The following is a 72,089-nucleotide window of genomic DNA, read 5'->3' as shown; positions in this document are numbered from 1 at the left end:
CGTCCTTTCGGACAGGACACTGGATGAGGGGCAAGCCAACAGTTCGATTGCAAATTGGGCAAGCTCTAGCCAGAGGTCAAGCCTGCCCACCCAGTAGTCCAGGGGTTCATCACTCCTCAGAGCGTCCACATCGGCCGTTAACCCAATGTAGTCGGACACCTGACGGTCTAGGCGTTCCCTGATGCTGGATCCGGATGACACCTGTCGATGGGTCAGCTGAAAGAATGACCTCATATCCAAAGTCACCAACACATCTTCAAACCGGCCTCTTCTTGCAGGAGCTGTTGGATTGGTACCCGCAAATCCTTCTCTGGGAGTGGGAATTGCTCCTCTGCCAGCGCACGCAAAAGCAGAATGCAGCATTTCTCGAAGCAAGGCCTGGAAGTGCTGCATTCTGACAGCCCTCTGCGACGGCGGTAACATTTCCGCCATTTTGTGTTTGTACCGGGGGTCTAAGTACGTTGCCACCCAGTACTGGTCCTTGACCCTTATGCTTTTTATACGGGGGTCCCTATTAAAACACTGGAGCATGAAGGCCCCCATTTGCACTAAAGTGGAAGCGGTGTGGTGGCCTGGCTCCTGCTCATCATCCAGGATAATGTCGTCCTCTTCATTCTCCTCTCCCCATCCACGCACAACAGGGATCCCAGAAAGGTTTAAAGCACGCTCTTCTTGCTCCTCCTCATCCGCCCCGGCACCATCCTCCTCTGACTCCTCTTCAGACTCCTGTTGTTGACTTGTCTCAGATAGAGTAGCCCCCCCTGGGAATTCATCCAGCATTGCGACTTCCTCATCTTCCCGCTCCTGCTCCTCCACAGCCTGATCAATGACACGACGCAATGCACGCTCCATAAAGGAGGCATAAGGTGCCATGTCACTGATGGCGCCATGGCTGCGACTGACCAGTTTGGTGATCTCCTCAAATGGCCGCAGAAGTCTGCATGCGTCGCGCATGAGCAGCCACTGGCGCGGTGAAAAAAAACCCAGCTCCCCAGAACCGTTTCTTTCGCAGAGTTCATACAGGTAGACGTTAACTGCACGTTTCTGCTGGAGCAGCCTATCAAGCATATAGAAGGTTGAGTTCCATCGCGTCGGGCAATCGCAAATAAGACGTCTGACCGGCAGATGGTGTCGCCGCTGAATGTCAGCAAGGCGAGCCATGGCCGTGTAAGATCTTCTGAAATGGGCCGAGATTTTCCTTGCCTGCCGCAAGATGTCCTGGACCCCAGGGTATTTGACAAGGAATCGCTGCACGACCAAGTTTAAGACGTGTGCCATGCATGGCACGTGCGTGATTTTGCCCTGTTTCAATGCACTAAGCAGATTGGCACCGTTGTCACACACCACTTTACCAACTGTCAAATTGAGCGGTGTTAGCCACTGATCTGCCTGTGAACGCAAAGCTGAAAGGAGTGCCGGGCCAGTGTGGCTCTTGGCTTCCAGGCACAACAGACGCAGTACGGCATGGCAACGTCTCACCTGGCATGTGGAATAGGTTCTGGGGAGCTTGGGCGGTGCAGCGGAAGAGACGCTAGCAGCGGAAAAGGAGGAGGCAGCTGAGGAAGAGAGGGAGGAGGATGGAGTAGGAGGAGGAGGAGAAGAAAAATCAGGCCTGCATGCAATCCGTGGTGGTAAAACCAAATCTACACGGGTGCCACGGGTTACATGCTTGACGGCCGTCAGAAGGTTCACCCAGTGGGCAGTAAAAGTGATATACCTTCCCTGCCCGTGTTTGCTAGACCACGTGTCTGTGGTCAGATGTATCTTGGCACTGACACTGTGTGCCAGAGATACATTCACTTGCCGCTGAACATGGCCATATAGCTCTGGGATGCCCTTCTCTGAGAAATACTTCCTTCCTGGGACCTTCCATTGTGGTGTTCCAATGGCCACAAATTTGCGAAAGGCCTCCGAGTCCACCAGTTTATATGGCAGTAGTTGGCGGGCTATCAGTTCTGACAAGCCAGCCGTCAACCGTTGGGCAACAGGGTTATCCGGCGTCATCATTTTTTTACGCTCGAACATTAGGCCCACGGAAGCCTGCCTTTTTGCAGAAAAACGTGAGCTTGGCGTGATGGAAGGTGGAGTGGAGGACAATTGTGAGGAGAGAGGAGAAGGAGAAGTAGAAGACGAGGCTGGACGGTGATAGCCTGCAGTGTGGCTTTGTGTGTTCCGTTGCTCCCACTGGGCTCGGTGATGGCTGCTCATGTGCCTTCTTAAGGCGGTCGTCCCTAGGTGAGTGTTGGGCTTACCGCGACTAATGCGTTGACTGCAAAGATTGCAGATGGCAACGCTATTGTCAGCAGCGGACACGTTAAAAAAAGCCCACACTGCGGAGCCATGTGCCGGTGTCCTGGGAGTGCCAGATGTGACCGTACATGGTCAATGACTCGCTCCTGATACATTTGCAGTCTGCTTTGTCCCTCCTGTGCAATGTAAGTTATTCCTGCTTCTCCTCCCTATCTGATGGTCCATATCTCCCTCTGAACTCCCCTCCTCTTCCTCTCTTGTGGGCACGCACGTGACATCACTAGACATGTCATCATCAACGTCACCTTCATCACCCCTATAAGTAGAGATCTCGGAGTAGGCAGCAACACCGGGGACCAACCTCCTCCTTGGGCTGATCTGGGTACTGTCATCAGACTGCTGAGTAGCGGTTGTTGCTACCTCCTCTTCCTGATCCAATACCAAGAGTGGCTGCTCATCAGAAATGTCCTCTTGATATGGATCGGAAAATAATTCCTGTGACTCAAGCGGAAGGTATGTGGTGGTGGTGGTGTTGTTGGTGGTAGTGGCTTTGGGGGTGCACATAGCAGAGAGTGAAGAAGAGGGTGCAGATCGAGAGGATGAGGAGGGTGCAGAAGAGTAAGGCTGAGTGAGCCACTCAACCAAGTCTGGTGCGTCCTTTAAAGTAATTGAATGCACCTTCTGCAACTTCCCACTTTGGCTCAAGGCTGTTGCTCCTGCCCTACCCCTACCACCCCTGCGGAAGGGCATGCCTCTTCCTCTGCCTGTCATTTTTTAAATCACCCTGTGACAAAACTCCTAGTCCCTATACCAATGAAGGACTGCTGCAGTATAGGGCAGCAGTCAGCAGTAGTGCACCTCAACCCTATCTATTGTGGACCGATAGCGGTCCTTACAGAACAGCAGACTGTACCGCACTCAACCCTATGTACTGTAGCACCCTAGACCAAGTTACCAGTCCTTATAAGAACTTTTGTGGACCAAGCAGGTTGTGTGTTAGTGATTAGCAGACTGTACGTCAGTCCCTATACTGCTGAAGGACTGCTGCAGTATAGGGCAGCGGTCAGCAGTGGTGCACCTCAACCCTATCTATTGTGGATCGATAGCGGTCCTTACAGAACAGCAGACTGTACCGCACTCAACCCTATGTACTGTAGCACCCTAGACCAAGTTACCAGTCCTTATAGGAACTTTTGTGGACCAAGCAGGTTGTGTGTTAGTGATTAGCAGACTGTACGTCAGTCCCTATACTGCTGAAGGACTGCTGCAGTATAGGGCAGCGGTCAGCAGTGGTGCACCTCAACCCTATCTATTGTGGACCGATAGCGGTCCTTACAGAACAGCAGACTGTACCGCACTCAACCCTATATACTGTAGCACCCTAGACCAAGTTACCAGTCCTTATAGGAACTTTTGTGGACCAAGCAGGTTGTGTGTTAGTGATTAGCAGACTGTACGTCAGTCCCTATACCAATGAAGGACTGCTGCAGTATAGGGCAGCAGTCAGCAGTAGTGCACCTCAACCCTATCTATTGTGGACCGATAGCGGTCCTTACAGAACAGCAGACTGTACCGCACTCAACCCTATGTACTGTAGCACCCTAGACCAAGTTACCAGTCCTTATAAGAACTTTTGTGGACCAAGCAGGTTGTGTGTTAGTGATTAGCAGACTGTACGTCAGTCCCTATACTGCTGAAGGACTGCTGCAGTTTAGGGCAGCAGTCAGCAGTGGTGCACCTCAACCCTATCTATTGTGGATCGATAGCGGTCCTTACAGAACAGCAGACTGTACCGCACTCAACCCTATGTACTGTAGCACCCTAGACCAAGTTACCAGTCCTTATAGGAACTTTTGTGGACCAAGCAGGTTGTGTGTTAGTGATTAGCAGACTGTACGTCAGTCCCTATACCAATGAAGGACTGCTGCAGTATAGGGCAGCAGTCAGCAGTAGTGCACCTCAACCCTATCTATTGTGGACCGATAGCGGTCCTTACAGAACAGCAGACTGTACCGCACTCAACCCTATGTACTGTAGCACCCTAGACCAAGTTACCAGTCCTTATAGGAACTTTTGTGGACCAAGCAGGTTGTGTGTTAGTGATTAGCAGACTGTACGTCAGTCCCTATACCAATGAAGGACTGCTGCAGTATAGGGCAGCAGTCAGCAGTAGTGCACCTCAACCCTATCTATTGTGGACCGATAGCGGTCCTTACAGAACAGCAGACTGTACCGCACTGAACCCTATGTACTGTAGCACCCTAGACCAAGTTACCAGTCCTTATAGGAACTTTTGTGGACCAAGCAGGTTGTGTGTTAGTGATTAGCAGACTGTACGTCAGTCCCTATACCAATGAAGGACTGCTGCAGTATAGGGCAGCAGTCAGCAGTAGTGCACCTCAACCCTATCTATTGTGGACCGATAGCGGTCCTTACAGAACAGCAGACTGTACCGCACTCAACCCTATGTACTGTAGCACCCTAGACCAAGTTACCAGTCCTTATAAGAACTTTTGTGGACCAAGCAGGTTGTGTGTTAGTGATTAGCAGACTGTACGTCAGTCCCTATACTGCTGAAGGACTGCTGCAGTATAGGGCAGCGGTCAGCAGTGGTGCACCTCAACCCTATCTATTGTGGATCGATAGCGGTCCTTACAGAACATCAGACTGTACCGCACTCAACCCTATGTACTGTAGCACCCTAGACCAAGTTACCAGTCCTTATAGGAACTTTTGTGGACCAAGCAGGTTGTGTGTTAGTGATTAGCAGACTGTACGTCAGTCCCTATACCAATGAAGGACTGCTGCAGTATAGGGCAGCAGTCAGCAGTAGTGCACCTCAACCCTATCTATTGTGGACCGATAGCGGTCCTTACAGAACAGCAGACTGTACCGCACTCAACCCTATGTACTGTAGCACCCTAGACCAAGTTACCAGTCCTTATAAGAACTTTTGTGGACCAAGCAGGTTGTGTGTTAGTGATTAGCAGACTGTACGTCAGTCCCTATACTGCTGAAGGACTGCTGCAGTATAGGGCAGCGGTCAGCAGTGGTGCACCTCAACCCTATCTATTGTGGATCGATAGCGGTCCTTACAGAACAGCAGACTGTACCGCACTCAACCCTATGTACTGTAGCACCCTAGACCAAGTTACCAGTCCTTATAGGAACTTTTGTGGACCAAGCAGGTTGTGTGTTAGTGATTAGCAGACTGTACGTCAGTCCCTATACTGCTGAAGGGTTGCTGCAGTATAGGGCAGCGGTCAGCAGTGGTGCACCTCAACCCTATCTATTGTAGACCGATAGCGGTCCTTACAGAACAGCAGACTGTACCGCACTCAACCCTATGTACTGTAGCACCCTAGACCAAGTTACCAGTCCTTATAGGAACTTTTGTGGACCAAGCAGGTTGTGTGTTAGTGATTAGCAGACTGTACGTCAGTCCCTATACCAATGAAGGACTGCTGCAGTATAGGGCAGCAGTCAGCAGTAGTGCACCTCAACCCTATCTATTGTGGACCGATAGCGGTCCTTACAGAACAGCAGACTGTACCGCACTCAACCCTATGTACTGTAGCACCCTAGACCAAGTTACCAGTCCTTATAGGAACTTTTGTGGACCAAGCAGGTTGTGTGTTAGTGATTAGCAGACTGTACGTCAGTCCCTATACCAATGAAGGACTGCTGCAGTATAGGGCAGCAGTCAGCAGTAGTGCACCTCAACCCTATCTATTGTGGACCGATAGCGGTCCTTACAGAACAGCAGACTGTACCGCACTCAACCCTATGTACTGTAGCACCCTAGACCAAGTTACCAGTCCTTATAGGAACTTTTGTGGACCAAGCAGGTTGTGTGTTAGTAAATAGCAGACTGTACGTCAGTCCCTATACCAATGAAGGACTGCTGCAGTATAGGGCAGCAGTCAGCAGTAGTGCACCTCAACCCTATCTATTGTGGACCGATAGCGGTCCTTACAGAACAGCAGACTGTACCGCACTCAACCCTATGTACTGTAGCACCCTAGACCAAGTTACCAGTCCTTATAGGAACTTTTGTGGACCAAGCAGGTTGTGTGTTAGTGATTAGCAGACTGTACGTCAGTCCCTATACCAATGAAGGACTGCTGCAGTATAGGGCAGCAGTCAGCAGTAGTGCACCTCAACCCTATCTATTGTGGACCGATAGCGGTCCTTACAGAACAGCAGACTGTACCGCACTCAACCCTATGTACTGTAGCACCCTAGACCAAGTTACCAGTCCTTATAGGAACTTTTGTGGACCAAGCAGGTTGTGTGTTAGTGATTAGCAGACTGTACGTTAGTCCCTATACCAATGAAGGACTGCTGCAGTATAGGGCAGCGGTCAGCAGTAGTGCACCTCAACCCTATCTATTGTGGACCGATAGCGGTCCTTACAGAACAGCAGACTGTACCGCACTCAACCCTATGTACTGTAGCACCCTAGACCAAGTTACCAGTCCTTATAAGAACTTTTGTGGACCAAGCAGGTTGTGTGTTAGTGATTAGCAGACTGTACGTCAGTCCCTATACTGCTGAAGGACTGCTGCAGTATAGGGCAGCGGTCAGCAGGGGTGCACCTCAACCCTATCTATTGTGGACCGATAGCGGTCCTTACAGAACAGCAGACTGTACTGCACTCAACCCTATGTACTGTAGCACCCTACACAGACCAAGTTACCAGTCCTGATAAAGAGCTTTGTGGAACAAGTGAGTTGTGAATGATTGGCAGACTGCAGCAGAAGGGCAGCAGTCAAGCATAATATTCTTTCTATATTTGGAAGAAAGAATATTATACGTGTACAAGCCTATTACCGTACCACTGATACCAGTCCTGAAAAGAACCTTTGTGGAACTAATAGTAACAGCAAGTCTTTAAACTGACCCTCACTGCCTGACAACACTGCTTCCTTCCTGTCCCTATACAAAGTGGCAAAAAAGAGTACACTGGAACGATTAGTGGTTACTGGAACAGCTCTTTTGTGGACCTGATAGTAACAGCTAATGATGATGATGATGATGATGATGAAAGACTAATCTGGCTGTCCCTGTAGCACACACCGTCCTTTCCCTTTCTCTAAACTGACAAAAGACACTCAGGCTGCTGCAAGAATCAGTAGCACAACAAACCTATATACACCTAACACCTATACCAGTCCTGAAAAGAACTTTTGTGGAACTAATAGTAACAGCAAGTCTTTAAACTGACCCTCACTGCCTGACAACACTGCTTCCTTCCTGTCCCTATACAAAGTGGCAAAAAAGAGTACACTGGAACGATTAGTGGTTACTGGAACAGCTATTTTGTGCACCTGATAGTAACAGCTAATGATGATGATGATGATGATGAAAGACTAATCTGGCTGTCCCTGTAGCACACACCGTCCTTTCCCTTTCTCTAAACTGACAAAAGACACTCAGGCTGCTGCAAGAATCAGTAGCACAGCAAACCTATATACACCTAACACCTATACCAGTCCTGAAAAGAACTTTTGTGTACCAAATAGCTAGCGTTTTATCTGTCCTTACTCCACACAGCAACCTTTCCCTATAGTGACAGAAGAAAGAATGTAAAATGGCCACCGGATCGGGTGTATTTATAGGTTAGGGGGAATGTCCAAGTGTCCATGTGCTGTCATGTCTCAATTGGCTGTCCTGTACCCCATGATAGACGTGTCATCATAGGTCAAAGTTCTTTTACACATTAAACACGTAAGTCCGCCGGGGCGAACGACGGGAAAAGGCGAGCGAACGAGCGGACCGCGAACGACCGAAATTCGCCGCGAAACGACCGCCGGGCGAACCGTTCGGCCATCACTAATCCTCTGGCATGGCTCCACCCTAGCTCCTATCAGACACTCTATATTAACCTGTGTACTGCTAGTCTATCCTGCTGATCAACCTTTGTGTGTTAGCTTCCTGTTTCCTGCCGTGTGCTCCTGTTTTCCGTTATCAACTTTGGCGTGTCTTGACTATCCCTGTTTGCCTGTGATCCTGACCTTTTGGCGTGTACCCGACTATTCTTGTCTGCTTTTAGCCCCGACCTTGGCTTTGTCCCTCACCATCCCTATCCTCCTGTTGCCTACTGTGGGTGTGAGCTGGGGGACCCTGGGGGTCGCGACCTGGAGCCAGTTGCAGCCAAGTCCATCCTCACCACCAGAGGCACTGGTGAACACCTGCTGGCTCTTAGACTCCCCGCCCCAGGGAATCTTACGCTCTAACCCCAGTGGGATCTGTCCCCCGTCTGCAGCACTCAGCCGTAGGGTCCACAACCTTGTGGTGCACTCCTAAACCCTACGGTGTGCATCTGTCACCTGGGCTCTAGGTGACCTGACAAAGATAAGGTTGTCTTACGGCCAAGACCATCCTTCCTTGACAAGGTTGTATCAGTCTTCTCCATCAATGGGATAATAGTCCTGTCCTCAGGACCTTGCATGTGGCACCCTGCTTTCGAACTCATCATCCCGAAAAGGATAAGAAATCTGTTCACTAGAGCTTGCGCTCCAAGGAGAAATCTCCCCCTGGACTTTTACATGCCCATTCCACCACATCATTGACAGTTTCCTGGACATTTCAGCACCGGGCGTCCATAGCTCACGTGGTCCTCTGTTAAGACTTTCTCAAAGTTCTACCTGGTAGATGTCCAATCTTCTGCTGATGCAGCGGCATTTGAATCATGGGTCTGCTGTGCCCGTATCTCATGCCGATTACAATACGGTTAACGGCGCGCTGCTCCCCGCCAGCCATTCCTTGATTACTCTGCAGTGCTTGCTACAAAACAGCAGACTCACAGAGTGGGGTAGGGTTATAGGGGAGGTGCCCAGTGGGTGTTCCCTCAAAAGCTTGCTGGTGTGCAGTTACCTGAAGGTGGGAGCCTATAACCCAGGGTCTATGAACACTCTGTCTGTGTCCTTTACTGTATTCCAAAATATGTAATTTACAGGTATGTCAAAATTCCTCTTTTTTTGGCTTCTCCTTCTCAGTTTTGGACATTACCTTTTATGTTTTTCAATTGGCTAGTTTTCATGCAAAGGGTGTGGTTCCTCTCCCTCTTCCCCTATCCCTCTTCATTTAACATCTGAGCTTTTAATTCTTCCATCGGCTCATCCCTCACAGGTATTACATTTTGTACCTTCTTGTATAGTAGCTGTACTGTCTAAAGAATACCATCATAATTCTCTGCATGTCAGGGTATTGGCACAATAATTAAGGAATATATTGTGGGTGTATAGTGTAAGTAGGCTCAGACTGTATAACCACATCCATTTTAAGCGTTATGCAGCCACGCCCACCTTTCACATCAGTTCACCGCACTCCTTTTCTACACTCGGTCTTTGCGCTTTTACTCTTTCCTAAAGTTAGTTGCTATGATCTTATCTTCGTGTCAAATATTATCCATCAGGCCCAGACTCGTTAATTGCAACCCCTCCCAACTGCATTCTTCCTCAGTGTCTGAGAATTTCACTATCATTTCATCCTCTACTGGGTACGATGGCATCTGTCGAACTTAAATGTTCCATCTGTCTGAACAATGATACATTTCCTGTACAGCTGAGATGTGGACACTGTCTGAACTTCTGCCAGGTCTGTATTGATCGTGTGCTGGATACACAGGAGGGATCTGGAGGATATTGCTGTCCCGAATGCAGAGAGAAGTTTCTGGATCGTCCTGCACTGCACAGGAACATGAAATGTAACATGGAGAATTTCCTGTCTTCTCAGCCAGATCTGGAGTCCGGGGTCTTCTGCACTTACTGTGTGGACTCTCCTGTACCTGCTGTTAGATCCTGTCTGCATTGTGAGGTTTCTCTGTGTGATAAACACCTGAGAGTCCACAAAAAGTCCCCAGAACACGTCTTATGTGACCCCACCTTGTCCATGGAGAGCAGGAAATGTTATGTCCATAAGAAGATCCTGGAGTATTACTGCACTGAGGATGAGACCTGTATCTGTGTGTCTTGTTTTATGATTGGAGAACATAAAGGACATGAGATGGAGTCACTGGATGAGGCTTCTGAGAAGAAGAAGGAGACACTGAGGAATGTTCTGCAGAAACTTCTGACAAAGAGAGAGGAGACGGAGGAAAGAGTCCAGAGTCTGCAGGAACACCGGAGGAAAGTAGAAGAAGAAGCAGCTGGTGACACCGAGAAAGTCACTGCCCTGTTTAGAGATCTCAGGAGACGTCTGGAAGACCTGGAGAAGAGAGTCCTGAGGGAAATCTCCGGGAGGGCAGAGCGGATCTCCATCTCCATCCGGGATCTGGAAATAAAGAAGGAGGAGCTGTCCAGGAAGTTGCGTCACATTGAGGAGCTGTGTAACGTGACGGATCCACTGACTGTCTTACAGGAATCAGACACAGGTGACTTGTGTGATACTGAGGATGGAGATAATGAGGACAGAGAGAGACATGAGGAGCTCCTCCATGATGGAGGGGGTCTGGATGTGGATGGAATATCACACACATTACACACAGGTTTATCTGATATAATCAGAGGGGTAAATGTAGACTTCTATATACAGGGAGCTGCAGACATATTAATGGATGTAAACACAGCTCATAATTCTTTACAAATCTTAGATGACAGAAAAACTGTATCCAGATCAGATAGAAATCAGAATCTTTCAGAAACACCAGAGAGATTTCAGTTTTATCCTCAGGTGATAAGCAGTCAGAGTTTCTCCTCAGGGCGACATTACTGGGAAGTGGATGTCGGGGGATCAGATAAATGGATAGTCGGGATGTGTTACCCCAGTATAGACAGGAGAGGAAGACAGTCAGCGATTGGATGTAATAACAAGTCCTGGTGTTTATACTGGGATGGTGGTCAGCGTAGGAAGACGCACAACATTAATAAGATCCCCTTGTCCACTAATATCTCCAGTAATAGAGTCAGGATAGATCTGGATTATAAGGCTGGGCGGATCTCCTTTTATGATCTGTGTGACCCGATCCGACATCTCCACACCTTCACCGCCACCTTCACTGAGCCCCTCCATGCTGGGTTAGGTGTATGGAGAGGTTGGATAAAGATATGTAGGGGGAATCAGGAGATGGGAGAAATCTGCCCAGAGACTGGTGACATCACAGGGAGGATATCTAGTGCCAAGAACCACGAGCAAGGGCAAGCTGTTGCAGCGGACCCTACTAAGAAGGCAGAAGGTACTCCGCAAAATGTTACTAAGGAACTGAATAGAAGGGCTGCTGCATCACTAGCAATGTTCCTAACTAGGATGGTCTTGAGCGATGGCCAGAGGTCATGCTCAGGACTTGTGCAGGACCCTACCATGCCATCTAGGGGGGGCACAGCTAAGACAGCCTCGGGACAAAAGGTGGCAAATAGGAAGAGCAATACTGCTGGGGATACTGAGTTGGAGAAGGGGTTTTCTGACCCTTTGGGGGAAGAACCTGTAGTGAAGAATCATAGCTCAGGCTGCCAGGCATCAGGAGGGAAACTAGAGCCGGTGCCTGCTGTAATGCCAGCAGTGGCTTCTATCAAGATGGTCTCTGAACCCCAGCCTGAGCAATTCCAGGAGGAGAAGGCTTCAAGGACCCCACTTTTCCATCCTGCTGCCCAGACTAAGGACCTGGAGGAGCCCATGGAGGAGTCTGGCATGGAGGGACTCATTGGCCAGAAAACCAAGGGCAGCATAGAGGGAAAGGAGACAAGCAGCACTCCAGAGGAGAGTGATGAAGAGACTGCAAGTCCTGCAGGGAAGCACCTAAAGAGGGAGTCTGTTGCATTAGAGAGAAGAATTTCAGAATACAGTTCCAGCGATGGAGGAGTTCGGGGCCAGGCAGAGTTGGCATATACTTCTGCTTCTGACCTGGTCAACATTGTTGGGTTTGGGTTCTCCGCTGGGAATTCAGACTTGCAGGATATCTTCACTGGAGAAACTTTAGACTCTGAAATCAACCCTGAGTAAGTCGTTGTGATGAGTCATTTTCAGGTTGCTTCTTAAATGCAAAGCTTGTAAAAAGCTCAGTCAGAAGGGCTGCTCTGTTTTCATATCTTCGGACTCTGAACTTTGATCTGAGTTTGCTCCCAATAGAGAGATTCACTCTCTATTTGTCCAGTTTATCATTATCACTGAATTTGAAAGTAAAGGAAAATCACAAAATACAAGTTGTCCCCAGAACAGTAATAGAGGAGCAATCTTCCAATGGGGACACTAGTGGTGATAACCAGAGATTCCCTTACTTTGGATGGATTTCCTCTCACTTCCTGTTTTGGCCATGACAGGAAGTGAAGGGAAATCTCCCCAATTGGATACATATGGCAGAAATAAACCTCTTACCAAAATGAAAATATAAAAAGTTTTGCCTTTAGTTTTACTTTAATCTTAAGCCATCTTACCTGCTTAAAGTTAGAGTGGTATTTAACCGCACTCCCTTGGGTGGTATATTGCAGCTCCCCAATTATTAGATGCAGTAGTTTATTTGTTTTTTTTAATGCTTTTTTTTTCCTTTTAGTAAGGCCCCTTTCACACGGGATGGATCAGTAATGATCCGCCCCATGATGATCCACTCGCTCAGCGGGGATCGCTCCGTTGTCCCCACTGAGCCGACGGCGGACAGGGCGGTCTCCGCACACTGTGCAGGGACCGCCCTGTCAGCTCTCCGTTCTCCTCTATGGGGATCGGATGAGCACGGACCGCCTGTCCGTGTTCATCTGATCCACTCTGCAGACAGATAGAAAAATAGGATTTTCCTCCGTCTGCAGAATCAGACAATAGCGGCTAGTAATGGCGGCGATCAGCGATTTTTATTGTGACTGCGACATTATGGCGGACATTTTTTACACATTTTTGGGACCATTGTCATTTATACAGATATCACTGCTATACAAATGCAGTGATTCCTGTGTAAATGACACTGGCAGTGAAGGGGTTAACCAGGGGGTGGCAGTGTAAGGGGTTAAGTGTTCCTAGGGGTGTGTTACTAACTGTTGGGGGCTGTTAGTGAAAAATGATCTCTGCTCCAATCACATGGAGCAGAGATCAGCGTCACTTGTTGCTAGGCAGAACGGGGCGACGCTGTTTACAACGGCATCTCCCAGTTCAGCCACCCTGTGAGACGATCGCGGGTATGCCCGTGGCGATCGAGTCCACGGGATCCGCGACCGGACTCACGGGGGTCCCGACCGGCAGGGCGGCAAATTTAAAGGGACGTACAGGTACGCCCATTTGCCTGCCCGTGCTATTCTGCCGACGTACATCGGCGTGCGCTGGTCGGGAAGTGGTTAATGCACGCAAGCACAATATAATACCCATATATTTAGTAGAATATAAAAGATGAGGTTGCATTGAGTAAATAGATACCAAACATGTCGAGCTTTAAAAATTGTGCATGCTAGTGAAATGGTGAAAAAAGACGGTGCCCAAAATAGTTTATAGGTGATGTTTTAGAAGCTCTTATAGATCATTAAAATCTGATTTTTTTTAATTTTTCAATAAAATGACTTAGAACCCCCAAACACTGACATATTTTCTGAAAGCACAGGCCCTGGAGAATAAAATGGTGGCAGTTACAAATTTTGTTTAAGTCGCGATATTTGTACAGCTATTTATTTCACCCATATTTTCAGTAAAAAAAAAAAAAAAGTATATATATATATATATATATATATATATAAAATTTTAGTGCTCACAAACACAATACACAATATAATACCCATTTATTTAGTAAAATATAAAAGATGAGGTTGTGTTAAGTAAATAGATACCAAACATGTCAAGCTTTAAAAATTGTGCATGCCTATGAAATGGCAAATAACGATGGTACCCAAAAATCCTATCCATAGACGATGTTGTAAAAGCCCTTACAGGTCATTAAAATAGAGTTGGCCGTGAATTATGGTCCTCGCTGCGTTGGTTTAACACTTGTTTATATTAAGCTTTATTGCTATCACACAGGGGTAACAAGCTCCTATGCCTATGGGATAGCATTAGGCAGATGAAATGTCCTCTTTGTGGAGACCACATCAGGGGTCTATTGGACCTGGGATATTTCCCATGCAGCAAATCAAGCACAGATCAGGCTGGCAAAAGTCTGCGTCTGAGATATTTTACATATGAATTTCTGTTTTATGGTCTTCTCACTTGTTCCCCCCCCCCCCTGCTTTTTGCTGGCTAATTAATTGTGTCAGGCATTCCATCCAGAAAGTGTATTTTTTAAGCGTGATTCATTTCATATTAAAACTTTTTTATAGCACAAAGTTTTGTAGAATGCTAAAACTTCAATGAATAATAATTTCCTGGGGTCAGTATCCCAACCATTGTCATACCAGAAGAAGACAAAGAGAAGAGCCGCACCTCTGGGAGAATATTAATACACAATGTTTATTTTTTTGCTATTCAGCACTGTGCCATTTTAACTGCCAATTGTGCGGTCATGCCACACTGTACCCAAATAAAAAGTTTATAAATTTTTTCACACATATAGAGCTTTCAGTGGTATTTGATAACTACTGTTATATATATATATATATATATATATATATATATATATATATATATATATACTGTGTGTGTGTGTGTGTATGTATATATATATATATATATATATATATATATATATATATATATATACTGTGTGTATGTATGTATATATATATATATCGTATTTATCGGCGTATAACACGCACCCCAAGTTTAGGAGGGAATTTTGTGGAAAAAACTTTTAGGAGGGAAATTTAAGGAAAAAAAAACTTGCATTTAAATGCCCATCAATGCAGCCTTATCAGTGTCCAACTGAAGCCTCGTCAGCGTCATTTGCAGCCTTGTCATGCAGTCTGTCCTCATTGCAGCCTTGTCATGCAGTCTGTCCTCATTGCAGCCTTGTCATGCAGTCTGTCCTCATTGCAGCCTTGTCATGCAGCCTGTGCGCATTGCAACCTTGTCATGCAGCCTGTCCTCATTGCAGCCTGTCGTCATTGCAGCCTTGTCATGCAGCTTGTCATGTAGCTTGTCCGTCTTAGTGCATTGTCCGCTTATGTTTTTAAAAATGGCGCCGAGATGTCCCGTGTATCTCGGCGGCACCCGGAAGTTCTTGGTGGCTTTCGGCCGCTCTCAGACCTTCTCGGCGGCTTTCGGCCGCTCTCGGAACTTCTCGGCGGCTTTCAGCCGCTCTCAGACCTTCTCGGCGGCTTTCAGCCGCTCTCGGGCCAAAAGCCGCCGAGAAGGTCCGAGAGCGGCTGAAAGCCGCCGAGAAGTTCCGAGAGTGGCCGAAAGCTTTCAGCCGCCCAGAGCCCAAAAAATTGTGCGGAAATCGCGGAGTATCGGCGTATAACACACACCCGTCATTTTCCCCTGATTTTAAGGGGAAAAAGGTGCGTGTTATACGCCGATAAATACGGTATATATATATATATATATATATATATATATACTTATACATACACACACACACACTATATTGTCAAAAGTATTTGGATGCCTGTCTTTAGATGCACATGAACTTCAATGGCATCCCAGTCTTAGTCCATAGGGTTCAATATTGAGTTGGCCCACCCTTTGCAGCTATAACAGCTTCAACTCTTCTGGTCTGTTAAGGCTGTCCACAAGGTTTAGGAGTCTATGGGAATGTTTGACCATTCTGTCAGAAGAGCATTTGGGAGGTCAGGCGCTGATGGATGAGAAGGCCTGGCAGTCATGTTGATGGGGACAAGGGCCTCATCCCCACAACCCTTGCCCGGTGGTTGTGGGGGTCTGCGGGCGGGGGGGGCTTATTGGAATCTGGAAGCCCTTTTAAAAGAGGATCCCCAGATCCCGGCCTCCCCCCCATGTGAATTGGTAACGGGTACATTGTACCCCTACCATTTCACAAAAAAAGTGTCAAAAATAGTAAAAAAGACAGGAAACACTTTGGGACAAGTCCTTTATTAAAAAATAAAAATGTCTCGCGGTGTAAATCCATGCCGTCCGACGGAGCATAAAAGAAAAAAAGCCGCAACAACTCCGTCTCCGTGGGAGGCTCCCGCCGAGTGACGCTTCTTATCGGGGACGGCTGTTGTATAGCTGAGGGCAGGGCCACCCGCTTACGTAAACGGGTGACCCCCCTGACGCCACGTGACGTCAGAGGAAGGCGGGGTCACCCGTTTACATCACATAATACAATATATATCAATAATTCAATATTTGTTATAAGCAATAGTTTGAGCTGTTATGAATGGCTTTCATTCATGACAGCTGTATTCCTATTGTGATCTGTGATTGGCTACAGCTAATTTAGAAAAATAGCCGCTCAACCCTATCCAGTCTGTGGTTAACATGTGTAAGTTGGCCTCAGGCTTGCACCACTCCACATGTTACGTCCTCTGACATGTTTCTCCCCAGCAACCGGGGCTTAGTTATAGAGATAAATGGCAGGACGGAAGAACTTATTCATCACTGGCCATGAAAATGAGAAGGTGAACATGTGCAAGTGATGCAGGTGATGAAGTGAATAAATGAAAAATTTGGGAATTACATTGAAAACTGACAATATGTGAGGGGACGATAAAAAAAGGAATGGGTGATTATTGAAGAATGTCTGAAATTATGCTGAAAAGTAATGCAAAAAAAAAAAGTTAAGATTTTTTTAACCACTTAACGTCCGAAAGACAGCTACAGCCTGGACCTCAAATGCCGGGGGGGCATCAATGTACTTCAGACTCGGCTGATCACAGAGCAGGGTAAAGGGCCAATCACAGCAGGCCCTTTACCATGTGATCAGCTGTCAGCTGATTATGGAAGTAAACAGAAGGCGATTACGGCTTCTTTTTCTCTTCACATTGTCAGCGTGTAAAGCTGTCTTCTGTTAGAGGGACAGCGGTCCCCTAAGTGCCAACTAGTGCTGCTAATCAGTGTCCTCTAGTGCTGAAAATCCATGCCCGCCAGTGCCACCTATCAGTGCCCATCAGTACTGCTAATCAGTGCCACCTATTAGTGCTGCTAATCAGTGCTCCCAGTGCCATCTATCAGTATTAGTGCCCATCAGTGCTGACAATCAGTGCCTCATCATCAGTGCCCACCAATGCCGCCTATCAGTGCAGTCTCATCAGTGCCTCCTGATGTGCCGCCTATCAGTGCAGCCTCATCTGTGCCTCCTGATCAGTGCCCTCTAGTGCTCCCTCATCATTGCCCATCAATGCTGCCTATCAGTGCTGCATCATCAGTGCCTCCTGATCAGTGCCGCAACATCAGCGCCCATCAGTGGAGGAGAAAAATTACCTGTTTCCAAAATTTTATAACAAAATCTGAAAAAAATGTTTTTTTTCAAAATATCTAAATCTGTATTTTTTTGCCAAAAAAAAAAAAAAAACATTAGTGATTAAATACCACTAAAATAAAGCTCTATTTTTGTGAAAAAAAATGATAAAAACTTCATATGGGTACAGTGTAGCATGACCACGCAATTGTCATTGTAAGTGTGACAGTGCTAAAAGCTGAAAATCAGCCTGGGCAAGAAGGGGGTATAAGTGCCCTGTAAGAAAGTAGTTAAGAATTGAAAAGTGAAAGAAGTGAAAAATTAAAAAAAATTTTTTGTGGGAAAATAAAATAAAAATGTAATGGTGATCATAAAGAAATGCAATGTAATGATAACAATAACAGAATAAGCAAAAAACAGATGAATAATGATTAAAATAATGGAAGACACTTTGTGGTGAAAATTAGAAGAAAGGAGTGTATGTTTATTTGTTGTGAAAAAAATTGTAAAAATAAGGAATTCTTTTGAAAAAATAGAATAAAAATAAGATGAAAAAGGCAAAAAAATACTTACCGTAATTTTCCTTTCCTGATGGACACCATGGCAGTCTACGTGTGGACTAACCCAGCCTACGCTCCAATGCTATAGGACCCCACTTCCATAAATTTGAGCTCACAGCCAGAGACTGCATTCCGTAACTACCCAACACTTAACCAATGGGTGGAAACTCCGTCTGCCATGGAATCCATCAGGAAAGGAAAATTACGGTAAGTATTTTATAGGAAATTTTCAGTTTTCCTGACAGACTCCATGGCAGTCTACATGTGGGAAATAACTAGCCAAACCACACGGTATCCTGATCGAAAAAAAAATGTAATTTGCCCCGTCAACCGACAGGATTCTTAAATCAAATTTCACAGATGATAGAGAAGCAGGTTCTATGCAATACTCTGACATAAAGGTATTAATGGAGGCCCACAAGGCCGCTTTGCAGATGACATCTGGAGCCACATGCCGGGTTCCTGCCCAGGAAGCTGCCATACCCCTGGGGGAATGAGCAGTCACCACCTCTGGAGGAGCCAAGCCCTTAGCCCTATAAGCCTGCTGGGTGGATTGGAAGACCCAGGCCGCAGGGGTCGTACCCCTGGGGGAATGAGCCGTCACCACCTCTGGAGGAGCCAAGCCCTTAGCCCTGTAAGCCTGCTGGGTGGATTGGAAGACCCAGGCCGTGGGGGGTCGTACCCCTGGGGGAATGAGCCTTCACCACCTCTGAAGGAGCCAAGCCCTTAGCCCTATAAGCCTGCTGGGTGGATTGGAATACCCAGGCCGCGGCCGTTCTATTATTGTTGCTACATGGTGTTAGAAATCCTGATCTTATACATATTTTTCGATATTGTGGACTATTTATTGGAAAAATCTCGGGGGAACCATGACTTTTGGCTACTCCTGCATGTCAGACTATATTGGCCCTATCCCACTGTGATCCTCCTATACAGTCTTATGCCCCGTGCACGGTCGGATTTTCCGACAGAAAATATTCTATGGGAGCTGGTTGTCAGAAATTCCGACCATGTGTAGGCTCCATCGGACTTTTTCCATCGGAATTTCCGACACAAAATTTGAGATCTGGATCTCAAATTTTCCGACAACAAAATCCGTTGTCGGAAATTCCGATCGCGTGTACACAATTCCGACGCACGAAATTCCACGCATGCTCAGAATCAAGCAGAAGAGCCGTACTGGCTATTGAACTTAATTTTTCTCGGCTCGTTGTACGTGTTGTACGTCACCGCGTTCTTGGCGATCGTAATTTCCGACAAGATTTGTGGGACCGTGTGTATGCGAGACAAGTTTGAGCCAACATCAGTCGGAAAAAATCCATGGATTTTGTTGTCGGAATGTCCAGGGCATTAGGATGGATATGGCCTCTCAATCCTACCCCAGGGACTATAAATATTAACATTGAATTCTCTTTGTTCTGACATGGGAATTTATCGATAGGCAACTCCTATCCTATATTGATTAGTGGTTCCAAATTAATAATAACTACTGCAGTAGGGAACAGACACAAAAGATACACTCTGCATCTTTCCAAATAACTGTTCTGCTTTATTATGACGCAATTGAAGGTTTATACACATGATATTAATATTACAATTGTACTTTTATGATAACAAGGGGCGTAACATAGGCAGGCTAATTCTAATCAAGACTCGAAAGAATGCAAACATGTATTGAAAACATTATCAGTGCCGTGCGCACAGTGAGGACAGTGTGCAATACAAATAAAATAGAATACAATTATATACAGAACTTCCAAATTTTCTTTACAGTTCTGTCAGGAAGGGCATGCCAGCACCCAAGATGGCTGCAGAAGAAGATGACCTATTACCTCTGCCCCTGTCAGGATGCCATTGGTGTGCACGCACCATGTGACAGCTTTGTCCGCCCAAACAGGCTATTTAAACTCAGCCAGTTTCCAGGCTCAGTGCTGTCTGCTCTACAGCGTTCTCTGTGTAACCTGCAATTAGCTACCTGACTTCTGTTCCTGTTGTGACCCGGCTTGCTTCCTGACGTTCCTGTTTCCTGCCTGCATCCGACCCCGGCTTGTCCCCCACTCCGCACCTGCCTGCTCCTTCTGCTACTCCGCTGCCAGCCTGTTGACGACCCGGCCTGTAATCTGATTCTGCTTCTGCTTCAGCCCCTGTTCCTGACGTGCCCGCTGTGTATGACCCGGCCTGCCTGTACTTGCCTTCTCTTCAGCCTTGAGGGTGCCACCATCCCTTCTGCTGCATCTGCACTCCTGCCTGTGGGGATCAGTTGTCTACTTGTTCCAGCTACCTGCCTATCACTGCTCTGGGAGTTCTACAGACACCTCTACAGCCCGGCCGAGTGCTCCGATCCAGCTCCAGGTTCAGCAATCCCACCAGGCACTCGTGCGACTCTGCATCTCGGTGCTTCCTGTCAGCTCTATCAGGGGCTCCAAGTCAGAGTTGTAAGAGAGGCCGTCCTCTGCATATCAGGCTCCATCACCAGGTACGTGACAGTAGCAGACAGCCATGTCCGAGCCTGTGCGAGGACCCTCTCCTATGGAGGAACTCTGCCAACACCTAGCTGGATTAACCCAAGCCGTAAAAGACTTACAACAGGGTTATACCCAGCTGGAAGGCCAAATACAGACCTTGTCTGCCTCTGCTCCTGCTCAAGCACCTTCCACTTCTGGGATGTCAGCAACCCCCGCAGTTGTTATGCTACCACCTGAACCCAGAGTTCCAACTCCTGAAAAGTTCCAAGGAGAACGCAACAAGTTCAGAGCCTTTCGCAACGCATGCAAACTCTATTTTTCGCTACAACCACGCACCTTCTCCCTGGAAGCCACCAAGGTCGGGTTTGTCATTTCCTTGCTTCAGGGGGAACCGCAGGCCTGGGCCCACCGGCTCCTTGAACAAAAGGCCACGTCTCTGACAGACTTAGCCTCTTTTTTTGGAGCCATGGCTCAGCTATATGAAGACCCCCCGCAAGCCGCTACTGCGGAAGCTGCTCTTCACATGCTTCGGCAGGGTTGCAGGGCCGTGGAGGACAATGTTTCTGAATTTAGGCGATGGAGTTCCGATACCAGCTGGAACGATGCTGCCCTGCGTTACCAGTTTCACATGGGCCTTTCTGATCAGCTCAAGGACGAGCTAGCACGAACAGGTGTTCCTTCCACCTTGGAGACACTTATAAATTTGTCAATCCAGATTGACCGTCGCCTAAGGGAACGTGGGTCGGAACGAGCCACCGACCAGTCACGCCCAGTATGGATGCTTCCAAGAGTGCCTGGTTCTTTCAGTCCCGCTTCACCTGCTCCTGCCACATCCGCTTCAGATGCATCTGAACCCATGCAACTTGGTCTCCTCCACCCTTCTTTGACTACGGAAGAACGCCAGCGCAGACGCCAGCTAAATCTTTGCCTGTACTGTGGAGGATCAGGACATTATGTGAGGTCTTGCCCAGTTAAAATCCGTAAGTGCCTCTCAGTTACATCCGCTTCTCCTCCATCTCTACCCAATAACTCTGCTCATCTTGCTCTTTCCATTTTGTTGCAGCTCCCAGGAGGAGTTATCCAGACTCCCGCTATAATTGACTCTGGGGCTTGCAGCTGTTTCATAGATTTAGCTTTTGCTGCCAAACATCACATTCCTCTACTACCCAAGGCTCAGAGACTTTCTGTACATCTGGCAGACGGATCCACCATTAAATCTGGATTGGTTACTCATAAAACCATCCCGTTATCCACCACCATTGCCAAGAACCATCAAGAGCTTCTACGCCTAGATGCCATTGCCTCCCCTCTGTTCCCAATCATTCTGGGTATGCCTTGGTTAAAAGCTCATAACCCTCACATTTACTGGGTTACGGAAGAAATCAAGTTTCTTTCCCCCTATTGCCTTCAGCATTGCTGGCAAGAGAATCATCAGAACCTGCTGTGCATCGATGTGGAGTCCGAAGCTCGCCAAGTTGTTCCAGTGGCATACCACGACTTTTTGGACATTTTCAGCAAAAAGGGGGCAGAAACGCTTCCTCCTCACAGGGCCTATGACTGTCCAATTGAGCTCCTCCCTGGGGTTGAAGTTCCTTTTGGCAGGATCTTTCCTCTATCTGAATCTGAACTTGTTGCTTTGAAAGACTACATTGATGAGAACCTTAACCACTTCCCACCCGGCCAATGCATATATACGGCCGGGTGGGAGCCGTCTACTCCTGATAGGACGTTCAGGAACGTCCTTCAGGAGTAGCGGGATCGCGCGCGCGCGCACCCACGCGCCCGCGCAGCGGCGCGATCCCGATGTGCTCGTGTCACCCGGACACGGCACATCTCAGATCGGCAGGAGGGCTCTGTGATTGGCCCTCCTGATCACATGACGGCCGTGTCCAATCACGGCCGTCATGTGATGTAAACAAACAGCCGGTTGCTAGGCAATCGGCTCTCCTCTCCTCACACGGAAGTCACCGCTGAGGAGAGGAGAGCAGAACGCTGCAGCCGGCTGATGATCAGTGAGTATGGGCTGCTTTTTACAGCTTTTTACTCACTGATCATCAGTGTAGTGTAAACACACAACACAGCACACAGTACAAACACAGTCCCCACATATGTCCCCATAACACACATGTCCCCAAAACATACATGTCCCCAAATAATAAAAACACATGTCCCTAATAATAAAAACATGTCCCCCACATATGTCCCACTAAAATCACATGTCCCAATGATTATCTGCACACATATGTACGTGATCACCTGCACACATATGTACATGATCATTTGCGTACATATGTCCGTGATCACACAAACCAATTATTATACACTTAACAGAATTTTTTTTACCAAAAACATGTAGCAGAATACATTTTGGCTTAAATTTATGACAAAATTTGATTTTATTGGATTTCTTTTCAAATAGAAAAAAGAAAATATTGTTTTTTTTCCAAATTTCCGCTATTTTTGCGCTTATATCGCAAAAAAAAAAACGGAGTCGTGAATAAATAACACCAAAATAAAGCTCTATTTGTGCGAACAAAATGATAACAATTTCATTTGGGTACAGTGTAGCATGACCGCGCAATTGTCACTGAAAGCGCTAGAGCGCTGAAAGCTGAAAATTGGGCTGGGAAGGAAGGGGGTGAAAGTGCCCTGTATTGTAGTGGTTAAAAAGGGGTTCATTCGCCCTTCCACATCTCCTGCTGGAGCGGGGATCTTCTTTGTAGAAAAAAAGGACCACTCATTACGCCCCTGTGTGGACTACCGTGAACTTAACAAGATCACTGTAAAAAAATGTTACCCTCTTCCACTTGTGCCTGAACTGTTCCAGCGACTCGGTACGGCCACTATTTTCACAAAATTGGATCTTCGGGGTGCTTATAACCTGGTTCGCATATGAGAGGGGGATGAATGTAAGACGGCGTTCCGCACACGGTTTGGATATTTCGAATACCTCGTAATGCCCTTTGGACTTTACAATGCTCCCGCTACTTTTCAGCACTTCATCAATGATGTCTTCCGAGATTTCCTGGATCTTTTTGTTGTCGTTTATCTTGATGATATACTAATCTTCTCTCCCTCTCTAGATCACCACCGTAGTCACGTCAAAAATGTATTGAGTCGCCTTCGACAACACAGACTGTATGCAAAACCAGAGAAATGCGTATTTGAACGCCAAAGCATCCAATTCCTGGGTTTAATCATTTCCACTGAAGGCATCCAGATGGATCCCCAGAAGGTTACAGCCATCCTGGATTGGCCTGCTCCCATTGATAGGAAGGGTGTCCAATGTTTCGTGGGGTTTGCAAATTTTTATCGAAAATTCATCAGAAATTTTTCTGCAATCATATCCCCCATTACAAGTTTAACCAAGCAAGGTACAAGATTCTCTTGGTCTCCGGAAGCTCAGAAAGCTTTTGACACTCTAAAAAGACTTTTCACATCTACATCTGTCCTGAAACACCCTGATCCAGCCCTGCCCTATGTCTTGGAAGTAGATGCCTCAGAAACAGTGGTCGGAGCAATATTATCTCAGAGGCAGGGAGCTAAGGCTCTACTGCATCCAGTTGCTTTTTTTTCCCGCAAGCTGTCAAATGCTGAAAGGAACTACGACGCTGGGGACCGTGAACTTTTGGCCATCAAAGCCGCTTTGGAGGAATGGAGGTACCTGCTAGAAGGGGCTGCACACCCAATCTTGATCTATACAGATCATAAGAACCTCGAGTATTTAAGAACAGCAAAAAGATTGAAACCCCGACAAGCCAAGTGGGCACTATTCTTTTCTAGATTCACTTTCCACTTAACATTCAGGCCCGGATCGAAGAATACAAAACCTGATGCGCTATCACGCATGTTCAGCAAACCTGAAGAAATCTCATCTCCCGATACCATTCTATCTGTGATGTTGAGCTATATATCTTGATCTGTGAGGCTGAGCTACATACCCTGATCTGTGAGGCTGAGCTGTATACCCTGATCTGTAATGCTGAGCTATATACCCTGATCTGTGATGTTGACCTATAAACTCCCTGATCTGTAATTCTTAGCTATATACTCTGATCTGTGGTGTTGAACTATATACCTTGATCTGTGAGGCTGGGCTATATACCCTGATCTGTGATGTTGAGCTGTATACTCTGTCCTGTGATTTTGGGGCTGCATACTCCTGTTCTATGATTCTGGGGCTGTATACTCTGTCCTGTGATGCTGAGCTGTATACTGCTGACACTGTGGGTGGAAGCAAGTGGAATACAGGGAACAGAGTGGGTGGATTTTATAAGGGGTGGGGCTTATAAGAAGTGGGATGGGTAAAAAAGGAAGGGCGGGGTCTGGCAACCCCCATTCTGATACCCTGGTCTGTGAGACTGAGCTATATACCCCGATCTGTAATGCTGAGCTGTATACCATGATGTGAGATGCTGATATGCCCTGATCTTTGAGGCTGAGCTATATACCCTGATCTGTAATGCTGGGCTATATACCCTGATCTGTGAGGCTGAACTGTATACTCTGATCTGTAATGCTGAGCTATATACCCTGGTCTGTAATGCTGAGCTGTATACCCTGATCTGGGATGTTGAGCTATATACCCTGATCTGGGATGTTGAGCTATACACCCTGGTCTTGGAGGCTGAGCTATATACCCTGTTCTGTAATGCTGAGCTGTATACCCTGATCTGTAATGCTGAGCTATATACCCTAATTTGTGAGGCTGAGCTGTATACCCTAATTTGTAATGCTGAGCTGTATACCCTGATCTGTAATGCTGAGCCATATACCCTGATCTGTGATGTTGAGCTATATACCCTGATCTGTAATGCTGAGCTATATACCCGGTTCTGTGAGGCTGAGCTATATACCTTGATCTGTAATGCTGAGCTGTATACCCTGATCTATAATGCTGAGCTATATACCCTAATTTGTGAGGCTGAACTGTATACCCTAATCTGTAATGCTGAGCTGTATACCCTGATCTGTAATGCTGAGCCATATACCCTGATCTGTGATGTTGAGCTATATACCCTGATCTGTGATGTTGAGCTATATACCCTGATCTGTAATGCTGAGCTATATACCCGGTTCTGTGAGGCTGAGCTATATACCTTGATCTGTATTTTGGGGCTGCATACTCCTTTTCTATGATTCTGGGGCTGTATACTCTGTCCTGTGATGCTGAGCTGTATACTACTGACACTGTGGGGGGAAGCAAGTGGAATACAGGGAACAGAGTGGGTGGATTTTATAAGGGGTGGGGCTTATAAGAAGTGGGATGGGTAAAAAAGGAAGGGCGGGGTCTGGCGACCCCCATTCTGATACCCTGGTCTGTGAGACTGTGCTATATACCCCGATCTGTAATGCTGAGCTGTATACCATGATCTGAGATGCTGATCTATATACCCTGATCTTTGAGGCTGAGCTATATACCCTGATCTATAATGCTGGCTATATACCCTGATCTGTGAGGCTGAACTGTATACTCTGATCTGTAATGCTGAGCTATATACCCTGGTCTGTAATGCTGAGTTATATACCCTGATCTGTAATGCTGAGCTGTATACCCTGATCTGTGATGTTGAGCTATATACCCTGATCTGTAATGCTGAGCTATATACCCTGATCTGTAATGCTGAGCTATATAACCTGATCTGTGATGTTGAGCTATATTTTCTGATCTGTAATGTTGAGCTGTATACCCTGATCTGTAATGCTGAGCTATATACCCTGATCTAGGATGTTGAGCTATATACCCTGATCTGGGAGGCTGAGCTATATACCCTGTTCTGTAATGCAGAGCTGTATACCCTGATCTGTAATGCTGAGCTATACACCCTAATTTGTGAGGCTGAGCTGTATACCCTAATTTGTAATGCTGAGCTGTATACCCTGATCTGTAATGCTGAGCCATATACCCTGATCTGTGATGTTGAGCTATATACACTGATCTGCAATGCTGAGCTATATACCCGGTTCTGTGAGGCTTAGCTATATACCTTGATCTGTAATGCTGAGCTGTATACCCTGATCTATAATGCTGAGCTATATACCCTAATTTGTGAGGCTGAGCTGTATACCCTAATCTGTAATGCTGAGCTGTATACCCTGATCTGTAATGCTGAGCCATATACCCTGATCTGTGATATTGAGCTATATACCCTGATCTGTGATGTTGAGCTATATACCCTGATCTGTAATGCTGAGCTATATACCCGGTTCTGTGAGGCTAAGCTATATACCTTGATCTGTATTTTGGGCCTGCATACTCCTTTTCTATGATTCTGGGGCTGTATACTCTGTCCTGTGATGCTGAGCTGTATACTCCTGACACTGTGGGTGGAAGCAAGTGGAATACAGGGAACAGAGTGGGTGGATTTTATAAGGGGTGGGGCTTATAAGAAGTGGGATGGGTAAAAAAGGAAAGGCGAGGTCTGGCGACCCCCATTCTGATACTCTGGTCTGTGAGACTGTGCTATATACCCCGATCTGTAATGCTGAGCTGTATACCATGATCTGAGATGCTGAGCTATATACCCTGATCTTTGAGGCTGAGCTATATACCCTGATCTATAATGCTGGGCTATATACCCAGATCTGTGAGGCTGAACTGTATACTCTGATCTGTAATGCTGAGCTATATACCCTGGTCTGTAATGCTGAGTTATATACCCTGATCTGTAATGCCGAGCTGTATACCCTGATCTGTGATGTTGAGCTATATACCCTGATCTGTAATACTGAGCTATATACCCTGATCTGTAATGCTGAGCTATATAGCCTGATCTGTGATGTTGAGCTATATTTTCTGATCTGTAATGCTGAGCTGTATACCCTGATCTGTAATGCTGAGCTATATACCCTGATCTGGGATGTTGAGCTATATACCCTGATCTGGGAGGCTGAGCTATATACCCTGTTTTGTAATGCTGAGCTGTATACCCTGATCTGTAACGCTGAGCTATATACCCTAATTTGTGAGGCTGAGCTGTATACCCTAATCTGTAATGCTGAGCTGCATACCCTGATCTGTAATGCTGAGCCATATACAGTGATCTGTGATGTTGAGCTATATACCCTGATCTGTAATGCTGAGCTATATACGCTGATCTGTGAGGCTGAGCTATATACCCTGATCTGTAATGCTGAACTGTATACCCTGATCTGGGATGTTAAGCTATATACCCTGATCTTTCAGGCTGAGCTGTATACCCTGATCTGTGATGCTGAGCTATACCCTGATCTGTGAGGCTGAGCTGTATACCCTAATCTGTAATTCTGAGCTGTATACCGTGATCTGTAATGCTGAGCCATATACCCTGATCTGTGATGTTGAGCTATATACCCTGATCTGTGAGGCTGAGCTATATACCCTGATCTGTGATGTTGAGCTATATACCCTGGTCTGAAATGCTGAGCTATATACCCTGATCTGTGATGTTGAGCTATATACCCTGGTCTGAAATGCTGAGCTATATACTCTGATCTGTGAGGCTGAGCTATATACCCTGATCTGTAATGCTGAGCTGTATACCCTGATCTGTGAGGCTGAGCTATATACCCTGATCTGTAATGCTAAGCTATATACCCTGATCTGTGATTCTGAGCTATATACCCTGATCTGTAATGCTGAGCTATATACCCTGATCTGTGGAAGTCATGTTCAAGCCTTGCCTGCAGTTCGCATTCCCAGGATATACAATTGTCTGGCAGACTTCTTCAGTTGTCAGAGCCTAGATGCATGGGAATAGACAGTCTTTCACCACTGGAGGACATCTTTCACCACTGGAGGACACCAGATATCTGTTGCCATTCAAATTAAGCATAAAAGTGGACAGGTTTGTGGGCAGGACCAGGAATCCAAAGACCTTTACAGTGGTTCCAGGTAATATACACTCTCCCTTTGCTATGGATTCTCCAATGCTTTTCTGAGCTGTATACCCTGATCTGTAATCCTGAGCTAATTACTTTGATCTGTGATGTTGAGCTATATACTCTGATCTGTGATGCTGAGCTATATACCCTGATCTGTACTGTTGAGCTGTATACCCTGTTCTGTAATGTTGAGCTATACACCCTGATCTGTGAGCCTGAGCTAAATACCCTGTTCTGTAATGCTGAGCGGTATACCCTGATCTGTAATGCTGAGCTATATACCCTGATCTGTAATGCTGAGCTATATACCCTGATCTGTGATGTTGAGCTATATATCTTTATCTGTGAGGCTGAGCTATATATGCTGATCTTTGAGGCTGATCTATATACCCTGATCTGTGAGGCTGATCTATATACCCTGATCTGTAATGCTGAGCTATATACCCTGATCTGTGATGCTGAGCTATATTCCCTGATCTGTGATGTTGAGCTATAAACACCCTGATCTGTAATGCTGAGCTATATACCCTGATCTGTGGCGTTGAGCTATATACCTTGATCTGTAAGGCTGAGCTAAATACCCTGATCTGTGATGTTGAGATATATACCCTGTTCTGTAATGCTGAGATATATATGCTGATCTATGAGGCTGATCTATATACCCTGATCTGTGAGGCTCATCTATATACCCTGATCTGTAATGCTGAGCTATATATTCTGGTCTGTGATGCTGAGCTATATTCCCTGATCTGTAATGTTGAGCTATAAACTCCCTGATCTGTAATGCTGAGCTATATAACCTCATCTGTGGTGTTGATCTATATACCTTGATCTGTAAGGCTGAGCTATATACCCTGATCTGTGATGTTGAGATATATACCGTGGTCTGTGAGGCTGAGATATATACCCTGATCTGTAATACTGAGCTGTATACTCGGATCTGTGATGTTGAGCTATAAACCCTGATCTGTAATGCTGAGCTGTATACCCTGACCCGTGATGTTGCGCTATATACCCTGATCTGTAATGCTGAGCTGTATACCCTGATCTGTAATGCTGAGCTATATACCCTGATCTGTGATGTTGATCTATATTTCCTGATCTGTAATGCTGAGCTGTATACCCTGATCTATAATGCTGAGCTATAGACCCTGATCTGTGACGTTAAGCTATATACCCTGATCTGTGATGCTGAGCTATATACCCTGATCTGTAATGCTGAGATATATACCCTGATCTGTGAGACTAAGCTATATACCCTGATCTGTTAGGCTGAGCTTTATTCTCTGTCCTGTGATGATGAGCTGTATACTCTTTCCTGTGATTTTGGGGCTGTATACTCCTGTTCTGTGGTTCTGGGGCTGTATAGTCTGTCCTGTGATGCTGAGCTGTATAGTCCTGACACTATGGGTGGAAGCAAGTGGAATACAGGGAACAGAGTGGGAGGATTCCATAAGGGGTGGGGCTTATAAGAAGTGGGCTTGGTCAAAAAGGAAGGGCAGGGTCTGGTGCCCCCTCGTCCTAAAACTTCACCAGTCGCCACTGGTCACAGGCGTGACCTACATAAACCATCAGGTCTGAAAAAGAAGTCACATTGCGGTTTGAGACAAGGATCCAATCATGGCTTGGGTTAAAAGTTCCAGTCTTGTCTGCAGTTCACATTCCTAGGATATACAATTGTCTGGCAGACTTCCTCAGTTATCAGAGCCTAGATGCATGGAAATAGACAGTTCACCCTGAGCTGTTCCAGGTCATCTGTCACCACTGGAGGACACCGATGCAGATCTGTCGCCATTCAAATTAAGCATAAAAGTGGACAGGTTTGTGGCCAGGACCAGGGATTTCCAAGGACCTTTGCAGTGGACACACTGGTGACCCCATGTGATTGGTTCCAGGTAATATACACCCTCCCTTTACTATTGATTCTCCAATGCTCTGCAGGATCAAGATAGAGGGCATTCCAGTGATCTTGGTAGCACCAAATTGGTCCAGATCAACTTGGTACTTGGAGATACTCCAACTCCTAGGAGACACTCTGTGGGCATTTCCAGACCAATCAGACCTGCTGTCTCAAGGATTGGTCTATCATCCTGCTTCATGTTCATTGGCTTTAATGGCCTGACTTGTAAAACCCAAGTTCTGAAAGATCGGGTCTTTCTGACTCAATTATTCCTGTGCTGCATAAGGCTAGGAAATCAGCCTCTTGCAAGGTTTACCACCATGGAAGGCTTCACATACGTATGAGGCACAGAACTTTTATCCTAGATGATACTCCACAGGACATATTCTGTTCTTTCTACAGTCAGAACTGGAGCAGTAATTAGGTTTGAGTACTTCTTAAGGGTCAAGTTTCGGCATTAACCATTCTCTTTCAGAGACTGCTGGCCAAATATTTCCTGGTAAAGGCCTTTCTTCAAGGGGTTGCTCACATTGCTCCCTTTCATTCACCTGTCTCATTGTGGGACATGTCAGCTTTACAGAAACATCTTTTTTCTACCCATTTCCATTATAACCTTGGCAGACCTTACTCATAAGGTAGATTTTCCCATAGTATTATGTAAATGAGATAGGTTTCAGAACTGAAAGCGCTATCTGGCTTCTTCATAAAGACATGGTGATTTTGAGGCCCTGGGCCTCCTATCTCCCTAAGGCAGTAGAGGAGCGTTCAGCCCTGTTCAGCCATAATTTATCCTCTGCTACCTGGGAAAACGAAAGAGCTGGAACTCGATCCCATATGCAAGGGGCTTTGGTGTGTTCTTCTTCACCTATCTTTCTTTTGTTCTTACTTTCAGGCCCCATGCACACTGGAACACCATGCACACTAAAAATCACTGCTTCTACAGGAGTTTTGTGTTCTGTCTGTAGAATCAGCTCAATGTTATCCTATGTGTCCATGCACATTAGGATAATTAGAGGCATACTTTGAGCTCCATGTTTAGAGACAGGGAAAAAAAACCTTCTGGTTTGCGTTTCTGATTGGAGCTTTCTGGCAGAAAAACGTAAAACTCTCCTAAACTCATGTAAACTCTGTACAAAAGTAGAAGTATAGTTTAATGCCGCGTACGACCGGACTTTTTGAGGGACTAGGTCCAACAGACGTTCGATGGAGTTCTGACAGAGTTCTGACGGACTTTCCGAATGAACGGACTTGGCCACACACAATCACACCAAAGTCCGACGGATTCGAACGTGATAACGTACGACCGGACTAGAATAAGGAAGTTCATAGCCAGTAGCCAATAGCTGCCCTCGCGTCGGTTTTTGTCCATCGGACTAGCATACACACGAGCGGATTTATCGGTAGGAACTGGGTCCGGCAGATTTCCGGTGGAAAAATTTGAAACATGTTCCATTTCTAAAGTCTGTCAGACTTTTGCAAATCAAAAGTCCGCTGCAGCCCACACACGATCGAATGGTCTGCCGGAATAGTTCTGTCGGACCTTTGATGTTGAAAAGTCCGGTCGTGTGTACGCGGCATTAGAGCTAGTCTGTTGGAAAGACTCAGTTTGAGGCGCCACATCCCTTGTTGGAAGAATAATATAGAAGGGGAGAAGTTGGGACTTTTAAAGCGCACACATATACAAAATTTTGAAAAATAGAAAATATTTATTGAATTAAAAATACATAGGTGAAAAAAGTGTAAAACCACAGTACATCAGTAACAAAAAAATCAACAGAAGTAAATTGTTTCTCTACATGTTTCGCCATTCACGGTTTCTTCAGGAGATTCTGTTACAATAAACTCTGTGTGTATAGACTGATCACTTCAAAATTTCAAAAATACAGTCATCAATAGTGGAGGAAGGGCAAGCAGGGCCATTTGGGAGCATAGAGAAGGGTAATAGACTGGGAAGAACAGAAAGTCCAGATCAATAAATTTTGAGCCAGTCAAGATCTTGATAGCAAAAGCAGGTTATATTTCCTCCATTTGCAAGCAAGGGAAAAAAAATAAACTTTTTGAGTCAAAAAGATTCTCAAAGTATTCCAAAATTCCCTGGTAATTTATGAATCCCTAGTCAGCATGCCTCCTTCCATGGACCGAACCTGAGTGTTTTTTTTCTGCTAAGGGAGCTGGCGTTTTTTTTAAGGCGAGTGTGCATGGAGCCTCAAAGTTGGAAAATTTGGTTATCTTTACGTTACTGTGAAATAAACTCCCCTGTCAGCACTCTCTGTGTCTAATATTATATTTCTGCCCAGATTCACCCTGTGTAGGAGGATGTGATTCCTCCCGACTACATTCTTCCCCGTTGTCAGATACTTTCATTTCTCTCTTCTGCTGTCAGCGATGGCGTCTGTTGATCTGAGAGCTGAGTTGGAGTGTTCCATCTGTCTGAACATTTATAGAGATCCTGTAAACCTGAAATGTGGACACAACTTCTGTCGGATCTGTATTGATCGTGTGCTGGATACACAGGAGGGGTCTGGAGGATATTCCTGTCCTGAATGCCGAGAGAAGTTTCAGGATCGGCCTGCACTACAGAGGAACATAACACTGCGTAACATAGTAGAGAATTTCCTGTCTGCTCAGCCAGATGTAGAGGAGTCCGGGGTCTTCTGTACTCACTGTGTGGACTCTCCTGTACCTGCTGTTAGATCCTGTCTGCTCTGTGAGGTTTCTCTGTGTGATAAACACTTGAGAGTCCACAAAAAGTCCCCAGAACACATCTTATGTGACCCCACCTTGTCCATGGAGAGCAGGAAATGCCCCGTCCATAAGAAGATCCTGGAGTATTACTGCACTGAGGATGAGACCTGTGCCTGTATGTCTTGTGTGATTGGAGAACATAAAGGTCATGAGATGGAGTCACTGGATGAGGCTTCTGAGAAGAAGAAGAAGACACTGAGGAATGTTCTGCAGAAACTTCTGACAAAGAGCAAGGAGACGGAGGAAATATGGAGTCTGCAGGAACACAGGAGGAAAGTAGAAGAAAAAGCAGCTGGTGACACCGAGAGAGTCACTGTCCTGTTTAGAGATCTCAGGAGACGTCTGGAAGACCTGGAGAAGAGAGTCCTGAGGGAAATCTCCGGGAGGGCAGAGCGGATCTCCATCTCCATCCGGGATCTGGAAATAAAGAAGGAGGAGCTGTCCAGGAAGTTGCGTCACATTGAGGAGCTGTGTAACGTGACGGATCCACTGACTGTCTTACAGGAATCAGACACAGGTGACTTGTGTGATACTGAGGATGGAGATAATGAGGACAGAGAGAGACATGAGGAGCTCCTCCATGATGGAGGGGGTCTGGATGTGGATGGGATATCACACACATTACACACATTATCTGATATAATAACAGAGGTAAATGTAGACTTCTATATACAGGGAGCTGCAGACATATTACTGGATGTAAATACAGCTCATAATAATCTCCATATATCAGATGACAGGAAAACTGTATCCTGGTCAGATAGAAAACAGAATTATCCAGAAACACCAGAGAGATTTCAGCGTTATTCTCAGGTGTTGAGCAGTCAGAGTTTCTCCTCAGGGAGACATTACTGGGAAGTGGATGTCGGGGGATCAGATGGATGGATAGTCGGGATGTGTTACCCCAGTATAGACAGGAGAGGAGGGCAGTCAGGGATTGGAAATAATAACAGGTCTTGGTGTTTGTACAGGGATGGTGATCAGTATGGGGTGATACATGACAGTAAATGGATCCCCTTACCCACCAAAATCCCCAGTAACAGAGTCAGGATATATCTGGATTATGGGGTCGGACGGATCTCCATTTATGATCTGTGTGACCCGATCCGACATCTCCACACCTTCACCACCACCTTCACTGAGCCCCTCCATGCTGGGATATATGTAGCAAGAGGACGTATAAAGATGTGTGGGGGGAAATAGGGAGATGTGAAAACTCTACCCGGAGACTGGTGACATCACACGAAGAGGGGGTGGGATTGGTGGAATATTTGATTAATAGGATAAGGCAGTGGGTGTGACTTCAGTCGGTGGCCTGCAGTTTTTTTTTTCTAATATAAATAAATGTAAGTGAGATTTCTCCCTCTGTCATTGACTGATCACCATAATTGGGTGGAATATCTATCCAATTACTGGAGTAACAGAGAGAAAGGGGTGTGGACTATCTATCTATTTACAGCACCTCCCCGTGCAGCACTGTGCAGCACAACATGCATCTCTGATAACGGCACTGAGATGTATGTTGTTATGCAGCATGTTCTCCGGTCTCAACCTCCTCATCTTCCCCACCAGATAGCACAATAGTCTAAAGCAGGGGTATTGAATTTATGGAGGTCCAGTCAGTAAAATTGTCTTGGAGCAGAAGTTTGATTCTCATATGTGTACTATGGCTTAGATCCACCATCCTCCCTTTTATGTCAGTGTTCCTGGATACCCCATTCGCCTCATAGTCCTCACATACGTCATAGTCCTCTCATACATCACAGTCCTCTCATACGTCATAGTCCTCTCATACATCACAGTCCTCTCATACGTCACAGTCCTCTCATACATCACAGTCCTCTCATACGTCATAGTCCTCTCATACATCACAGTCCTCTCATACGTCACAGTCCTCTCATACATCATAGTCCTCTCATACGTCACAGTCCTCTCATACCTCACAGTTCTCTCATACATCATAGTCCTCTCATACGTCACAGTCCTCTCATACCTCACAGTTCTCTCATACATCGCAGTCCTCTCATACATCATAGTCCTCTCACACCTTACAGTCCTCTCATACATCATATTCCTCTCATACATCACAGTCCTCTCATACGTCATAGTCCTCTCATACATCACAGTCCTCTCATACATCACAGTCCTCTCATACGTCATAGTCCTCTCATACGTCACAGTCCTCTCATACATCATAGCCCTCTCATACGTCATAGTCCTCTCATACGTCACAGTCCTCTCATACATCATAGTCTTCTCATACGTCATAGTCCTCTCATACGTCATAGTCCTCTCATACCTCACAGTCCTCTCATAACTCACAGTCCTCTCATACATCATAGTCCTCTCATACGTCATAGTCCTCTCATACGTCATAGTCCTCTCATACATCACAGTCCTCTCATACATCACAGTCCTCTCATACATCACAGTCCTCTCATACATCATAGTCCTCTCACACCTTACAGTCCTCTCATACATCATATTCCTCTCATACATCATATTCCTCTCATACATCACAGTCCTCTCATACGTCATAGTCCTCTCATACATCACAGTCCTCTCATACGTCATAGTCCTCTCATACGTCACAGTCCTCTCATACATCATAGCCCTCTCATACGTCATAGTCCTCTCATACGTCACAGTCCTCTCATACATCATAGTCTTCTCATACGTCATAGTCCTCTCATACGTCATAGTCCTCTCATACCTCACAGTCCTCTCATAACTCACAGTCCTCTCATACATCATAGTCCTCTCATACGTCATAGTCCTCTCATACATCATAGTCCTCTCACACCTTACAGTCCTCTCATACATCATAGTCCTCTCATACGTCACAGTCCTTTCATACATCATAGTCCTTTCATACCTTACATTCCTCTCATGCATCTTAGTCCTCTCATACCTCACAGTACTCTCATACGTCATAGTCCTCTCATACATCAAAGTCCACTTCTCCAGTCTCATCCTCCTGATATTCCCCACCAGATAGCACAATATTCTAAAGCGGGAATAGAAATAATATCCATAGAGGTCCGGTAAAATTTTCTTGGAGCACAGGTTCAAATCTCAAGTTTGTGGCTATTCCTCAGATCCACCACATCACAGCCCCCCCCCCCCCTTTTACTTCATAGCCCCCCTTTGCATCAGTGTCCTCAGTCCCCCCAATCACATTAAAGTCTCTCCTTTACATCCGTATCCTCAGTCCCCCAATCACAGCCCCTCCTTTACATCAGTGTCCTCAGTCCCCCCATCACATTACAGTCCCTCCTTTACATCACAGTCCCTCCTTTACATCAGTGTCCTCAGTCCCCTACCACATTACAGTCCCTCCTTTACATCACAGTCCCTCCTTTACATCAGTGTCCTCAGTCCCCTACCACATTACAGTCCCTCCTTTACATCACAGTCCCTCCTTTACATTAGTGTCCTCAGTCCCCCATCACATAAAAGTCCCTCCTATACATCAGTGTCCTCATTACCCCCATCAAATTACAGTCCCTCCTTTACATCATAGTCCCATCTTTACATCAGTGTCCTTAGTTCCCCATTACAACACAGTCCCTCCTTTACATCAGTGTCCACAGTCCCCTCATCACATCACAGTCCCTCCTTTATATCACAGTCCCCGCTTTTACTTCACAGTCCCCGCATTTACATCACAGTCCCCGCCTTTACACCATGGTCCCCTCTTTATATCCTTATGCCCTTTACCAGCTACACCTGTGTATTTATCATGTTTTCATACACATTTTATATTAACTTAGCAGGTGTCTTTGATGTGTGCCCTTATATGTATATGCACATGTTGGGTTTTTTGGGTGATAAGAGGCCAGATAGATACACACTGGCTTTTCTTTTCTCAGTTTTTTTTGTTTTTGGATTTTGTTCCTTGTTTTTTATTCTATACATTGTTTATTTGATGAATTGTAAACTTTTTGTTTTTATTTTACCATTTTCTTGAAGTCTGTCAGTGTTTCTGTATATATATATATATATATATATATATATATATATATTATTTTTTTTTAAACATTGAAATGTTTTTAAGTATGTCAGTAGAAATGTTTTTGCACATAGCACTTCCTGAGACAGGTGTTTTTTGGGAGTAGCCTGATTGGGGCAAACTCCTTAAATATCTGGCCTGGCAGGTGCTATCTTTGTTGCGAACTAGCAAGCTATCGCTTGTGAAACGCGTCAACTGCTTTTCCTGTCTGTCTGACAAATTTGTGACAATAAAGGCAACATCAAGCAAACTTTGGAATCTCGGAGTGCGACCATTTCTCTTGTCTTATGCTCCCCACATCAGTGTCCTCAATCCCTTCTTCACGTAACTGCCACCACCCCCAACCCTCACCTTACATCACAGTACCCTCACATCACACTTCACACATTACAGTAAACCCAATACCTCTCAGTTCCCCTTTCACAATACGGGCCCCTCCTACATCACATTTTCCCCTTCACATCATAGCCCTCCTTTCATATTGGTGTCCTCAACCCACTTTGTGGTGAGCTGGGACGGTGAAGAATTGTATAGAGTGCCGGACCTGAGACAGAGTCGCAGATTGTAACCCAACTTATTGTCTGTGTCCGAGCTGTGATGTCATATAAGGGGAGGGCCTCAATGGAAGAAGAGTTTAGAAATTCAGATAAGGAGGCAAAAGGGGGTGCCATCATCCTGTTAAATCGAAAGAATGGGAGCAGAGGTAGTTACCCAAAAGAGTCTCCAATAAAGAAATGGAAATGGACTATCTCAGTACCAGGAAAATAACATATATTTTGTATAAAAAATGTAATTTTATTTTATACATAGATAACAAGTACATAGATTGTATTTTTTTTGTGTTCTATACTTAATTCTATGTACTTTTTATCTGTGTATTGTGACATCAGGCAGGCACTTTTTTGTACTCGCTCCATTTCCAGTACATCCTTCCTGAGGACTGGTGCCCAGAACTGGACAGCATACTCCAGGTGCGGCCGGACCAGAGTCTTGTAGAGCCGGAGAATTATCGTTTTTTATCTCTGGAGTTGATCCCCTTTTTAATGCCAATATTCTGTTTGCTTTGTTAGCAGCAGCTTGGCATTGAATGCCATTGCTGAGCCTGTCATCTACTAGGACCCCCAGGTCTTTTTCCATCCTAGAACCCCCCCCCCCAGAGGTTCTTCCCCTAGTGTATAGATTGCATTCATATTTTTGCCACCCAAATGCATTATTTTACAGTTCTGTGTAGACCGGGGAGCTTGATACCTGTCCTGTGCAGTGGGACAAAGCCTGTGTGGCAAAACCTCTAAAACAGGGAGATAGATGCTGAGGGCAGCATAAGGCGGCACCTAGTTGACAGATAGGAAACCTGCTTGTGTAGTAATCGGCCAAGTTGGCAAGGATTTATCTTCATGTTTCTTTTTGTAATTTGTCCCTTGTATATAGTGTAAATAAACCCCACCTTTTGTTTTTTCACCTTCACTGCTGTTTGCTGTGCCTAATTTTGTGTAGTGAACTCATCCAGGGGGTCACACACACCCACTGCCGAGCTAAGGTATGTATATGCTTTTCTCATAATATGACCTTTATATGTGTCTTATTTAATGTTCCAATACAAAAAAGAATCTGTGTTGAATAAACTTTTGATCGGGAATTTTTGGGTCCCTTACTTTAGGGACCCAAACTTTAGGCCTGCCCCCCCCGAGCCTGACCACCAACAATCCCCAAGGCCTGCCCATGGGCCATCCTACCGAATCCACACACCGGCCACCTCACCTGTACAAACTCAGCCTCCCCTCAATCCTGTATATATGTCAGCCTCCCCACACACCTGTATATAACAGCCCCCTCACACCTGGCTATATGTCAGCCCCCCATATATGCCTCCTTTTCCATTCGAAGCCTTGTATGGGAAAACGCGTCGGGTGGAGCTACAGGTCTTGATGTCACCACGCACCAGCTGGCTGGCATGAGCCGCGGCTGGTTTGAATACACTGAATGCCGTTTTGTTTGGATGTCGGTGCCTACAATGTTTTAACAATAAATACCTTTTTAATTTGAGTACTGCACCACGAAGCATCTTCTTTCCATTTCATAAATACATTCCTTGGCGGAATCTATCTTGCTAAAAGGCTCTGAGGAGTATTACAGCAGTGGAAAGCCGCTACAGGAGGAGGGATCCCGTTATTGGAAAAGTCAGTGGATATAATCCTTTTGGCCAAATGATCGTTCCTGTGTGTTCCTATCCGATCTCTATAATTTGAGATCCATCACATCTAGTAAGTGGCGCTGTTTTTACTTACTTACTGATGAAGGAAAAAGTTTTTTGTTCTTCTGAGAAGTTTGTCCTGGTTGTTCACATTGGGTCAAGCACTTCTTTGGACTACACAGTTTAATTATTTAAATATTTTTATATACCGGATTTATCGGCGTATAACACGGGTGCGTGTTATACGCCGATCCTCCGCGATTTCCGCACGGCTTTCAGCCGCCTTCGGCCCTTCTCGCGGCTTTCGGCCGCCTTCAGTCCTTCTTGGCAGACGAGAGCCCCTGAGAAGGTCCGAGAGCGCCCGAAAGTCGCCGAGTACGGCCGAGGCGGCTAAAAGTCGCCGAAAAGGCCGCCGAGTAGGTCCAAGAGCGTCCGAAAGCCAGCAAGAACTTCCGAGCACTGCCGAGATACACAGGACATCTCGGCGGCGCCATTTTTAAAAACATAAGCTGACATCACTGATGCACAAGGCTACAATGACGGACAAACTGCATGACAAGGCTGCATGACGGACAGGCTGCATGACAAGTCTGCAATGACAGACAGGCTGCATGACAAGGCTGCAATGAGGACAGGCTGCATGACAAGGCTGCAATGACGGACAGGCTGCATGACAAGGCTGCAATGATAGACAGGCTGCAATGATGGACAGGCTGCAATGACGGACAGGCTGCATGACAAGGCTGCAATGACGGACAGGCTGCATGACAAGGCTGCAATGATAGACAGGCTGCAATGATGGACAGGCTGCATGACAAGGCTGCAATGACGGACAGGCTGCATGACAAGGCTGCAATGATAGACAGGCTGCAATGATGGACAGGCTGCATGACAAGGCTGCAAATGACACTGACAAGGCTTCAGATGGACACTGATAAAGCTGCATTGATGGGCATTTAAATGTAAGTTTTTTTACCTTAAATTTCCCTCCTAAAAGTTTTTTCCACAAAATTCCCTCCTAAACTTGGGGTGCGTGTTATACGCCGGCGCGTGTTATACGCCGATAAATACAGTATTTCTTTTTTATTTCAGCATTTTTTAGCACATTAATTCATTATAGCACATGTTGGCATTTATATATGCCCCCTTATTTGTTTTTTTGGTTGCGCATTTTAATTTGTATACAGACAATCATAAGCAGCATAGGCATTCCTCGCCCAGAAGCTGCACTTATACACGACCCTTGAAGCACATGGGGGAAGGGGCATTGGTGGACATGGGGGGGGGGGGTTCAGGGGACCGAGGGGGATCAAAGCCCATAGACCAGCCTTTCTCAACCTTTTCAACACAGAGGAACCCTTGAAATAGTTCTTTGGTCTCTGGGAACCCCTGCTAAAAATTAGAAATCTACAACTCATGATACATTAGTGTGATGGTCAGTGGGAAGATTGGTCCTTACACTTGTGGTCATTGGGAAGAATTACCTCCTTACAGAGAGCTAAAAAGATCAATGGTGTCTATGGGAACTTATCTGAGAGGCAGAAATTTCCCAATGCTGAAGGAACCTCTAGCAACCTCTGGAGGAACCCTAGGGTTCCACGGAACCCTGGTTGAGAATCACTGCCATAGAAGATCAAAAGAAGTGGCAGAGAACCACAGAGTGGAGAGGGCACTACACTCAATGAAGCAGGAATGGCACTAGCTGTAAATAGTTGTAATCCACTATTATTCTATTTACCAAAATCTGGGGATCACTTCTGGCATAAGTCGAAAGTTGTTGAAGCGACTATGAGCTTATTGCAAAAGCAAGAATGCAGCCAACATAAGGGATACTGAGCTGGCCAGCTGGAAGTGGTTCTGTGCCGCTGTATCCCTTACGTCAATGGCGGCATAAGGGTTAAGAATTGACCATGGGTTATATGCTGCCACCTTCAGGTGAGATCTCTAGCAAATAATCTAAAAAAATCAAATATAAAGGTGTTGGCGCTAAAAACATACAAAATTAATGTGAACAATATTAAGATAAAGCATATGGTGATTGAAAAAAGCAAATACAGATATAGAGTCCAAAGTGACAATCCCAACACCATAAATAAATGGAATCTTCAGGTTTGATGTTCCTTCAAATAAAAGCTTCACCACCAGTGCTCATGGGGTAGATGGCAACTCACCAAAGGTGTCTGACTACTTTTTACAGTAGATCAAAATGCGCTTACCGTATATACTCGAGTATAAGCCGAGATTTTCAGCCTCTTTTTTGAGGCTGAAAGTGCCCCCCTCGGCTTATACTCGAGTCATCGCCATCTGCCTGCCCGATCAGCGTGTCGAGCAGACAGACGGCGGACATTCTACTATTCAAAAGCCGCGCCTCCGTCTGTGATAGGCGGAACACTCAATTTCCCAGCAGTCAGTGGTCCGCCTATCACGGACATCCGCTCATCCTCATACTACGGACGAGGATGAGAGGATGTCCGTGATAGGCGGAACACAGACTGCTGGGAAATTGAGTGTTCCGCCTATCACAGACGGAGGCGCGGCTTTTGAACAGAGGAATGGCCGCCGAGGCGCCGACGAAGAGCGGCGATCCTGGCATGGCTGAAGGACGGAGGCTCGGGACGGGACGGAGGCACGGGGGGACGGAGGCACGGGACGGAGGCTCGGGACGGAGGCTCGGGACACAGGTAGGCTGGACACACAAGGCTGCACGGACACACACACAGGGATGGATGGACACACACACAGGGATGGATGGACACACACACAGGGATGGATGGACACACACACAGGGATGGATGGATGGACACACACACAGGGATGAATGGATGGACACACACACAGGGATGGATGGATGGACACACACACAGGGATGGACGGACACACACACAGGGATGGACGGACACACAGGGATGGACAGGCATGTCTCCCCTCGGCTTATACACGAGTCAATAAGTTTCCCAGTTTTTTGGGGGTAAATTGGGGGCCTCGGCTTATATTCGGGTCGGCCTATACTCGAGTATATACGGTAGGTTGAATGGACCTGAGGAATCCTAGGTAGGCATTTCCCCACTGAGTGACCCCCTACAGGTGGCGGCTGAGGATAAGGGAACAGACTCCGCCAAGGACACACAAAACGATCTCTTATAGTGAAGTAAGTTTTAACAAAAAATGTTTGAAAAGGTAACAAAAGATTTTTCACTCACGTGTGATCATCTGTAGGTCTCTACAGCATGTGCGGGTGCATATATCGTAATCGCGGCGGCGTGCGATCCACTTCTCGTTCGTGATATACCAAAAGGATGTCACATAGAGGACCCGGAAGTGACGAGTCCACGCTTCTACGTACGTTTCACCATACTGGCATCATCAGGAAGTGGTTTCTAATCGTAACCAGTTCAATACCGGGCACTTTCACCCCCTTCCTTCCCAGGCCAATTTTCAGCTTTCAGTGCTCTTGCTCTTTCAATAAGAATTGCGTGGGCATGCAACACTGTACCCAAATAAAATTTTGTTCACACAAATAGAGCTTTATTTTGGTGGTATTTATTCACAAATCAGTTTTTTATTTTTTTGCGATATAAGCGAAAAAAGAGCAGAAATTTTTTTAAAAAAACAATATTTTCTACTTTCTGTTTTAAAAGAAATCCAATAAAATCAAATTTTGTCATAAATTTAAGACAAAATGTATTCTGCTACATATCTTTGGTAAAAAAAAAATCCTGTTAATTGTATAATAATTGGTTTGTGTGATCACAGACATATGTGCGCAGATGATCATTTGCAGATGCGCGCAGATGATCATGGACCTATGTGTGCAGATGATCATTGGGACATATGATTTTACTGTTACATATGTGGGACAGGTGTTTTTACTGTGTGGGGACCAATGGTGGTGCGTACATAAAGGGCGCAGGAGCGCCGCCCCCCTCTCCTGCACCGCTCTATCACCAATAGATAGATTCATGCATTGTCGCCGCTGCCGCCCCCTATTCAGGTGTCCGACCCCTTGTCGGGCGCCGGGCATCTGAATTACAGCAGCAGGGTTTCTTTGGAAGTGCCTGATTAGAGCTGTCGGCTCTGATAGGCGTCCCGATTATAGCCGTGGGCTCTAATAGGCTTCCAAAAGGGTAAACAGCGGGCGCACAGCTGTGCGTTCGCTGTTTACACAGTGTTGTGTCAGAGAAGCGAATACATCGCTTCCCTAACACTGACCTGCCTCTCAGCCAATCAGGTTGCCGGGTCTGTGTTACCTGTCACCTGATTGGCTGAAATCACAGGCGCTGTGATTGGACGCCTACCAGGCGTCCAATCATTGCAGAAGACAAGAGGAGGAGCGTGGGAGAAGACATCGGGGTCGGATTTGGAGGACACCGGACACCGCTCGCCGCCTGCTGCCATCACCCGCTGCACAGTAGAGACAAGGTAAGTGCCTGGCACAGTCGCAGCACACAAGGGACACAGTGGCAGCACACAGGGAGCAAAGTGGCAGCACACAAGGAGCACAGTGGCAGCACTTGGGGCACAGTGGCAGCACATGGGCACAGTGGCAGCATTTGGGACACAGTGGCAGCGTTTGATGGGCAAAGTGGCTGCGTTTGATGGGCAAAGTGAGACTGCAATTGATGGGGGTTTTTTTGTTTGCGCCCCCCCCCAAAAATTTGGAGCACCAACTGCCACTGGTGGGGACATGTGTATGGGGACAGTGTTTTGGGGACACTGTGATTCTACACTGTGTGGGGACACTGGGCCAGTGATCAGTGTGTAAATAGCTGTAAAAAACAGCTCATACTCACTGATTGCTGGCTGCAGCGACCCCCTCTCCTCTCCTCACTGACAACTTCCACATGAAGAGAAGAGAGTCGATCACCTAGTAACCAGCTCTCTGTTTACATCACATGATGGCTGTGATTGGACACAGTCGTCATGTGATCAGGAGGGCCAATCATAGAGCCCTCCTGCCGATCGGAGATGCGCCGTGTTCCGAGTGACAAGCGCATCGGGATCATGACTCTGCGAGGGCACACGCGTGCTTGATCCCCCTCCTTCTGAGGGATGTTCCTGAATGTCCAATCAGAAGGAGGAAGCTCCCACCCGGCCTTATATGTGCAATGGCTGGGTGGGAAGTGGTTAAATATCATCTAAGGGAAAAAAATAAAAAGATAATATCTTAATCATACAGTATAGGACACAGGCTGAATATTCATAGACCTTGGATTATATGATATCTTCAGGGAATTGGACACTGACCAAGCTTTTGAGAAAATGTATCTTGGGCGCTCCCCTTATAACCTACCCTGTTCCATAAATTCTCAGTTTTTCCTGATCCTTGTTTCTGTGCAAAGTCACTGGCTCTCATATAGGACCCTTTGCTTTCCTTCATAGTGCAGAAGGGATGTCGGGAAGCGAGAGATGCAGCTATCAATTGCAGCCATCTTTTCAGATCCCTTACCCTTCCTCAGCATAACTAATTCAAGGGTATGAGGGGTGTGCTGAAGGGGTGTTGCAGTGATTTATGATACTCAACAGACACACGCTTAATATTTCCAGATTATAAAATTTCACAATCTGACAACCAACAGATTATTGAACAGAATGATTTGACAGAGACCAAATATGATATCCATTCTATGCATAGGTCGCTTGGAAGATCTAATATGTTTCATTAGTCTCCCAGTCCTTGTAAGAGTGGGCATCTTCTCATACATTAATGTAATAACTTATTTTATGACAGTATTTCCATTAGGGACAGAATTATGGAATCTGGTGGTGTGAAAGAGCCCTAAGTGTAGGCCAGTGATGGTGAACCTTGGCACCCCAGATGTTTTGGAACTACATATCCCATGGTGCTCAACTACACTACAGAGTGCAAGAGTATCATGGGAAATGTAGTTCCAAAACACCTGGAGTGCCAAGGTTCGCCATCACTGGTGTAGGCTGAGAACAAGGCAGTCCTTGTCTGGCTTTAGTTTTGTATGAAGTGTGAACATAAACCCTCAGTCAGGTTTTTATCAGTGGCGGCCGCTCCATTAGGGGCTCCACCCCCTAATCCATGTGCCCGGCTCCTAATCTACATTCAGGGCACCGTATGAATGGATTTAGATGATTTTATTTTATTTTTGAAGCACACGATTAAAGCCTGAGGCTCTAATTGACTTTAAAAAGGGTGGGCTCGGGGCGCAGAGCACTGCACCGAGTCCACCCAGTTGTGTGACAATAGTGACTTAATATTCGCTATTGTCTTCCTGCTTCTCCTCCCAGCCAAACAGGAAGTGGCTCTTAAGACCCGATTGGCCGAGAGGAGAAGTGACCATATTGGACGCAGGGGGGAACCCGGAAGTTTTAGAAGCAGTGGGGAAGCCGCTGAGGAGGAGATGCAGGTGGAAGCCGCCGAAGCTGCCTGTGACCTGGATGGGGTAAGTGTAGGGCTGGTGGGGGGATGGGCGAGTGACAGGGGGGTGATTTGCCAATGGTTTTCCAGTCGACTGAGCAAGGGGGGGGTGAAGGGGTTTGATCGGCCGACCCCAAAAAATGGAGCACCAGCCGCCACTGGTTTTTATTGGGGAAATTAACTTTCTTTATTTGTCCTGTTGACCATTGTCACTGAGACAGAAGGGAGTGATTCAGTGACAACTGTCTTATGAGAAGATCTTTCCTCAATAACTGTTGCATGTTTGCAGTAGGAAATTAAAGTGATTGTAAAAGCTTGTTTAAAAAAACAAAAAAAAACATGTCATATTTACCTTCTCTGTGAAAGGTTTTTGCACAGAGTGGCCCCGATCCTCCTCTTCTGGGGTGCATGGGCGGGGCTTATGGCTCCTCCTCCTCATCGAGTTCCCCCATGGAGAGCCGCATTCCACAGGGGCACTCCTGCAGGCATGTTCCCGTGTCCTGCTGCTGCGTCCATTGACAGACAGCAGGACTTGGCCCCTTCCCTGGCTCCCATGTCACTAGATTTGCTTGACACCAGTGGGAGCCAATGGCTCCTGCTGCTATCAATCTACTCAATGAGGACCCGAGACAGCGTCTAGAGCTGCTGGGCTCATCCTCGACACAATTTCTGCAGAACAAAAGGTTTTTCACCTTAATGCATAGAATGCATTAAAGCGGGAGTCCGCCGGGACTCCGCGTTTTTTTTTTTTTTTTAAAGCCAGCAGATACAAATACTGCAGCTGCTGACTTTTAAAATAGTGACACTTACCTGTCCAGCGTGCCGCGATGTCGGCACCCGAAGCCGATCTCTAGATCGTCTCTCGGGTCCTGCCGCCGCCATCTTGGGTATGGGAATCAGGAAATGGAGCCTTTCGGCTTCATTTCCCAGTTCCCTACTGCGCATGCGCGAGTTGCGCTGCGCAATAAGGACGGTCCCCGCTGCCTCTGGGATCTGTGTGTTTCCCAGCAGGCAGCGGGGCACTTGCGGAAAGGAGCGGGCACTTGCGGAAAGGGGCGTAATCTACGCCCCTTTCCGCAGAGAGCTATCCCGGAAGTGGGTGCACATACCTGTACTGTACAGGTATCTGCACCCCCCTCCCCCCTGAAAGGTGCCAATTGTGGCGCCGGAGGGGGGGAGGGTTCCGATGAGCGGAGGTCCACTTTAGGGTGGAACTCCGCTTTAAGGTGAAAATTCTTGAGACTTTACAACCTCTTTAAAGGACATCTCCCCTCTAGGACTTGGTTCAGGAAAGAAAAAAGCAGATGGGGGGCCCAAACCCTTCCCACCCTACAAAATAAAAGTTTTGTATTTTTTACACTTTAGGAAGGAAGTTGAATAAGTTTAGTGGCTAATCGTCCCTCACTATGGTGGCAGGTCTACAAAGCTCTACTTTCAACATAATAACAAAAGCTTACATTAAAAATTGCCGTAGGACAAACTGCATTTTGAAAAAAAAAAATGTTTGCTCAGTGAAATGTTCAGTTTAATCGCAAATCCTGTGCCAAGAATGTGTGTGGTGTCACCAGTGCCGCAGGAGATGGCAGAGTTCTTTTCCATTTAGTGTTACAGGAAGTCTTTCACAATCCTAATTTCACAATATTTACTAAAGAAATTGACTTTGGTCATCTCCGCAGCATCTGCATTTTTCTGCCCAGCTTCTTTTATTTATAGATAGAAGTAGGGCTGCAACTAACGATTATTTTTATAATCGATTAGTTGGCCGATTATTGTTTCGATTAATCGGTTAATAACCTTAAAATTAAAAAAAAAAAGTGGGTCAAATTGACGTTCATTTTTAACCACAGTGACAGGAAAATTTGGAAATAATAGAAAACTTCTCGGTCAAAGGAATTTTCAGACAGTGTATGTGGTTTTTGTTCAGAAATGAAGTGAACATTTCAAACAAAATTCTTTCATTCAGCGAATGTACAAAGATTTTTGATCTGAATATTCTCACCTGAAAATAGATCGGTGTGGCCAGCAGAAGGCTCGGTACACACCTATGCAGTTTTTGCTTTTGATCTGTTTCTGCAGTGCGTTTTGATTTTTGCCCACGTGTTTTTACTGCAATTTGCATTTTTTGCATTTTTTGGGGGGCAGATTAAAAAACACAAATTGCTGCAAAAACACATTACATGCTTTTCTGCAGCTTCTCCATTGAAGTATATTGAACCAAAAAAAGCATTGTTTTGTGTTAAAAGTACCTGATACTTTCTAAATATGCAGCGGCTGAAAAAAGCACAGATGTGAACGTTTCCCATAGGAAACCATGTAAAATGAACTGCAGTGCATTTCTGCAAAAAGCACCAAAAAACACATAGATGTGAACCAGGCCTAAGACGTTTAGTAACATAATGGGGGTTAAAAAGACTAAAATTAGCCCTTTATAGTACAAAAAAGCAGATAATCTCTACTGTAAGGGGTTCATTTTTTTTCCTGTAGAACAGTGAAAGTAATATTTACCAGTACAAAAATATAATCACTACTGTAAAGGGCTCATTTTAGTTTTTTTTAACCCCATTATGTTACTGGTCGATTAATCGATTATAAAAATAGTACTCTATTAATTTCATAGTCGATTAGTTGACGATTAATCAATTAGTTGTTTCAGCCCTAGATAGAAGTATGTTGGGCAGGAGGGTGTTGAAAGGGCCATCCACTGAGCAAACTTTGGCTTGTTCATCAGGAACTGGAAAAGTCCATTCTGTATATGGGATTAGCTTTTAGAGCTCTTACCATTGCTGCTGTTGATTCCATGTTTATAGAATGTGTGGAGCAAATGGCTGTAACTGTAGCTTTTATAGTTTGCTGGAAGCTTCCAGAATTATCACCTGCATGGGTCTCATGTCAGTACACATGCATAGAACACTTGGGTCAAAGACTGCGGAACTTCTAAGCCCTTGTACACACGGTCGGACATTTCGACAACCAAATCCGTCGGATTCTGTCCGTCGGATCTTGGCCGAAACTGTTGCATACACACGGTCGGACAAAGTTGTCGAAAAATCCGATCTTTCAGAACGTGATGACGTAATTTCGTTACGATGGAACTACCTTCAGGCTAGTAGCCAATAGCTTTGATGTAGGAATTTGATTTGAGCATGCGAGGCCCTTTGTCCGATCGAAATTCTCTACACATGATCGGAGTATGTCCTATCGGACCAGTTGGTCGGAAAATATTTCCAACATGTTGTAAAATTTGGTCCGACGGAAACAGTCCGATGCATACCACACACAGTCGGATTATCCGACAACACGGTCCGATAGGACACATTCCGACGGATTCTCCGACCGTGTGTACAAGGGCTAAGAAGGATCTGGTCAGCATGGCCTTTGAAGGACAACATATGCACATCTAATTTGGATTCCATTATCAGGGATGGTACTGGTGGCAAAAGCACCTATCTTCTTCAGCAGAAGAAACCTAATGCTGTGTACACACGATCGCATATTCTGACAACAAAATCCGTGGGATTTTTTCTAACGAATGTTGGCTCAAACTTGTCTTGCATACACACAATGCATTTAACTTTGTGTGTCGGAATTGTGTACACATGATCAGAATTTCCGACAACGGATTTTGTTGTGGGAAAATTTGAGATCCAGATCTCAAATTTTGTGTGTCGGAAATTCCGATGGAAAATGTCGGAATTTCCGACAAAAAAGCTCCCATCGAACATTTTCCATAGGAAAATCCGATTGTGTCTACGCAGGTCGGAATTTCCGACAAAAAGCTCCCATCGAGCATTTTACATAGGAAAATCCGATTGTATCTAAGCGGCATAAGACACAAAAAACGTTCTTTTGATTTTTCCACTCCTGCGCTTTACCCATCAAGACCCTCCAAGCTTGGCTTCCAGTCTACTCGCAAGGCCCGGGGCTCAAATTTTGACAACTACTCAGACAATGTAATAAATGGACCTTGCTCTATGGTAATGTGAAGTGAAAAAAATATGTCATTTGTAAAAATTAACGAGCTGCTCCCCTCAAAGTATAGGCAATGCTAACGTGAATATTAGTGAATAGTGGTAGGGGGCGCTAGTGAATTAGTTAATAGACTAAAACGTATAATCATACAACCAGGTTAAATAAAGTGCTCAGTGCAAAAGAATATTCCATTCCATATACAACAATAAACATAAGTGAATATATTCATTTAAAAGTCCATAAGTTCTTCTGTGATAAATTCCTGTGGTAAATTTCCAAAACTTCCCACCATCACCATAAACAGATACAAGAAGTTATACCCGATGTGTGTGGTAAGAATTCCTACTCACTGGAAGAACATGACCTCTTTAATGAAAAAAAGGTCAAAATAGGCTTTGTTTGTGGGTCTTTGCACTTGCTTCTGTAATCACTGGGGATGAATTAGGGTAGCTTTCCAAATAGCAGCCTTCTCTCCACCAAGGTAACCCATTACAGAGAAGACATAGAAAGTGCCATAGTGTAAAACCATTTATTTAAAAAGTAGCATATTAAAAGCCAACTGGCTACTTACATCAAGAAGTGCCTACTCCCGGCACTGAGAATACTGGCAGATACTTGGGCAGGGATTGCAAGCCGCTCCGAAGCCTTGAGCCGGCATTCGTTCCACCGCCGCAAACAGATAACCGGAAGTTCAGGAACCCAGAAGTGACGTGACCGGAATGTGCCTCGACGTACGTTTCGTCTTACGACATCATTAAAGCGCTGAGCAAACTGTTAGCGCTATATAAAACCTGTATAATAATAATAATAATAATCAGCAATAAATGGTTTTACACTATGGCACTTTCTATGTTTTCTCTGTAATGGGTTACCTTGGTGGAGAGGAGGCTGCTATTTGGAAAGCTACCCTGATTTATGCTACCCTGATTCGTGCAAAGACCCACAAACAAAGCCTATTTTTACATTTTTTAGTTAAAGAGGTCATGTTGGAAGAACCGGAAGGGTGAGTAGGAATTCTTACCTGGTGATGGTGAGTAGGAATTCTTATGGTGATGGTGGCAAGTTTTGGAAATCTACCACAGGAATTTATCACAGAAGAACTTATGGACTTTTAAATGAATATATTCACTTATGTTTATTGTTGTATATGGAATGTAATATTCTTTTGCACTGAGCACTTTATTTATCTTGGTTGTATGATTATATGGATAAATGAGGTATAACTATGGCCTATGGGTCACCCACTCAGCGCCACCTCAATCCTACAGTGCCAGCAGCAGGTAGATGTGTTGAACTATTCGATATCATATGTGGATGTCTCAGACATTAAAATAAAAAAAATAAAAATAAAAAATTATAGATAAATAAACATATAAAATTACCAATATAAAATAGAGATGAAATCAAAACATAAAATAAGACTAAGCAGCTGTTTAAATAAATATAAAGAAAATTTTATCCCTTGTACACATGGTCGGAGATTCCGACGGAATGTGTCCGATCTGACCGCTTTGTCGGATAATCCGACTGTGTGTGGTCTCCATCGGACTGTTTCCGTCGGAGTATCCGACGGACCAAGTTTTCCAACTTGTCGGTAAAATTTTCCGACAACATGATCCGATCGGGCTTTGTCCGATCACGTGTAGAGAATTCCGATCGGACAAAGTGCCATGCATGCTTAGATCAAATTCCTACACCAAAGCTATTGGCTACTAGCCTGAACGTAGTCCCGTCGTAACGAAATTACGTCGTCATGTTTCTGAACGATCGGATTTTCCGACAACTTTGTCCGATTGTGTGTATGCCACAATTTCGGACAAAATCCGTCGGAAAAAATCCGACGGATTTGGTTGTCGGAATGTCCAACCGTGTGTACAAGGACTTACAGTAGTATGACCAGAGCTAAAGTCCTCCTTGCATCAGATAAATACTAAAACAGCGCTAAAACAAAAATAAAAATAGAAATAAAAAATTGATGGTGATGAAACCATAGGGCAATGGCAAATACCACGGCCAACATTCTTTATGTAGCAGATGGATATGTGGACAGTTCAGATAATTCACAGTCACTTTTCTCTAATGCCGCGTACACACGACCAGACTTTTCGAGGGACTAAGTCCGCCAGACTTTTGACCGAGCTCTGACGGAGTTCTGACAGAGTTCTGACGGACTTTCCGAATGAACGGACTTGGCCACACACAATCACACCAAAGTCCGACGGATTCTAACGTGATGACGTACGACTGGACTAGAATAAGGAAGTTCATAGCCAGTAGCCAATAGCTGCCCTAGTGTCGGTTTTTGTCCGTCGGACTAGCTTACACACGAGCGGATTTCTCGGTAGGAACTGGGTCCGGCAGAGTTCTGTCGGAAAAATTTTAAACATGTTCCATTTCTAAAGTCTGTCAGACTTTTGCAAATCAAAAGTCCGCTGCAGCCCACACATGTTCGAATAGTCTGCCGGAATCATTCCGTCAGACTTTTGATGTTGAAAAGTCTGGTCGTGTGTACGGGGCATTAGCGTGTACCTTCCACCAGAGTAAGAATGCAATTATCCACCTCGTGAAGCACACACCCCTCTGGGGTACAATCTCACCAGACACCGCTAGAAAGAAAGCCTTGTATCTGTGTCCAAACACTGCTCTGTGCTGACACCCCACTTATCCAGAAGGTCCACTGATATAGGTACTCCGATTGTATAATAAAACACAAGGATAGATGTACATAGCGTAATCCTGTTTATTATAATACAACATACCCATACAGCAGAAACCCCCCTTAATCCTAGCTGCTTACATTTAAAATGCAATCAACAAGCATAAAGAAATACAATAGAGGGCGCTCCAGCCGTCCTCTGGAAGTGTGCTGTTCCTTGCAGACACTCTATTACACTTCTGGGTAGAAGGCAGAGCGTGGTGGAGCGCACAACGTCACTTCCAGTTTCCGTGCTGGTCAGGCCCTTAGAGGTTTGTGAGGTGAAGTTTCAACGTACAGACGACACTTCAAAAGAGGACGTTCAATTAGTCTGACGCCACCCTTTGGTCAACTTCTGTATTGTTGTCTGATCTTTTGCATTGGTTCTGAGCATGCGTGTTTGTAATTTGTACAAAAGTCCAATAGTTTTCTGTACACACGATCGGACTTTGCTCCATCGGACTTTTATTGCCAGAAAGTTTGTTAGTTCGCACAGCCAACAAAAGTCCGATGAAAACCGAAAAAGTTTGTCCGATGGAGCGTACACACGGTCGGATGTTGCCTTAAAACAGCTAGTTTGCATGGTTGTTGTCAAAAAGTCAGATCGTGTGTACGGGCCTTAAAGTGGAGGGCTGTTTTTTTTAAAAAAAAAAAGTAAAAGTCAGCAGCTGCAAGCACTGTAGCTGCTGACTTTTAATAAGCACTTTCCTGTCCAGGGCGCCCGCGATGTCGGCCACCCGAGGCTGACCCGTCCCTCGGCTCTCGGGTCCCGGCGCCGCCATTTTAGCTAAGGGAAACAGGCAGTGGAGCCTTGCGGCTTCACTGCCCATTTTCCTACTGTGCATTGCGCGAGTCGCGCAGCGCTTTGTGAATGGGGCGCGCTGTGTTCTGGGACATACAGTTCCCAGAACACAGCACGACCCATTACCCAGAAGACGCCGCACGGAGGAGAGAAGACAGAAGGTCACCGTGGAGGAGGAAGAGGCAGATTAGGACGATGTGCCTAGCAACAGGCATTTCTGGTAAGTTAAAAAAAAAATTTTTTTTGATTTCTTTCTAAATTTTAATGTATTTTTGTTTTTCAGGGTGGCCCTCCACTTTAAGACAGAAGTGCAGTAAAAATCAAACTCTTTAATAAAATGGTACAAACAGTGCAAACGTAGTCAAAACATAGCCAGAGTTCAGTAGTCAGAACAAGCCAGTAAAACGAATCCAGAGATCAGCCTAGTCAGGAGCAGCAAACAGGATCAGGAACAAGAAGGGAAGTCAGCCAGAGCCAGGCAAAAGTCTTAAACAAGAAAACACAGCAGAGCGTATCAGGATAATGCTTACTCTGTTCTACCTGGTGGAAGTCTAATCTGTGGATGAAGCGGCACTCTGAAGTTTGGTCTGTTAACCTTTGTTGTTGTTGGGCCTGTTGGCACAGTTCTGTTTGCCTAGTTGTTGCTCACTAGTGATGGACGAACTTCCGACGGGACGTTTCGCGAACGCGAAACGCGAACGGACACAAACGTTCGCGAAAACGACCGTTCGCCGCGGGCTCCATTGACTTCAATGGGAGGCGAATTTCGCAAACCTTTAGGTCGAATTTGCGGCCACGGGGTAATTATTAGGGGGTAGCACGTAGTCCCACCACCTGGACAATAGCATAATACATGTATGAGGTGAATTTGGGATCGATAACTACAAGCATTTTTTTTTTATTTGGGAAATTGTTCTGACAATTCAGGACTATGGAGCTAATGAAGGCAATGGAGGAGAGGGAAGGTCAGGGACCAGGGTAGGCAAACAAGAGGGTGCAGGAGATACAGAGCACTGACAGCAGCACCGTAATACAGAGCACTGACATCAGCACCGTGACATACAGCGCTGACAGCAGCTCCGTGACATACAGCGCTGACAGCAGCTCCGTGACATACAGCGCTGACAGCATCTCCGTGACATACAGCGCTGACAGCAGCTCCGTGACATACAGCGCTGACAGCAGCTCCGTGACATACAGCGCTGACAGCAGCACCGTGACATACAGCGCTGACAGCAGCTCCGTGACATACAGCGCTGACAGCAGCTCCGTGACATACAGCGCTGACAGCAGCTCCGTGACATACAGCACTGACAGCAGCTCCGTGACATACAGCGCTGACAGCAGCTCCGTGACATACAGCGCTGACAGCAGCACCGTGACATACAGCGCTGACAGCAGCTCCGTGACATACAGCGCTGACAGCAGCTCCGTGACATACAGCACTGACAGCAGCTCCGTGACATACAGCGCTGACAGCAGCTCCGTGACATACAGCGCTGACAGCAGCACCGTGACATACAGCGCTGACAGCAGCTCCGTGACATACAGCGCTGACAGCAGCTCCGTGACATACAGCGCTGACAGCAGCTCCGTGACATACAGCGCTGACAGCAGCTCCGTGACATACAGCGCTGACAGCAGCTCCGTGACATACAGCGCTGACAGCAGCTCCGTGACATACAGCGCTGACAGCAGCTCCGTGACATACAGCGCTGACAGCAGCACCGTGACATACAGCGCTGACAGCAGCTCCGTGACATACAGCGCTGACAGCAGCTCCGTGACATACAGCGCTGACAGCAGCACCGTGACATACAGCGCTGACAGCAGCTCCGTGACATACAGCGCTGACAGCAGCTCCGTGACATACAGCGCTGACAGCAGCTCCGTGACATACAGCGCTGACAGCAGCTCCGTGACATACAGCGCTGACAGCAGCTCCGTGACATACAGCGCTGACAGCAGCTCCGTGACATACAGCGCTGACAGCAGCTCCGTGACATACAGCGCTGACAGCAGCTCCGTGACATACAGCGCTGACAGCAGCTCCGTGACATACAGCGCTGACAGCAGCTCCGTGACATACAGCGCTGACAGCAGCTCCGTGACATACAGCGCTGACAGCAGCTCCGTGACATACAGCGCTGACAGCAGCTCCGTGACATACAGCGCTGACAGCAGCTCCGTGACATACAGCGCTGACAGCAGCACCGTAAGCAGCCCCAGGAGGAAGTCAGCACAGCACAGGGATGGTGTGATCCCCTCATAATAAGAACCCCCAGGAGGAAGTCAGCACAGCACAGGGATGGTGGGAGCCCCTCATAATAAGAACACCCAGGAGGAAGTCAGCACAGCACAGGGATGGTGGGAACCCCTCATAATAAGCAGCCCCAGTAGAAATATGACACCGCTCAACCTCTTCAAAGAGGAGGGTAGGGGCATATAGTACGGTGTGCTTTTTTGGGTCAGGGAAGTGAGCCAAATGAATTAAGAAGGTCTGTGTGCTTGATTCCAAAAATTGTTTATAGACATATACATGGTCTACTGATCACATGTGTTGAATTCCTCCGAGATCCATGCCTCATTCATTTTTAGAAATGTGAGGTAGTTAACACTGTGGTGAGCTAGGCGAGTACGCTTATCGGTCACAATCCCCCCTGCTGCGCTGAACGTCCTTTCGGACAGGACACTGGATGAGGGGCAAGCCAACAGTTCGATTGCAAATTGGGCAAGCTCTGGCCAGAGGTCAAGCCTGCCCACCCAGTAGTCTAGGGGTTCATCACTCCTCAGAGCGTCCACATCGGCCGTTAACCCAATGTAGTCGGACACCTGACGGTCTAGGCGTTCCCTGATGCTGGATCCGGATGACACCTGTCGATGGGTCGGCTGAAAGAATGACCTCATATCCGAAGTCACCAACACATCTTCAAACCGGCCTCTTCTTGCAGGCGCTGTTGGATTGGTACCCGCAAATCCTTCTCTGGGAGTGGGAATTGCTCCTCTGCCAGCGCACGCAAAAGCAGAATGCAGCATTTCTCGAAGCAAGGCCTGGAAGTGCTGCATTCTGACAGCCCTCTGCGACGGCGGTAACATTTCCGCCATTTTGTGTTTGTACCGGGGGTCTAAGTACGTTGCCACCCAGTACTGGTCCTTGACCCTCATGCTTTTTATACGGGGGTCCCTATTAAAACACTGGAGCATGAAGGCCCCCATTTGCACTAAAGTGGAAGCGGTGTGGTGGCCTGGCTCCTGCTCATCATCCAGGATAATGTCGTCCTCTTCATTCTCCTCTCCCCATCCTCGCACAACAGGGATCCCAGAAAGGTTTAAAGCATGCTCTTCTTGCTCCTGCTCATCCGCCCCGGCACCATCCTCCTCTGACTCCTCATCAGACTCCTGTTGTTGACTTGTCTCAGATAGAGTAGCCCCCCCTGGGAATTCATCCAGCATTGCGACTTCCTCATCTTCCCGCTCCTGCTCCTCCACAGCCTGATCAATGACACGACGCAATGCACGCTCCAGAAAGAAGGCATAAGGTACCATGTCACTGATGGCGCCATGGCTGCGACTGACCAGTTTGGTGATCTCCTCAAATGGCCGCAGAAGTCTGCATGTGTCGCGCATGAGCAGCCACTGGCGCGGTGAAAAAAAACCCAGCTCCCCAGAACCGTTTCTTTCGCAGAGTTCATACAGGTAGACGTTAACTGCACGTTTCTGCTGGAGCAGCCTATCAAGCATATAGAAGGTTGAGTTCCATCGCGTCGGGCAATCGCAAATAAGACGTCTGACCGGCAGATGGTGTCGCCGCTGAATGTCAGCAAGGCGAGCCATGGCCGTGTAAGATCTTCTGAAATGGGCCGAGATTTTCCTTGCCTGCCGCAAGATGTCCTGGACCCCAGGGTATTTGACAAGGAATCGCTGCACGACCAAGTTTAAGACGTGTGCCATGCACGGCACGTGCGTGATTTTGCCCTGTTTCAATGCGCTAAGCAGATTGGCACCGTTGTCACACACCACTTTACCAACTGTCAAATTGAGCGGTGTTAGCCACTCATCTGCCTGTGAACGCAAAGCTGAAAGGAGTGCCGGGCCAGTGTGGCTCTTTGCTTCCAGGCACAACAGACGCAGCACGGCATGGCAACGTCTCACCTGGCATGTGGAATAGGTTCTGGGGAGCTTGGGCGGTGCAGTGGAAGAGACGCTAGCAGCGGAAAAGGAGGAGGCAGCTGAGGAGGAGAGGGAGGAGGATGGAGTAGGAGGAGGAGAAGAAGAGTCAGGCCTGCATGCAATCCGTGGCGGTAAAACCAAATCTACACGGGTGCCACGGGTTACATGCTTGACGGCCGTCAGAAGGTTCACCCAGTGGGCAGTAAAACTGATATACCTTCCCTGCCCGTGTTTGCTAGACCACGTGTCTGTGGTCAGATGTATCTTGGCACCGACACTGTGTGCCAGAGATACATTCACTTGCCGCTGAACATGGCCATATAGCTCTGGGATGCCCTTCTCTGAGAAATACTTCCTTCCTGGGACCTTCCATTGTGGTGTTCCAATGGCCACAAATTTGCGAAAGGCCTCCGAGTCCACCAGTTTATATGGCAGTAGTTGGCGGGCTATGAGTTCTGACAAGCCAGCCGCCAACCGTTGGGCAAGAGGGTTATCCGGCGTCATCATTTTTTTACGCTCAAACATTAGGCCCACGGAAGCCTGCCTTTTTGCAGAAAAATGTGAGCTTGGCGTGATGGAAGGTGGAGTGGAGGACAATTGTGAGGAGAGAGGAGAAGGAGAAGTAGAAGACGAGGCTGGACGGTGAGAGCCTGCAGTGTGGCTTTGTGTGTTCCGTTGCTCCCACTGGGCTCGGTGATGGCTGCTCATGTGCCTTCTTAAGGCGGTCGTCCCTAGGTGAGTATTGGGCTTACCGCGACTAACGCGTTGACTGCAAAGATTGCAGATGGCAACGCTATTGTCAGCAGCGGACACGTTAAAAAAAGCCCACACTGCGGAGCCATGTGCCGGTGTCCTGGGAGCGCCAGATGTGACCGTACATGGTCGATGACTCGCTCCTGATACATTTGCAGTCTGCTTTGTCCCTGCTGTGCAATGTAAGTCATTGCTGCTTCTCCTCCCTATCTGCTGGTCCATATCTCCCTCTGAACTCCCCTCCTCTTCCTCTCTTGTGGGCACCCACGTGACATCACTAGACACGTCATCATCAACGTCACCTTCCCCACCGCTATAAGTAGAGTAGGCAGCAACACCGGGGACCAACCTCCTCCTTGGGCTGATCTGGGTACTGGCGTCAGACTGCTGAGTAGCGCTTGTTGCTACCTCCTCTTCCTGATCCAATACCAAGAGTGGCTGCGCATCAGAAATGTCCTCTTGATATGGATCGGAAAATAATTCCAGTGACTCAAGCGGAAGGTATGTGGTGGTGGTGGTGGTGGTCGTGTTGTTGGTGGTAGTGTCTTTGGGGGTGCACATAGCAGAGAGTGAAGAAGAGGGTGCAGATCGAGAGGATGAGGAGGGTGCAGAAGAGTAAGGCTGAGCGAGCCACTCAACCAAGTCTGGTGCATCCTTTAAAGTAATTGAACGCACCTTCTGCAACTTCCCACTTTGGCTCAAGCCTGTTGCTCCTGCCCTACCCCTACCACCCCTGCGGAAGGGCCTGCCTCTTCCTCTGCATGTCATTTTTTAAATGACCCTGTGACAAAACTCTTAGTCCCTATACCGCTGAAGGACTGCTGCAGTATAGGTGAGCGGTCAGCAGTGGTGCACGTCAACCCTATCTATTGTGGACCTATAGCGGTCCTTACAGAACAGCAGACTGTACCGCACTCAAGCCTATGTACCGTAGCACCCTATACCAAGTTACCAGTCCTTATAAGAACTTTTGTGGACCAAGCAGGTTGTGTATTAGTGTTTAGCAGACTGTACGTCAGTCCCTATACCGCTGAAGGACTGCTGCAGTATAGGGCAGCGGTCAGCAGTGGTGCACGTCAACCCTATCTATTGTGGACCGATAGCGGTCCTTACAGAACAGCAGACTGTACCGCACTCAAGCCTATGTACCGTAGCACCCTATACCAAGTTACCAGTCCTTATAAGAACTTTTGTGGACCAAGCAGGTTGTGTATTAGTGTTTAGCAGACTGTACGTCAGTCCCTATACCGCTGAAGGACTGCTGCAGTATAGGGCAGCGGTCAGCAGTGGTGCACGTCAACCCTATCTATTGTGGACCGATAGCGGTCCTTACAGAACAGCAGACTGTACCGCACTCAAGCCTATGTACCGTAGCACCCTATACCAAGTTACCAGTCCTTATAAGAACTTTTGTGGAACAAGCAGGTTGTGTGTTAGTGATTAGCAGACTGTACGTCAGTCCCTATACCAATGAAGGACTGCTGCAGTATAGGGCAGCGGTCAGCAGTAGTGCACGGCAACCCTATGTATTGTGGACCGATAGCGGTCCTTACAGAACAGCAGACTGTACCGCACTCAAGCCTATGTACCGTAGCACCCTATACCAAGTTACCAGTCCTTATAAGAACTTTTGTGGACCAAGCAGGTTGTGTATTAGTGTTTAGCAGACTGTACGTCAGTCCCTATACCGCTGAAGGACTGCTGCAGTATAGGGCAGCGGTCAGCAGTGGTGCACGTCAACCCTATGTATTGTGGACCGATAGCGGTCCTTACAGAACAGCAGACTGTAACGCACTCAGGCCTATGTACCGTAGCACCCTATACCAAGTTACCAGTCCTTATAAGAACTTTTGTGGACCAAGCAGGTTGTGTGTTAGTGATTAGCAGACTGTACGTCAGTCCCTATACCAATGAAGGACTGCTGCAGTATAGGGCAGCGGTCAGCAGTAGTGCACGGCAACCCTATGTATTGTGGACCGATAGCGGTCCTTACAGAACAGCAGACTGTAACGCACTCAGGCCTATGTACCGTAGCACCCTATACCAAGTTACCAGTCCTTATAAAAACTTTTGTGGACCAAGCAGGTTGTGTGTTAGTGTTTAGCAGACTGTGCGTCAGTCCCTATACCGCTGAAGGACTGCTGCAGTATAGGGCAGCGGTCAGCAGTGGTGCACGTCAACCCTATCTATTGTGGACCGATAGCGGTCCTTACAGAACAGCAGACTGTACCGCACTCAAGCCTATGTACCGTAGCACCCTATACCAAGTTACCAGTCCTTATAAGAACTTTTGTGGACCAAGCAGGTTGTGTATTAGTGTTTAGCAGACTGTACGTCAGTCCCTATACCGCTGAAGGACTGCTGCAGTATAGGGCAGCGGTCAGCAGTGGTGCACGTCAACCCTATCTATTGTGGACCGATAGCGGTCCTTACAGAACAGCAGACTGTACCGCACTCAAGCCTATGTACCGTAGCACCCTATACCAAGTTACCAGTCCTTATAAGAACTTTTGTGGACCAAGCAGGTTGTGTATTAGTGTTTAGCAGACTGTACGTCAGTCCCTATACCGCTGAAGGACTGCTGCAGTATAGGGCAGCGGTCAGCAGTGGTGCACGTCAACCCTATCTATTGTGGACCGATAGCGGTCCTTACAGAACAGCAGACTGTACCGCACTCAAGCCTATGTACCGTAGCACCCTATACCAAGTTACCAGTCCTTATAAGAACTTTTGTGGAACAAGCAGGTTGTGTGTTAGTGATTAGCAGACTGTACGTCAGTCCCTATACCAATGAAGGACTGCTGCAGTATAGGGCAGCGGTCAGCAGTAGTGCACGGCAACCCTATGTATTGTGGACCGATAGCGGTCCTTACAGAACAGCAGACTGTACCGCACTCAAGCCTATGTACCGTAGCACCCTATACCAAGTTACCAGTCCTTATAAGAACTTTTGTGGACCAAGCAGGTTGTGTGTTAGTGATTAGCAGACTGTACGTCAGTCCCTATACCAATGAAGGACTGCTGCAGTATAGGGCAGCGGTCAGCAGTAGTGCACGGCAACCCTATGTATTGTGGACCGATAGCGGTCCTTACAGAACAGCAGACTGTACCGCACTCAAGCCTATGTACCGTAGCACCCTATACCAAGTTACCAGTCCTTATAAGAACTTTTGTGGACCAAGCAGGTTGTGTGTTAGTGATTAGCAGACTGTACGTCAGTCCCTATACCAATGAAGGACTGCTGCAGTATAGGGCAGCGGTCAGCAGTAGTGCACGGCAACCCTATGTATTGTGGACCGATAGCGGTCCTTACAGAACAGCAGACTGTACCGCACCCAAGCCTATGTACCGTAGCACCCTAGACAGACCAAGTTACCAGTCCTGATAAAGAGCTTTGTGGAACAAGTGAGTTGTGAATGATTAGCAGACTGCAGCAGAAGGGCAGCAGTCAAGTATAATATTCTTTCTATATTTGGAAGAAAGAATATTATACGTGTACAAGCCTATTACCGTACCACTGATACCAGTCCTGAAAAGAACCTTTGTGGAACTAATAGTAACAGCAAGTCTTTAAAATTATCCTCACTGCCTGACACACTGCTTCCTGCCTGTCCCTATACAAATTGGCAAAAAAGAGTAGGCTGGAACGATTAGCTGGAACAGCTCTTTTGTGGACCTGATAGTAACAGCTAATGATGATGATGATGATGATGATGAAGAAAGACTAATCTGGCTGAGCTGTCCCTAAAATAGCAGCATACAGCGCTCTGTCCCTTTATCTAAACTGACAAAAGAAACTCAGGCTGCTGACCTAACACCTATACCAGTCCTGAAAAGAACTTTTGTGTACCAAATAGCTAGCGTTTTCTCTGTCCCTACTCCACACAGGATCCTTTCCCTACAGTGACAGAAGAAAGAATGTAAAATGGCCACCGGATCGGGTGTATTTATAGGTTAGGGGGAATGTCCAAGTGTCCATGAGCTGTCATGTCTCAATTGGTTGTCCTGTAACACATGATAAACGTGTCACGAAAGGTTAAAGTTCTTGTATACATTAAACACGTAAGTCCGCCGGGGCGAACGACGGAAAAAGGCGTTCGAACCCGCGGACGGCGAAAGTCGGAAATTCGCCGCGAAACGACCGCCGGGCGAACCGTTCGGCCATCACTATTGCTCACCACTCTTATCCATTGCCTGAGGACATCCAAGAGTCTAGAACACATTACTGTCTATTGTGTAAGGAGAAGGAGAAAAAAGCGAGAGAAGCACTAGGCCAATCCTAGTGCAGCATCATTTATTGGTAAAAAGTAGGGCTGTTACTGATTAAAAAATTTGTGTTTAATTAATCTTTTTGTTTTTTTAATCGACTAATTTCGATTAATTATAACGCACATACAGATCCAACTACTTTTAGCTGATCTCCTTGCATTGCAACTCTGCATAAGTCAGTGGTAAATGTGGTATACACGATATACAATCACCCGACACTAGTTATTTTCCACAATCCATGTCTTAACTTCACAGTTCACACAAACGTTTTAAATTCACACTGTCGCACTGACGTAAGTAATTTTTTTTTTTCCCACAGTAGTACAATCCCTCCATCTCCGGTCTAACTAATCACTCTCACCTTATGGTATGGACCCCTGTGCAAACAGGTGGTCATACATGCGGGTATCAAAAGGGTTAACACGGACCATAAACTTCTCTCACAATCTCAGGTCATGGGTAGAAAGAAAAGATCTAAGTGCTCACCGCTTAAGTATAAGATTACATTTTTGTGTTCAAACACAAACTACTCACATAAAGATGATAAAAACACAGCATGTAAAGCCGACAATCACGTTAGTTCCGTAGGGCAGCAACGGGTGGCGTCATGCGTAGCTCCTCCCCCGTACACGTTACGTTCAATCAGAAACTTCAACGTCACCGGACTCCTCCCCCTTCCCTTCGTTAGCAGATGGAGGCACTTGGGGAAGGGGGGAGGAGTCCAATGATGTCAGCGGAACTCCCTGAAGACCCGGGTAGTCGGCGGAGAGGTAAGTACCGGTCAAAATAATTTTGATCGATCAAAAAAATTAACGATTAATGGAGGAATTAGTCTTTAATTTTCACAGCCCTAGTAAAAAGGCATCAATATTTCAGTTTAAGGTGCACTTACATAGTGCTCAGTAGTTAAAGGCTTTCCAATGTCCAGCACAATGGTGTAGGGTAAAACACTTCCGCTTGAATTCCCTGGACATGAGAACAAGGATCCACGGGCGCCGTTTATCAGAGGGAACCATGTAATCCAACACGGAGGTGTTCAGAGCTGTCAGACAGGGGAGCCGCCTACAAGGGTGGTGGGCCAATCAGAACCCATTTTGGAGGCAAAACCACGCCTCCCTCATCAGCTCCGACGAAGTATAAGTGAAACTTGATGCCTTTCTACCAGTAAATGATGCTGCACTAGGATTGGCCTGGCGCTTCTCTCGTTTTTTTCTCCTTCTCCCTACACACAGTTCTCGGGTCCCCAGCCCATGCCTAAAGCAGCCTTGCTACCTCTCACAGCATTCTCATCAGAGACTCTTTAATCACTTGCCGACCAGCCGCCATCATTACTCTGCGGCAGGTCGGCACGATCCCGCGAACCGTCATAGCTGTACGTCGGCTCCTTTAAGTGGGATAACAGGCACGCGCACCCGCTGCATTGCGGGGGTGCTGATGCTTGTGGCCGGCGGTCGCACGCGATCGCGTGCATGAGCGGCAGAACAGGGACTTGTGTGTATAAACACACAAATCCCTGTTCTGTGAGGAGAGGCAGATCGTGAGTTCCTAATAGATAGGAACCATGATCTGTCATCTCCTATAGTCATTCCCCTCCCCCCACAGTTGGAACACACAGTCAGGGAAAATCGTTAACCCCTTGATCACCCCCCAGTGTTAGCCCCTTCCCTGCCAGTGACATTTATACAGTAATCAGTGCATTTGTATAGCTCTGATCGCTGTATAATTGTCAATGGTTTAAAAAAATGTGTCAAAAGTGTCCGATGTTTCCGCTATAATGTCACAGTCCCGATAAAAAAAATCGCAGATCGCTTCCATTGCTAGTAAAAATAAATAATAGTAAAAATGCCACAAATCTATTCCCTATTTTGTAGACGCAATAACTTTTGCGCAAACCAATCAATATACGCTTTTTGCGATTTTTATTACCAAAAATATGTAGAAGAATATATATCGGCCTCGACTGAGGAAAAAAATTAGCTTTTTTTTTAAAAAAAAATGGGGATATTTATTATAGCAAATGTACAAAATATTGTGTTTTTTTTTTCAAAATTGTCGCTTTTTTTTGTTTATAGCGCAAAAAATAAAAACCGCCGAGATAATCAAATACCACCAAAAGAAAGTTCTATTTGTGGGAAAAAAAGGAAGTCGATTTTGTTTGGGTACAGCGTCTCACGACCGCACACTTGTCAGTTAAAACTACACAGTGCCGAGTTGCAAAAAATGCCCTGGTCATCGAGCAGCCAAATCTTCCGGAGTGGAAGTGCTTAAAGGGGCTCACCCCCTTAAACTATACATTGACTTTTAGAACTCAAATACACCCTTTTTTTATGTTGTTTTTTTATTATAATAACCAGACTCCAGAGAGTGTGTGCAGCCCTCACCACTCTCCATAATGGGCATTTTAGTGCTTGAGTTTCACACTAGTTTTTACCATATGTGTTTTTTATTTCTTTAACCACTTAATAACCGCCCTATAGCCGAATGACGGCTTCAGGGCGGTTTCTTAACTGTGGGAGGCCGTCATATGACGTCCTCCCAGAATTCTGCTCTCGCGCTCCCCCTGGGGCGCGCACTCGAGAGCATCCGTGACCGCCGGGTCCACAGGACCCGGCGCATGACGGAGTGATCACTTGTAAACAAACCGGCGTCATGTTATGACGCCAGTTCCTCCCTCCCCCTCTCTGTACCGATCGGAACAGCGGAGGGGGAAGAGATCGGTGTCAGCAGCTATGTGGGCTGCATCTGCAGTGCCCACATCGCTGCTCACCGAAAATTAATCCCTCAATTACCTGCAAATACTCTGCAATACCCTGCCATTACTCTGCATTACCCTGCAATACCCTGCAATACCCTGCATTACTCTGCATTACTCTGCAATACCCTGCATTACTCTGCATTACTCTGCATTACTCTGCAATACCCTGCAATACTCTGCAATAGTCTGCATTACACTGCAATACTCTGCAATACCCTGCCATTACTCTGCATTACCCTGCATTACTCTGCAATACCCTGCAATACCCTGCAATACTCTGCAATACCCTGCAATACTCTGCAATACCCTGCAATACCCTGCAATACTCTGCAATACCCTGCAATACTCTGCATTACCCTGCAATACTCTGCAATACCCTGCAACGCTCTGCAACACCCGCCAATACCCTCAACACTCTGCAACGCTCTGCAACACCCACCAATACCCTGCAACACTCTGCAATGCTCTGCAACACCCGCCAATACCGTGCAACACTCTGCAATGCTCTGCAACACCCTCCAATATCCTGCAATGCTCTGCAACGCAATACTCTGCAACGCCATACTCTGAGATACCCAGCCATACTCTGATATACCCAGCCATACCCAGCCATAGTCGGTGATACCCTGCAATACCCAGCCATAGACACCCCCCCCCCCCCGCCGCCCTCCGGTGCTTCTATCGACTCGCCAATACTATCAAATCCAGAATCTTTTTTTTTTTTTTTTTCAGGCTTCCCAGCTAAGGCCGCGTACACACGCGGGGACTGTTCGCCCAACTTTGTCCGTCAAACAGTTTCGGCAAACAGTCCGCTCAAAATTAGCATGGACGGACATGGCCACACACGACGGACGAACAGTTTGCTGAAACCGTGCGCGATGACGTGAACGGCACGTACGACGGGACGAAAAATACGACGTCCTATACACTGCATTATAACTTTCGGCGTGTAAATCCTTTCTGAGCATGCGCGGAACTTAGTTTGACGAACAAGCCTACACACGAGCGGACTGTTCGCTGAAACAAGGTTTCAGCAGACAGTTTTTCGGAAATTCCGAAAAACCTTGTTCGTCAAACTGTCCGCTGAAACTGTCCGCTGAAAGCCCACACACGAGCGGACTGTCCGCCCAAACACTGTTCAGCGGACAAAGTTGGGCGAACAGTCCGCCCGTGTGTACGCGGCCTTAGAGGTGAGATGTGGGGTCTTATTGACCCCACATCTCACTGTAAAGAGGACCTGTCATGCCATATTCCTATTACAAGGGATGTTTACATTCCTTGTAATAGGAATAAAAGTGATCAAAAAATTTATTTTTGGGGAAAAAAATTTCAAACTAAAATAAATAAAGTAAAATGAACAATAAAATTATTTTTTTTTTTTTTAAAGCGCCCCTGTCCCCATGGGCTCGCATGCAGAAGCGAACGCATACGTAAGTCCCGCCCACATATGAAAACGGTGTTCAAACCACACATGTGAGGTATCGCTGCGTACGTTGGAGCGAGAGCAATAATTCTAGCCCTAGACCTCCTCTGTAACTCAAAACATATAACCAGTAAAAAAAAAAATTAAATCGTCGCCTATGGGGATTTTTAAGTAGTGACGTTTGGTGCCATTCCACGAGCCTGTGCAATTTTGAAGAGTGACATGTTAGGTATCGATTTACTCGGTGTAACTTCATCTTTCACATTATGCAAAAATTGGGCTAACTTTACTGTGTTTTTTTTTTTTTTAAGCACAAAACAGTTTTTTTTCCAAAAAAAAGCATTCGAAAAATTGCTGCGCAAATACCGTGCGAGATAAAAAGTTGCAACGACCACCATTGTATTCTCCAGGGTGTTTGCTAAAAAAACATATATAATGTTTTGGGGTTCGATGTAATTTTCTAGCAAATAAATGATGATTTTTACATGTAGGAGAGAAATGTCAGAATTGTCCTGGGTGCTCCAGAACACCTGATGGCGCTCCCTGCATGTTGGGCCTCTGTATGTGGCCGCACTGTGTAAAAGTCTCACACATGTGGTATCGCCGTACTCGGGAGTAATAGCAGAATGTGTTTTGGGGTGTAATTTGTGGTATGCATATGCTGTGTGAGAAATAAACTGATAATATGACAATTTTGTGAAAAAAAAAAAAAGTAAAAAAAATCTTGATTTTGCAAAGAATTGTGGGAAAAAATGACAACTTCAAAAAACTCATCATGCCTCTTACTAAATACCTTGGAATGTCTTCTTTCCAAAAAGGGGTCATTTGGGGGGTATTTGTACTTTTCTGGCATGTTAGGGTCTCAAGAATTGAAATAGGCCGTCAGTCCTTCAGGTGTGATCAATTTTCAGATATTGGCACCACAGCTTGTGGACTCTATAACTTTCACAAAGACCAAATAATATCCACCAATTTGTACTTATTTTTACCAAAGATATGTAGTGGTATAAATTTTGGCCAAAATTTATGAAGAAAAAATTACTAATCTGCTAAATTTTATAACAGAAATGAAGAAAAATTCATTTTTTTACAGAATTTTCTGTATTTTTTCTTTTATAGCACAAAAAATAAAAAACCCAGCGGTGATTAAATACCACCAAAAGAAAGCTCCATTTGTGTGAAAAAAAGGACAAAAATTTCATATAGGTCCAGTGTTCCATGACTGAGTAATTGTCATTCAAAATGTGAGAGCACCGAAAGCTGAAAATTGGTCTGGTTATTAAGGGTGTTTAAGTGCCCAGTGGTCAAGTGGTTAATACTGTCCATTGTGTCCTGTACTGTACAATTAAGAGAAGAGGAATTTTACTTACCTGTATATTCCATATCTTGGAGTACAGTACAGGACACAGGTCACTCTTTCCTACATTCCTTAGTTACTGTGAATTGCTTGCTACAAAACTGAGTACTCACAGAGTGGGATAGAGTTATAGTGAAGGTACCCAGTGGGTATGCCCTCAAAAGCTTGCCAGCGTCCAATCACCCGAGGATATGAGCCTATAGCCCAGGGCCTATGAGTACTTTGCCTGTATCCTTTACTGTACTTCAAGATATGTAATTTACAGGTAAGTCAAAATTCCTCTGTTTTGGCTTCTCCATTTCAGTTTTGGATATTACTTTATATTTTTCAATTGGCTGGTTTCATTATCTCTAAAGAATATCATCCTAATTCTCTGCATGTCAGAGTGTTGGCACAATAATTAAGTCTTATTTTGACGGTAAAAAGGAAGTGTATAATGTGAGTAGGCTCAGACTCTATCTAACCACACCCCTTTTCAGCGTGATGTAGCCACGCCCGCCTTGACTTGGCGGACACCACAATACTTCTCTTCACCCGCCTCTCGCTCTTTCTCTGCTAAAGTTGGGAGGTATGATTACTTATCCTGAGGAAAAGCAACCTTCTGTGCTTTGATCTTGTCAGCTATTACTGATCTGGCCCAGACTTGTTGATTGCGATGCACTGAACTGCATTTTTTTCCAAGTGTCACTTTCACTATCATCTCTCTTTTCTGCTGGGAGCGATGGCGTCTACCAAGCTGAAATGTTTCATCTGTCAGAACATTTATACAGATCCTGTAAGGCTGAAATGTGGACACAACTTCTGCCGGGACTGTATTGATCGTGTGTTGGACACACAGAAGGGGTCTGGAGGATATTCCTGTCCTGAATGCAGAGAGAAGTTTCAAGATCGGCCTGCACTGCACAGGAACAGAGCACTACGTAACACATTGGAGAATTTCCTGTCTGCTCAGCGAGATCAAGAGTCCGGGGTCTTCTGTTCTTACTGTCTGGAGTCTCCTGTACCTGCTGTTAGATCTTGTCTACACTGTCAGGATTCTCTGTGTGAAAAACACATGAGAGCCCACAAAAAGTCCCCAGAGCACATCTTAATTGACCCCACTCTGTCCATGGAGAGCAGGAAATGCTCCGTCCATAAGAAGATCCTGGAGTATTACTGCACTGAGGATGAGACCTGTATCTGTGCATCCTGTTGTCTGATTGGAGGACATAAAGGACATGAGATGGAGTCACTGGGTGAGGCTTCTGAGAAGAAGAAGGAGACACTGAGGAATGTTCTGCAGAAACTTCTGACAAAGAGAGAGGAGACGGAGGAAAGAGTCCAGAGTCTTCAGGAACACAGGAGGAAAGTAGAAGAAGCAGCTGGTGACACCGAGAGAGTCACTGTCCTGTTTAGAGACCTCAGGAGACGTCTGGAATACCTGGAGAAGAGAGTCCTGAGGGAAATCTCCGGGAGGGCAGAGCGGATCTCCATCTCCATCCGGGATCTGGAAATAAAGAAGGAGGAGCTGTCCAGGAAGTTGCGTCACATTGAGGAGCTGTGTAACATGACGGATCCACTGACTGTCTTACAGGAATCAGACACAGGTGACTTGTGTGATACTGAGGATGGAGATAATGAGGACAGAGAGAGACATGAGGAGCTCCTCCATGATGGAGGGGGTCTGGATGTGGATGGGATATCACACACATTACACACATTATCTAATATAATAACAGAGGTAAATGTATATTTCTGTATAGAGGAAGCTGCAGACATATTACTGGATGTAAACACAGCTCAGAATAAGATACATATATCAGATGACAGGAAAACTGTATCCAAGTCAGATTTAAACCAAAATCATTCAGAAACCCCAGGAAGATTTCAGGATTATTCTCAGGTGTTGAGCAGTCAGAGTTTCTCCTCAGGGAGACATTACTGGGATGTGGATGTCGGGAGATCAGATAGATGGAGCGTCGGGATGTGTTACCCCAGCATAGACAGGAGAGGAGGGCAGTCAGGGATTGGAAATAATACCAAATCCTGGGGTTTGTACAGGGATGGTGGTCAGTGTAGGATGGTACACAACAGTAATAAGATCCCCTTATCCACCAATCTCTCCAGTAACAGAGTCAGGATATATCTGGATTATGAGGCCGGGCAGATCTCCTTTTATGATCTGTGTGACCCGATCCGACACTTCCTCACCTTCACCACCACCTTCACTGAGCCCCTCCATGCTGGGTTAGGTGTATGGAGAGGTTGGATAAAGATATGTGGGGGAAATCAGGTAATTAAAGAAATCTGCCCAGAGAATGGCGGCACCACAGGGAAGATGCCTAGTGCCAAGAAGCCCAAGCAAGGGCAAACTGTTGCAGTGGACCCTACAAAGGAAGCAGTAGGAACCCAGCAAAAAGTGACTAAGGAACCAAAGCAAAGGGCTGCTGCATCACTAGCGAGGGTCCTAACTTGGATAGTCTCAAATGATGGCCGGAGGTCATCGGTTGGGACTGAGCATACTATATCTGTGCCTGTGGATGAATCCCCTAGAGTCCATCATACATCTTTCTTAGGAGTTGGTCGGGTCTCTCCTATACTATCTGAGGGGGGCATGGCCAAGACAGTCTCAGGGCAAAGGGTGTCAAATTGGATAGGCAATTCTGTTGGGGCTACTGAGTTGGAGAAGGGTTTTTCTGTCCCTTTGGGGGGAGAACCTGTGGGGAAGAACTATAGCTCTAACTGTCTGGTGTCAGGGGGGAAACCAGAGCAGGAGCCTGCTGCAATACCGGCAGCGGCTTCTGCCAAGACAGTCCCTGACCCCAAGTCTAAAGATTTCTGGGAGAAGAAAGCTCCAAGAACCCAATTTTGTCATCCTACTGCTCAGAGGAATAATGTCCCAGAGGAACCCATGGTGGAGGAGTCAGGCACTGAGGGACCCAGTAGCCAGGAAACCAAGGGCAGCATAGAGGGAAAGGAGCCAAGCAGCACCCAAGAGGAGAGTAATGAGGAGACTGCAAGTCCTGTAAGGAAACGTCTAAAGATGGAGTCTGCTACTTTACAGAGACGAGATACAGGATACAATTCCAAGAAGAGAGGAGTTCCGGGCCAGGCGGAGGTGACATATGCTTCTGCCTCAGACTCGGTTAATACTGGTGAGTTTGGGTTCTCCCCTGGGAATTTAGACTTGTAGACTATCTCCAATGGAGGAACATCAGACTCTGCAATCAACTTTGAGAAAATTGCAAAAGGTCGTGCCCCGGGGATTTTTTTGGGCAAAGGGTAGTAACTAGAAAAGGGAGTAACAAGTGTATAAAAATATACAAAATGTATTGAGTACAAAGCAGTAATAGAATTAGTACATAAGGTATATCAACCTAAAAACAAATTAGTCAGACTGGATAGCTACATAACGGCTAGATTCAGTAAACACACAGATCATCTCATAATGAGAGGCCAAGCGATGTGCGTGTACACAGGAGTCCCAACATGTTTCGGAATATAGGTATGGATAATTAATTCTTTCTACAGGGGCTGGTTTGAAACAAGCTGTTTTTTTTGTCTGGTAATAAAACAGCATATCAAAAAGAGGTATGAAAATAAACAAATATGCAAATGTAAGAACACAGTAGCATGTCATATAGGTATGGCAGGTAATGGAAACAGATAATACTCACAGTATAACTATCTTTTGTAAATTAAAGTACACGTCAGGGTTTACACAAAGGAGCGGCTTCTATCTCTAAGCCGCTCCATCGCACAGTGGAATGCTCTAGATATTGGCTGGGGGAGCTGAGTATGCGTCCCGACAGCGCCGATGATACATACTATATTTAACGGATTTGGCATGGCCAACCGTACATCACTTGGCCTCTCATTATGTGATCAACTGCGTGCCTCGGAATCTAGCTGTTATGCAACTATCCAGTCTGACTAATTTGTTTTTAGGTGGATATTCCAGTACCATATCTATAGGTGGTTTTCTTCCATATATATTTTTTCTGCAATCAACTTTACCCCAAGTAACCCAACATAATGATCCTTTTTAGGTTGCTTCACTAAATGCTAGACAGATTGCTTTTTGTTATATCTTGGAACTCTAAACTGTGATCTGGGTTTGCTTTAAAAATATGGCATTGAGAATGGCATGGACTACAGCGATCTAAATAAGAACTGGACATTTGGTTAATGTGATCTTAATCTTAAACCAAAGCATACATATTACCTGCTGATAAATTCTATTGGAGATTGTAATAGATTCCTGGAAGGAACTTTCACCAGCAGACCTCGGTCATACCTGGTCCAAGGAGAGAGTGAGTTCCAGAATCGATTTTATTTTTT

At 46.2% G+C, this 72,089-nt stretch overlaps 2 protein-coding genes across 2 annotated transcripts; both read left to right on the top strand.

The window, feature by feature from the left end:
- The first annotated feature begins 32,613 nt into the window (after window positions 1-32,613).
- On the top strand, window positions 32,614-34,397 carry LOC143961902 (E3 ubiquitin/ISG15 ligase TRIM25-like). The gene has a single exon (XM_077471234.1). The coding sequence runs from the start codon at window positions 32,629-32,631 to the stop codon at window positions 34,189-34,191; it is 1,563 nt and encodes a 520-aa protein (XP_077327360.1). The 5' UTR covers window positions 32,614-32,628; the 3' UTR covers window positions 34,192-34,397.
- Window positions 34,398-68,490: 34,093 nt separating this feature from the next.
- On the top strand, window positions 68,491-71,089 carry LOC143961900 (E3 ubiquitin-protein ligase TRIM21-like). The gene has a single exon (XM_077471233.1). The coding sequence runs from the start codon at window positions 68,491-68,493 to the stop codon at window positions 70,939-70,941; it is 2,451 nt and encodes an 816-aa protein (XP_077327359.1). The 3' UTR covers window positions 70,942-71,089.
- Window positions 71,090-72,089: the final 1,000 nt, after the last annotated feature.

This window comes from Lithobates pipiens, unplaced genomic scaffold (genome assembly GCF_037356315.1).
Source record: "Lithobates pipiens isolate NorthernLeopardFrog02 unplaced genomic scaffold, aLitPip1_a1.2 Scaffold_8, whole genome shotgun sequence".
NCBI lineage: Eukaryota > Metazoa > Chordata > Amphibia > Anura > Ranidae > Lithobates > Lithobates pipiens.
This window is presented reverse-complemented; position numbering and strand designations above follow the sequence as displayed.

Excerpts from the sequence above, each read along its gene's own strand:
- LOC143961902 (XM_077471234.1), top strand. The coding sequence starts at position 32,629 with ATGGCGTCTGTTGATCTGAGAGCTGAGTTGGAGTGTTCCATCTGTCTG.
- LOC143961900 (XM_077471233.1), top strand. The coding sequence starts at position 68,491 with ATGGCGTCTACCAAGCTGAAATGTTTCATCTGTCAGAACATTTATACA.